Raw genomic sequence first — 71,294 nt, 5'->3', positions numbered from 1 at the left:
AGGTCATAGCACCTTCTGAATATGTTTGAGTTAACTTTTAAAAAAAATGTTTTATTTCAAAAAAAAATTTTTTTTAACATTTATTTATTATTAAGAGGCAGAGACAGAGCATGAGCAGGGGAGGGGCCGAGAGAGAGGGAGACACAGAATCGGAAGCAGGCTCCAGGCTCTGAGCTGTCAGCACAGAGCCGGACGTGGGGCTTGAACTCACAAACCGCGAGATCATGACCTGAGCCAAAGTCAGATGCTTAACCGACTGAGCCACCCAGGCTCCCCTGTTTTATTTTTTAAAAGGCCAGATATATACATAATACTGGATTTAAAAGATATAAATCTGGTATACACCGCAAAGTCAGTCTTCCTCCAACCCTGCCTGCAGGCTGCCCCCGCCCGGCCCCTTCCCTCAGGCCACCACCCCTGTCCAGGTTCAGGTGAACTTGAGGGGTCTACATGGCTCCCATTCGGTTCTTGGGCTTCTTACACTTTTGCATTTGGATTGATATTCATCACACTTTACAACCCTTGACCCTCCCCTCTGCCAAAAACTATGCCTGCTACCTGAAGAGAAGGCCCAGGGGAGAATCCCGGAGGCCTGCACGAGGTCTTTAGTGGGATGAATAGAAGCAGGTCCTGTCTCAAGGGGGGCAGATCCTGGCATGGCTAAGAGAGTGGGTTTGGAGTCAGCAGACCTGGGCACAAATCCTGGTTCTGTCTCTTTCGAGTTGAATAACTTAGGCAAGTGAAGGAATCTCCCCCAGCCCAGCGTCCTCCTTTGTAAGCTGGAGATAATCATTACTGCACCGAGGCCACGAGGATTACATGAGCTAATGCAGGTAGGGCCTGGTCCCGTACTTGGCACAAAACTAAGCTTGTCATCATCCTATAGTGAGTTCCAGGCACCTCCTGAGTCCTCATTTGCATGCAAATGTATTCATGTCAAAGGACACTCTCACTAGGGCGCAGAAGTCACAAGGGTCACCTGCCACCTGTGTGTGTATATGTGTTGCGGGTGGAAATTGAAGGCCGGTGTGACTGGTGTTGCTTTGGTGGGTCCCAGGTTCTAGTTTTGCTGCCCACCCTCTGTCTGGATTTGAGCGTGTCATCAAGCCTCTCCGGGCCTCGGTCTCCTCATCTACTAGATGACAGAATTGGTCTTGATCATCTTCAGGTGCCTCCTGCCCTCACACGCGGGGATTCTGTGCTCAGGAGGGGACTCCGGGTATGTGTTCTCACGGCTCTGGCCTTTGGGCTTGACACTGAGCTGGAAGAAGCCTGGGTGGCCCCGCCCACTGGTGTGAGGAATGGAGGGCTCTGACTGCGTCCTCAGTGTTCTCTCGTCTCCTGTGTTTTCTGTAACCCTTCTCTCCCCTGATAGAGTCTGGGCAGGTGAGGTGTAGGGCCCCTGCTTAGTCTGGGGAGGTCAGGGGTAGGGATCAGCCAAACTCAGACTCAGAAGGGACATGCCCAGCTGACATCTGTGGGCGCATGGGACCAGAGTCACCGTGGCACGTCGCCACCGTACCTGTCACCTGGAGCCGGGCTCCAGGCCGCCGTTGTCAAGAACGGGGAGGGTTGCTATGAAAATAAACCCTGTGCAGCTGGCCGGGCTGTGCTCGCAGGCGACGTGCAGACCTGAACTCTTGTTTGACAGAGTTTGCGTTCATCAGCGCAGTGAAGGGGAAACTTCCTGGCAGGCATGACCGGCTCCCTAATGCCTCCAGGGAGGGGAGCACCGTGGGGGACTACCTCTTTCAGCTGGCGTGACAGGGAGCCGCTGGAGAAAGAGCTTCACTGTGACTGCTCCTGCAGGTTAAAATTCGCTGGGGGATCTGGGAGCGCGCTCTGTAGGGAGCAGCGGATTGAACTGTTCTTCCATGATTTCCGTGTACAAGTGAGAGTCCAGAGAGCAAGGCGACGCTTAAGTGATGTGCCCTGCCTGCGGTGGTCATTCTGCGTCCGGGCCCTGTTTCCTCAGGTAGACCGCAAGCTGCAGAGGGCAGGGAGCAAAAGCGATGTTTACGGGTAGCAACCTCCCTGCCCCTCTCCTCCAGACCCCCACTGCCTCGCCCCTAGTCTTAGGGCCGCCGGTAAAAGATGTGGGTGATGTTTGTTGTCAGGGACAGCAGGGAGGAGGAGGAGCTGGCCTCCGTGCAGAAGGCCGAGCTTTTCCACAGGAAAGGAAGCAGCAGCCTCCCCTCTGCCCCTCTGCAGCCCCACGCTCCCCACGTGACCTGACAGTGCCGACCAGATGTCATCCCAGACAGCCGTAGCCCAGTGCCCGCGGGCCTCTCACCGGAGGCCTTCCGCCCCCTCTCCCTGGACCGTACCGTGCATCACATGGCTGCTGCAATCTGAGGGACCCTGCGTGAGAGACAGAAAGCTCTGGATGTCTGGATGTCTTCCGAGCTTTTACTTAACTCTTACTGTTTCGAGACTGTCGTCTCTCTGTCAGTTTTCTTCTGGAAGAACAAAGCCCACCTGGAAAGGCCCCTTGAAGTGGGCTGTGCCAAGCCAAGGTCAAGGGCACTCTTGGGAGACTGGCTGCTTTGCCCGTCAGGGCCCTTTTCTCCTCAGGGCCAAGGAGCCCAGCTGGCCCCATCCATGTGCAGGAGGGAGTTAGGGAAGGGCATGGACCTTCAGGAAATGACCTCTGCCTCCTCCTGTCCGTGTGGTAGACTTATGTTAATATGGCCCTCTTCTGCCTTTTCCAGGGGTAGGATCTTTTTACAACATTGCGGTAGTCTGAATAATGGCCCCTCGAAGATGGCGATGTCCAGATCTCTGGAACCTGGGAATACGTAACCTTACGTGGTCAAGCAGGCTTTCCAGATATGATTTAGTAAGGGATTTTGAAATGGGAAGTTTTTCCTGGATTACCTGGCAGGCCCAAAGTAATCACACAGGTCCTTATACGGGGAAGGCAGCAGGTCAGAGAGGAGACAAGTGCCATCTCCTGGCTTTGAAGACGGAAGAACAGGTCAGAGCCAAGGAATGCAGATGACCTCTGGAAGGTGGCAAAGGCGAGGAAACAGATTCTCCCCTAGAACTTCCAGGAGGAAAGCAGCCGTGTCGATTTTAGTCTTCCGACTTCCAGAACCGTAAAAGAGTAAACGTATTTTGTGTAGAGCCACCAAACTTGCCGTAATTTGCTGCAGCAGTAACTGGGAGCGAATATACACATGAACAAACGCCATGGCTCCTCCTATGATTGTTTTCAGCCACATTGGATTGATGAAGAGAATTCATAATGACAATAGGCCACCTCGAGTTCAGTAATGCACTTACAGTCTGTTAAGCACACAGCAGCTACAAACATTTGAGAAGCAGTATAACCCACACCCGGCTCATACCAGGTGATGGATTCATTCATTCATTCATTCATTCATTCATTCATTCTGCACATGAGCTCTCTCCCAGACCGTCCAGGTTCAACTTTCAGCCTCAAGGTCCTCACCTGTAAATGGGAACAATTATAATACCTACCTTATATTATTATGAGGAATAAATGACTCAACGTCATTTGGGAAACGTCCTAGGCACATTGTAAGTGCTATGAAAGTAATTACTACGATTTTTATTAAGACATAGGATAGCTGTGAGAGACATGCTATTTATTCCGTCTATAGATAATGTGCAAATAATGTTTAGTCCTGCTCTACTGCACTGTACTTTTGCTTTGTTTTAAAAAAAAAATTTAGGGGCGCCTGGGTGGCGCAGTCGGTTAAGCGTCCGACTTCAGCCAGGTCACGATCTCGCGGTCCGTGAGTTCGAGCCCCGCATCAGGCTCTGGGCTGATGGCTCGGAGCCTGGAGCCTGTTTCCGATTCTGTGTCTCCCTCTCTCTCTGCCCCTCCCCCGTTCATGCTCTGTCTCTCTCTGTCCCAAAAATAAATAAAAAACGTTGAAAAAAAAATTTAAAAAAAAAATTTAATGTTTACTTCTGAGACAGAAAGAGCATGAGTGGGGGAGGGGCAGAGAGAGAGGGAGACACAGAATCGGAAGCAGGCTCTGAGCCGTCAGCACAGAGTCTGGCGCGGGGCTCGAGCTCACAAACCGTGAGACCATGCCCTGAGCCGAAGTCGGTCGCTCAACCGACTGAGCTACCCAGCACCCCTGTACTTTTGCTTTTTAATATGTCCCAAGAATGCTTAGCCTTGCAGAGAAGAAAATACAAATGCTCACCTCAAATCAGCACAAACACAATGGATTCTTTTCTTATGGGTTCTCAGCCTGATCACGACGCCCAGTTTCTTAGACATTCATTACTACCATCAGCCAAACTTGGAAGACAAACCCCGCTCCCAGTCCAGCTGTCTAATTAGGACCCTCCAAACCAGATAGGGGTCTCCCAGGCCCTGGGAAACAGAAACTATGGGTGTCAGCACCATAGCCATTTACCTCTTTGTTCAAGTGTGAGGCAGCAATATGCCCAAGCCTAGCGAGTGGGGAGCGTGAATGTGGCTGGGTTAAACCTGTTACGGTAATCCCATTTATCTTCGCCAATTAGCTGGGGTCTGAAACCAGCACTAGCCCCTTAGATGTGAGTAAAAGTCTGATGGTGGATTTCTGGGAACGTTTTTCTTTTCTGAAAAAAGAAAAAAAAAAGTGTTTAATTATGGTTCCGGCAGGAAGACAGACACCACTCTAGGTATTTCCAGCAGGAAGGAGCTCTACACATGGAATTAAGTGGTTACACAACTGCTGAAAAGGCTGGAGGAGCGAACATAAAACGAGCCGCAGGGATGATCACAGGTCGCTGCAGACCACAGCGGGAGATGTTCACGCGCATTCCTAGAGGCCCCTCTACATTCTCGCGTTCCCCTCTTCTCTTCCTTCCTTCTCTTCCAAGTCTTACACAGGCACCTCCAAGGACCGCATTCGATCCCCGATCCTTGCCAGTGAAGGATTCTGGGTTCTGTAATTTTCAGGCTCTCAGCCTCCATGGCAAAAGGGATGCACTGGCAGTCGGTAGTGGCGAAGACACTCTGGGACAGAGAAACTTTGTCTTCCTCCTTCTGCGTTTTTTTTTTGTTTTTTTTTTTTTTAATCAGAACAAGAAGCATGGGACTCATAGTGCTTGGGACCAAACTGCGCTGGAGAGTTCACTCTTACTGTACATCCCTGTGTATCGCTTGTCTTTTTCACACGTGTTTCTAAAGCTAAATAAGGGCATTTCCCAGCAGTGGAGAGTTTAGCGGGCAAGTTCCTATTTATCCCTCAAGACCCAGCTCCTTTAAGAAGACTTTCTTGATCCTTCTCCCAGATCTTTGTTCTTTTCTTTATCTCTGTGTCGACACCTCATACCTGGTATATACTTGGTTCCCAGGAAACGTTTGCTAAATAAACAGCCCCTAAAATCCACCAAGCTTCCTGTCCCTTCTGCCTGGCCTTGACAAGTTTTCTTAGAGTGCCACTTCCTCATTGTTATTCCTTTGCTCAAACCCCATCCTATTTCCAAACCCCATCAATCTGGAATTTGGCCCGAGTTTCCAGGGTGTCCCCAGGCTGGCCTCGCCCTGCCTCACTAAACGTGCTCCCAGTGCTAGAAATCCTACCCACCCATTGAGACTCAGCCTTCGGGAGGCTGCATGTGTTGATTCCAAGCCTTTGACTGTTAGTGAGGTTGACCATCTTTTCATCTGTTTATCGGGCATTTGTTTTTTTCTCTTGCAAATTATCCATGCATGTTCTTTATCCACTTTTTCCATATAGTTTTTTTTTTTTTTAATCAAATTTTACAAACCCTTCTCGGAATGTAACAATTGGCACCTTTGACTGTCAAATATGGTGTCAGTATTTTCCCCGATCCTTTGCTCCCCCTTCCCGTGCATATGTGTTGATTTTTCTTTATTACTGAGGAATTTAACTCTTCGTGTAATCATATTTATTGACCATTTCCTTGATGAGAGCTGGGCTTCCTCTCGTATGAGGCTTGGAAAGTCTTTCCTAATTTCAGAATAATAGCAATGCTCATCCGTAGTGTCCTCTAATACTTTAATAGTTTCTTTTTAACTATGAGCATGAATTTTCTATGAAAATTTACATTATTTTTAAAAAAAATTTTTTTTTCAACGTTTATTTATTTTTGGGACAGAGAGAGACAGAGCATGAACGGGGGAGGGGCAGAGAGAGAGGGAGACACAGAATCGGAAACAGGCTCCAGGCTCTGAGCCATCAGCCCAGAACCTGACGCGGGGCTCGAACTCACGGACCGCGAGATCGTGACCTGGCTGAAGTCGGACGCTTAACCGACTGCGCCACCCAGGCGCCCCTGAAAATTTAAATTAAAAATGCTCCTGGGCTATCTCCTCCCCTGTATCCCCACCACCACTGCCCTAGATCCTTATGCACTCTTGCCTGAACTATGAAAAGAGCCCCTGGCTGTTTGCTCTGCAATTTCCATTCAGGCCCTTTTGGGGGGGGGGCTCCTGCAAGTCTGTGATGCTTGAAGAGCCAGTGGGGGTCCACTGTGGCTCCAGCATTGTTTCTGCTCGCTTCCTATTGGCCAGCTCTGCCACTCCTTGCTTTCGGCCTCCCCCTCCTTCCGACCTCTCCTCCCCCTCCAGCCTCCCCTTTGGGCCTCCGCTCCTTGACAAGCTCCATCCACCCTTTGGCCTGATGACCCAGTGTGGAAGCTGCTGGCTCTGACCTGCACGTCCCCATATAGACCACCCATGGTGTCTGCTCTCCGGTTGTTGAGACCTTTGTCCCCTGGGCTTGCACTACCTGCAGCGTTCTCTTCCTGAGGAGGCCCGATCACCAGACTCCCCACCACTGTTCCCATCACCACCACGTGCTTTCATAAAACACAGCTCGCTCCCTGGCTCTCCAATTCTCCCCACGTCTAAGAATGAAGTCCAAACTTCATTTGTTTCACATCGCATGCCAGGCTCGGCTCAAGTATATTCATATATACTGGGCTCAATATATAAGTATATTCATCTTATATTCGAGCTGTGTTTGTAGTTGTCACTCTTGCTTTGTAAGCTCCCCGAGGGCACGAACTGTACGTTAGCTAGGACCCCACATTTAGACAACCACAAGAATAGAAATGTAATTCAAACTCACTTAAGGACCTACTAGGGAAAAGTTTTGCACCGAGGGCTGAGAATGTACCAGGGTTGGCCCAAGCTGGGTCCCCGTGCCACCCTCGGATTAATCCATTAGGACATGATGTCAGAGTGGCTTCCGTGGGAACCACGGAGATGCAGGTGGGGCGGGGAAGGAACAGAGAAAGATTTCAGTAGGGAAGGGGCGTGGGGTGTGGCTTCCTGGCCATGAACCATAGGTGCCCACTACTCCTGCACTCACGTTGGGTTCTGGTAAGGGATGTCTCCTCCCTCTGTCTCATTCATGATTCATTCCAACTCTTTTCTTTGTCGTTTAGCCTTCCGAATTTCAGACCCTCCTCTTCTCCTCTGCACAGGGGGTCTGTTGTTTTGCTTGCCCAGGCGATTGTTTGCCTGCCTTGTTCTACTGCGTGCTGGTGAGAGTGGTCTCCTCTACTTTTCCTTTGAGGAATTAGTCCCTTCCACCCGAGTTCCAAATCACAGGCCACGCGCTCCCCCCCACCCCCCACAGTTGGGCCCACGGCCCAAAGTAAGCCAATCCAGCTCTTTCCCTGAAAATTCGAGTCCAGGGGAGAGTTAAAGCTGCCACTTCGTGGGCCACCCTCTAGAGACCTCCAGGGTTCCCAGTCTGCCCCCAGAGCGCCCAGTCTTGTCCTTCCTGAGTGCAGCCATTCCTTCTTATTCATGAACTTCCTTCAGGATCTGGTTCTGGATCCCCGCACAACCAGATGTGACCAATTCCTGCCTTTTAGCATTTTGCTCAGACCTTTCTTTTAGTATTTGTCGCCTTCTGACTTGCCTGTAGTTATTTGGCAGTTCATCTCCATTGAGTCAACCTCTATTCACACACTGATTATATGTGCCAAATAAATTCTCTCTTTGCTCAAGTTGGAATTGTATTTTATAGTTCGAAACCCAAACCACCTGAGCTGATAAGCCACCCTAGCCCCACAGAGCGGGGAGGAGGTCTGGCACTGTCCCAGGCGCGCCCGTACACGGCTCATCCTGGCAATGTCGGATCACAGAGAGCTTGGGCTCACACTTGGGCTGTGCACCGTTCACCGCTGTCCCTGCTTGTTTGTCTTGCCCCTTAGCTGCGCTGTGAGCAGTGTGGTGCAGGCACCATAGCATCTACTCAGCGTACCTGGGGGAGAGCTGGGCCCGTGCCATGCAATCCATTAGTATGGATGGAACACTTTCCGTCAGCCTGACTCTATTTCGAGGCTGGCTACCGCGACCTTTCCACCCAGAGAATCCTCTCCTCTTGTTGGGTAGCAAAGAGGGACAAACATCTGACTGGGATCATTCCTGCCCAGAAGCCTTCGCCGAATCCCTGTTGGCAAGCCCACAGCTGGCCAGTGGAGAGCCCCTCACGCTGTGTGAGCTTCCTGGGGCTGCCACAACAGAGCACCACAAACTGGGGGTGGGGGGGGTTTAAACAACAGAAATTTATTCTCTTACAGTTCTAGAGACTGAAGTCTAAGATCAAGGTGTGGACAGGGGGGTTCCTTCTGGGGGCTGCAAGGGAGAATCTGTTCCATGCCTTTTCACCTAGCTTCTGATGGTCGGTTGGCAACCTTCGGTGTTCCTTGGCCTGCAGACACAATCGTTCCAATCTCCACCTTCCTCTTCGTATGGTGTTCTTCTGTGCACAGGTCTCGCTCTGCCCATATTTCCCCCCGTTATAAGCAGTCGTTTTGGATCAGAGCCCACCCTAGTGACCTCGTTAACTTGATCATCTGCAAAGACCCTATTTCCAAATGATCCCCCATTCACAAGTACTGGGGGTTGTCAATATCTTTTGGGGGAATGCCAGTGTACTGCACTTATCCTCTTCTCCCACTGCTGCTCAGTATGCTGTTGTGTCCTCCGAATGCATAGCTGTGAGCATACCCTGTATTTAAGCTCCTAGGGAGGCTTATGCTCTTCCCTTGGCTGACATCCTCTCTCCCTCCTCCCCATGCTGAGGGCTAAAACCCAACTGGGCCCAAGGTTCAAACCCAATGCCACTTCCCCTTTCCTCAGAAAAACTTTCCTGATTCCCCACCCAGATGCGACCACTTCCTGCTCCAAACTCCTTTGTTGTTTGGATCCCCCTTCTAGTATTTGTCAGTCTGTCTAGTATATTGTTATTTGCCTATTTATTCGTCCATTCAACATTTATTCAATATGAGTCAACATTTGTTATGCTCTGTGTACCAGGCGCTCTGCTAACCCCTGGACATCCAAAGATCAAACAGAACCCCTACCCTGGAGAAGTTCCTACACAGAGCAACAGTCAGGACAGTAGCTACACTGAAATGAGATATGGACAATGATGGAACTCTGTTGCTGTTGTTTTCAGTGTTCATGTATTTGTTTTGAGACAGAGAGCGAGAGCAAGTGGGGGAGAGGCGGAGAGAGAGAGAGAATCACAAGAAGGCTCCATGCTGTTAGCATAGAGCCTGACACAGGGCTCGATCTCCCAAACTGTGAGATCGTGATCTGAGCTGAAACCAAGAGTCGGACGCTTAACCGGCTGATCCATCCAGGTGCCCCAAGGGAACTCTGTTTTTGAGTCCGTTAATTAATTGCATCTTGGGGGTGCAGTGAACCTTTCACTTCCTGGGTGATGTCGGAGACTCTTTGGTAATGACACGGGTATGGAGTCCAGCAGCCGTGGTTTGGAACCCAGTAAACATGAATGATTCATGATGCTTAATCTTGAAGCCTGGGCACCTTTGGAAGTGGGGGCAGGGAGGGAAGAGCATCGAAGCAGCTGGAATAGCACGTGCAAAGGCATCAAGGCAGGCAGGAGTGCAGCATCTTCAGTGGGAGGTGGGGTGGGATACACAAGGAGAAGATGAAAAGAAAGCAAGGGAAGGTAGAGAGCCTGGTCTTGGTGCGAAGGTGGAGTGTTTCTAACTCTGTACCCTTTACCCTCATGCAAGCTCATAGTCGTAATCCCTCAATCAGTGTTTATTAAACGAATTCAGTGGTTGGATTCAATCCCTCCAGGGACATACTCATTCTTACTGGGAAAATACAAGCCAGCCAAAAAAATCTTCAACCAGTTTAAGTCAGAGAGATGCCGTGCAGAGCATCTCAAGGCTGTGGGAGGCCCTACAACCTTCCAGAAGTGGCACAGCTTCAGCTGGGAGTCTGGGCCCCTTGGTGGCCTAGACCCTCCTCCTGCCCTCCGGTTCCCGTCTCTCCTCTCCTGCTCTCAGAGGGGCCATGCGGCTATGCCTAGGATTAGGGCTATGTTAGGGGCCAACTGTGTGACTGTGGCCTCTCCTGGAGTTTGGACCAGCGCTGGCTGGGTCAGCTGAGGACAAGCAGCAGCCTGTGGCATCTCCTCACACTGTCCCAGGGAGAAGTAGTCCTGGGAACTGCCTCTGATATTCTGGGAATCCACCTCCCGGCTTTCTAGTTCTTCTCTCTTTTCCTTTTTCTCAGGCTTCTTAGCAATCCCATTGGACCAAGACAGGCGAGTCAAAAGTCCCCAGGACCTGTGGCGAGCAGGAGATATCCTCTGAGTCATGTGCTGTCTCACACCTGGCCCACCCAATGGTCTCACTTCCAACAGGACAGACTCACCTTGCCAAGGTCATAGGACATGCCAAAGGTCAGAGAACACATTCTCTGTCAGGCAGGAAGGCACTGAGATCATGCCACTGGGGTCCTGCCTTTCCTGGCCCAGTGACAGTTGCTAGAGAGGGTTATTTCAAAACTGAGAGACGGTTCTCCAATTCCCTCTTGATTTCTTGATTTTTGACTCAGCAAGGCATACAACACTTTTGTGCAACATAATAATAATAATCGTAACCAACACTTTTGTAGACACTTGCATGTTGGCATTTTTCTAAGTGCTCTATGCCATTAAAGAGCAGCTCTGTCCCTGACTGGGCTAAGCTGGGTGGCTTGTTCTGTCACCAATTATGGCTTCCTTTAGCAATACTAGATCTTCCAACTCTGATTCAAGAAGGAGGCAGAAAAAAAGTGCTGGTCTTAGAACTGGATTCGCGGCTCCCCTGGGCCAAGTAATTAGCTCTGTGACCTGGGGCAAACCACTGAGCTTCTCCGCGCTCTAGTTCCATCCACAGTGACATGGACTTCACGATCATTCCTTCAGGCTCACCTCATGGTGCAGGTGGGAAGCCCAAATGGGATAAGGGGTGGGAAAACCCTGTGGACGCTTAGAACTGTACAGATGGAGCTTTGTCATTAATGGCAAGAGCTCTCACTGACCTCCCTGGCCGAGGAGGGGACTGTGCCTCTCACAGGAGAGTGGACCAGGGCGATAAGGAAGCCAGGGCAATCCCAGTCTTGCCTCGCCCCACACGGGCAGGCTTTTGTGTGTTGGATGGAGAAAGCTGGGTTTTGAATTCAGGTCTGAATTCCCGTCGCACTTCTGCCCCTTAGTCGTGACAACTCCAGAGTGACAACTGTTGAGTCCCTTAATGTCCCAGCAAGTCAGTTAGTCACCTGTAGTGTGGGCCTGAGCATACCCCGTGAGGCAGTGGGCGATGCATAATAGGGGCTTGAGAAATGTTAGTTTTCTCCTCCTTCCTCCCTCAAGTGGTAGGTTGGGTCCGCGGTGGTTCTGCGGAGATTCACGATGTGAGCTGCATCTTAGAGACACCTGGGGGACTTCTAGTAAATCCTGCCCAGGACCCGTCCCAGATCAATGAACATAGAACCTCTGGGCGGTGGGGCCCAAGCTGTGGCTGTTTTCAAAATTCCCCAAGTGATTCCTGGGGGCGGTCAGCTGGAGAGAGGCGTAGGGCCCCAGGGTAGAATGCAACTGCCCCGTCGCTGGGGCTGGCACCCAGGCTGGCCCCGACTCGACTGCACCCCCTCTCCCATATCCTCACTGTGCTTCACTTTAATGCAGCCTGTGTGAGAGCTGAGCAGGGCAAGCGTGCTCACACAGTTTTTCCCACCCAGCCTGGTCGTCCCCGAGGAATGGTTCCTCGGCACTGGAGTTCCTGTCTGGGTCACCTCTGCCTTCCTTTCCTTCCCTGCCCATCTTGGTAACAGTGCAGGGGCTCTGCCCTCACCACCGGCACCCACACCCTCTTTTCTGTCATTCACGGCACATTTACCCAGGCATAGACACCATGACAGGCATTGGGAGTTTCAGACCCAGGTGAGATACCAGGATGGGCTCCAGGAAGGCACTCACATGGAACAAAGCCAGTGAGGGCCGCCTGTGGAGGGGCGGGGCAGCCAGCAAGGGCCCTGCGGCCCAGCAGAACTGGCTCCAGTTCTGGATCCATGGTGTAGCCTTGTCCCCTTAATTTAAACTCGTCTACTCCATCTACAAGTAGGGCTTATCATACTCCTAGGTTTGTAGTGAAAGCCAAAGTCAGTGAGGGAAGGAAAGAGTATGCATATGGCAGGTGTTCAGGCGTGACAAAGGAGGCCAGTGCGGAGTGACCGAAGCAGGAGCAAAGCTCTGTGGGCTTCCCCCTTCCTCTCATTCTCAGTTGACCTCTCAATGATCTCATTGATCTCATTTCATTGCCACCCCATCTTTCCCTCCTCCCTCCTTTTTCTCCCCTTGGATTCTCTCCTCCCTTTCCTTTAACTCGGGGGGTAATGGCCATTGCCTCCATTCAGCTGGCACTTGATCATGCAATTGATAAACACTTATTGAGGAGCTGTTATGTCCCTGCTTTCAACTTTAAAAGCAGGTGACTAGAATTGATTATCCTCAGCTAAGTTTCCTGGGTGCACGTGTGCACCTGTGTGGGTGTGCGGGTGTGCGGGTGTGCGTGTGTGCACGGGGGGTTCTCCTTTCCCAGCGCTGCTGCTGGAAGGAAATCACAGTTTCCTGTCCTGGGGGCAGAACAGCTGCTGGGCAGACTGAGTTGGAGACTCAGTTGGCTGCTGAGCCCCTTAGGGGTGGTGTCGGCCTGAGAGTTTCCTAGAGGGAAGGAATCAGACAGGCTGGGGACCGGCTCCCATCTGAGAGCTATCAGCCCCTTCTTCCTGACCAGAAGGGAGCCGGACCTCGGGCCTGAAGGCTGGGCCTGCTTCCAGTGACCTGTACGGAGTATAGACTTTTCTCGAGGCGCTCCCAAATGGATTTCATTCTATGTCACTCCCACAGCTACTGTCCCCTCACCGGCCACCTGACTGCTCCCTCACTGGCCTCACTGACACCACCCACACCCTAGATGTCTAACTCAAAACCTACGTGCTCCGGGTGTGCCTCTTCCCTCTCCCCCCCACCCGAGGCCCACATTTCCATGGAAGAGAAAAGTGGCACCACTGCCCACAAAGAAACCACTAGGGGAGCCTTACCTGCGGCCCTCCAGCTTCCCATGACTATCCAGACTGGGCAGAAGCTGATACCTGTACAGGGATTCAAACCCAAAGGCTGGGCTGACAATCGCATTGTACTAACTTCGCAGAGTGACAGAGGGTAACCAGAGCGATGGAGGTGAGCATTTCATAGTGTATGAAAGTACCGAATCGCCGTGTGGTACCCCCGAAACTTACCTAATATTGTATGCCAATTACAATTCAATTTCAACATTGTTATTCATAAGAAGTCCCCCGCAGCTAGCTGCTCACTCCTGAACTGCTGGCTGGTCAGAGTTTTGCTTAACATCTAAACTACTAATTCTTCCATAAAATATTACCACTACCTTACTTACTCCTCTGTTAAATCGGAGAGCCGCAAAAACAAGTACTGTAACCCTGAGAAATGATAATGTGCCAGGCCTCAGGATTCAGGTTATCAGTGGGAGGCTCCCAGACAAATCCATCTCCAACTGATAAAGCAGACCAGTCTCCAGAAACTTCTAAGGCCTGTTGTGCTGCATGGACAGGCACAAAGAGAAAGGAGTGGGGCTCTTTTAATCTCTCCACAAGTGGGGTCTGAAGTTCTTTGCTCATAAAAAGCTACATTTTCAGTAAGAACATGATGGAGTTGTTCTGTTAATAGCTAAAGTAGGAGCTTTTTCTGTTTTCTAATGTATGTTTATTTTTGAGAGAGAGAGAGAAAGAACGTGTGAGTCGGGGAGGGACAGAGAGAGGGAGAGAGAGAGAATCTGAAGCAGGCTCTGAGCTGCCAGCATAAAGCCAAACGTGGGGCTTGAACCCACGAACCAAGAGACCATGACCTGAGCGGAAGGCAGACGCTCAAATGACTGAGCCAGCCAGGCGCCCCACAGCTCTTTCTTTTTAAATCACGTTTTGAAAATAATCATCTTGGGGTAAAAGTAAGGATCTGTGAGGAAGTCTTTGAGTCCAATTTTTAGGACTTCTCTGGGCAATGGTGCCATGCATAGTCATGGCACGCGTGGTCCAAGTGCATCATAGTAAACATGCAGATGTCCCCCTTGTGCTGACAGGACTCCTAAAGCCCTCTGTTGGGGGAGCCAATTCCTTTTTGCTCTCCTCAAACTCTCAGAGGTCCAGGGCCCGTCTCGGTTCCATACCTGGCTCCATATCCCCAGCTTGAAACGTGCTGATGACTTTGGCCCAGTAATCTTTTCCTTCCTTCCTTTCGTCTCTCTGGAATGACCCATCACCTGCGTGATTCTCTGTTTAGCCTAAGCTTCCCCCACATAGACAGGGAAGCTCCCAGAGGGTAGGCGCTAGTCGGCTTGCTCACCTCTGTACCCCTAATGCTTCGCTCGGAGCCTGGCACACATCGGAGCCCCACAGCTGGCTGCCGGATGAATGAGTTGAATGGCCACAGCTCTGGGTCCCAGTTCCAGGTTTCTGTGGCTGTTCTGCTGCCCCAGCCACCCCGGTTCCAGTCGCTTTAGACTTGGCTCCCCATCAGGGAGAAGGCGGGATTCCGCAAGGAAGCTAGCAGATGGGTAAGCAGCAGTCTGTTATCCATCTCAGAGGGCCATTATGAAGATACCGTGTGGTTGTATCTGGCGTATCAGTACCTACAGGACGTTAGAAGACTGTATTTGTTTATTTCTGCCCATCTCTCTGACCTTAAGTCGCCACAACGGCCTTACCCACTGTGAGGACAGGACCCTCCAAGACTTCCTGGGACACCAGAAAAGCGTGCAGAACCCGTGCAGTCAAAGGCCCACTGGGCTCTGTTGCCACTGTTCTTTTCTTTCTTTAAAAAAATTTTTTTGGGGGGTTTGCCTGGGTGGCTCAGTCGGTTAAGCGTCTGACTTCAACTCAGGTCATGATCTCACGGTCTGTGAGTTCGAGCCCCGCGTCGGGCTCTGTGCTGACAGCTCAGAGCCTGGAGCCTGCTTCGGATTCCATGTCTTCCTCTCTCTCTGCCCCTCCCCCGTTCATGCTCTGTCTCTCTCTGTCTCAAAAATAAATAAACGTTAAAAAAAATTAAAAGAAAAAAATTTTTTTAACGTTTATTTATTTTTGAGAGACAGAGACAGAGAACAAGCGGGGGGGGGGGGGGGGCGGGCAGAGAGAAAAGGAGACACGGCATCTGAAGCAGGCACCAGGCTCTTAGCTGTCAGCACAGAGCCCGACGCGGGGCTCGAACCCACAGACCGTGAGATCATGACCTGAGCCGAAGTCAGTTGCTTAACTGACTGAGCCACCCAGGTGCCCCATCACTGCTCTTTTCGATAGTAGGATCTAGGCCAGTGCAGTGGCATGGACAAAATAGGAGTTTATTTGCCTGCAGGTCAGTGAGAACTTTTAGGGGAGACTCTACCATTCTCCTGGCATAGACCTCTGGCTCCGAATTGCTTTAGTTCTTGGGATCTGCCGGCTGACCAGAAGAGAGAAAGGGAGACAGGCGAGCACTCACCTAATCCAGAGGACAGAAATCACTTCTGTTTGTACCCCATCGCCAAGAACTCAGACGCATGACCACATCTAGCTGCAAGGGAGGCCAAGAAACATAGTCCTTAGCGGGGCAACCATGTTCCCGCTTAAAACTCCATTATTATGAAAGAAAGGAAAAGCGGATGTTGCAGAACAATAGCAGGTTCTGCCACCGTGGTCTTATGAAAGCTGGTGAGATGATCAGAAAGTCCATAATCAAGGCGCTGCCCTGCCGAAAACATTTCAGTGGTTCCCCCATTGCCCTCGGGATAAAGCCCACATTCTTTAACAAGGCTTATAGTCCCCCCTTGCATGTAGCTCTTCAGCGTGCCATCATTCTGGAACATTCTTGCCCATCCTAACCTGTCCCAGCTGCATGGAACCACTTTTAGTGCCCCAAGTGTATCTTTATGTCACCTGAGCTGGACACGAACATGCCTTCCTTTCTGCCTGTTCTTCGCCCCCAGGGTTTTCTCTTGAGCCTCCCAGCATAGATGTCCAGCCCCACCTATGTGCCTCCTTAGGCCCCCATCCCAAGTGGTCTTCTGAGCCCCAGACTCTTGGGTACATCTGTCTTCTGGATTGCCTCTACTTGGAGGCCCCACAGGTACCTTAAACTAAAGTCCCAAATGGGATCATCATTTCCCTTCTGTCCAATCCTGTTCTCCTTCTGGATCCCCGAGACTAACCCCACCATCCATCTACCCAGAAGCCCAGGACAGAATCCTGGGAGTCATTTTCTCTCCTTCCTCTCCTTGATCCCACATCCTCTCAACCACCCTGGCTCACCTGCACTTCCTAGTCTCTACCCTCATGGCTGTGACCTTGGTTCCAGCCCCTACCGCCTGGCACCTGGATTTCTGCAGCAGACTCCGAGCTCTGACTCCTGTCTTGTCCTCCCATCCATTCTTCACACTACAGCCAGAAGGTGGTTCTAAAATACCAGCTCAGTCAAGTTTCCATCTTTGTAAAGCCCTTTAGTGGTTCCTCATTGACCTGGTTCCTGCTCGCCTTCCTGCTGCCTCCCTTACTGGCTTGCTCGCCGAATTCCTTGCAGATCTTTAAAGCGATGCCAAGCTCCCTCTAATAACCTTCTTGCGTCATTCTGTGCTTCACCCCAAGGTACTTCCCACGTTTGCCTGGCTGAGCCCTTGCGCTTGGCTCCGTCGCGATCTCCTTCGGGAAGCCTTCCCTGAGCACCGAGGGGCGGCAGATCCCCCTCACGTGCAGTCCCATGTGCTCTCTGCGACTGTGGGGAGCACACGGATGTCACAGTTTCCTTGTCTGCCGCTCAGGGAGCCAGGCGGTCCGTTCTGCGGGGGTCACCTTGCCCAGCTCCCCCTGAGCCTTCACCTGTTTCTCAGGACTCACGGCTGCTGCGCCTTGTTCTGGCCTTCTCCACGCAGTGATGAGGGCGGCCACGTAGAGGACACGGTGTGCCCCGTGCTCTCCTCCCTGTCCCTTTATGATGGAGTCATCCAGCTGACACCAATGCTGCCGGGACGGTGACTGTCCCTTGCAGGTGCGGAAACACGCGTCCACACATCTGGGACACATTGGGTCTGTCTGACCCCACAGTGTAGCTCTTTGTGCGGGCGCTCCTTTAGCTTCACCCTTCCCCAGAAATCAGGGCCTCTCACAGAGTCTGGGACCATCTCGTTCCTTGCCTCAGGGCTCTTGGAACTCCGCAGGCCATCGCTGTGGCCTTTTGCCAGGACAGAGTCGTGTCTAGCCTGTGCTGTGCCAGGGCAAGGATGGTCAGGCTGACCAGCCCTGGTAGTGGCCTGGCCCGGGGCTCCTGGCTCTGGTTCTGTCATCATCCCACAGCTCAGCACGGCTATCACGTGGTGTCCGATACCACCCCGGGGACACAGAGCAGTTTCCCTGGAGATGCCAGCCTTGCCGTTTTCCTGTGAAGCCCACACATTTACCCAGAACAGCAGGAATTTCTAAAGTGAAGGCTGGTCCTCCTTTTTTTTCCCAGGGAAGAGACACTTCATGCTTAGCTCCAGTCCTTCTTATTAACAGGAGGTTTGAACCCTCGGTAGTCCACTGGCTCTGTGACCCCGGGCAGGCACCTCAACCTCTCTGAGCCTCAGTTTGCCCAGATGTAAAGTGCAGTGAATACTTGTGAGGGTTAAAAGAGGCCACTTGTGGAAAGCACCAGAACAGTCCTGACCGTTAGTAGGTGTTCAATCGACGATAGCCCCTGCCATTATGATTGTTGACTTCGTTCCCTCTGCCCACCTCTTGAGATTTCTAAGCTCCTGGCACAGGCATCGGCTCTCTCCTTGGCATCTCTCTCCTTTCCCTTTTTAAGGGCATTTCTGCTGCTCCAGCTGCGCAGTCAGCCCCAGTTCAGACCCTCTCGGAGTCCTGAGGTCCTGCCAGCAGTCCCAGCCCCAACCAACCCGAGTCCTCCGCCCACATTCCTGCTAACTGTAGTCAGGGATCTGCCGAGGTCTGGCGGGGTGTGTCCGTGCCTGGGAGGGAGGGAGGGGGTGGAGGAGGTGGGGGGGGGGGGAGCGAGCGACAGCTGCTCTTTTGTCAGCCAGTCACGGCGGGTGAGGCCAGGGCACAGCCTGTCCAGGCCAAGAACAGGAAACAGGTGGACTTTGCTGAGGCCCAGATGGGGGTGGGACGTGAGGCGGCCCACGTCTGGGCTTGAGGAGGTGCATGGCGAAATGAAAAGGACTCCGCTGCGTTCCCAGGCCGGGGCGTCCGGAGGCCCTCAGCTGGGTTTCAGGTTGCTTTGGGACAAGGCAATCGACTGACTCATGCAGCTGTGCATTGAAAATTGTTTAGTCACCCTCCGCCTCTCTGTTAGGGTGCAGGTTAAGTTGCTGTAACAAAAAGCCCCCAACAGACGATTGTGTAAATGAGGCAGGACTTTACCTCAAAGAGCAGCCGCCCCCCCCCACCCCCCCACCTTGCTGGCATGGCTCGGCCTCAAGCAGTCATTCCTGAAGGCGGGTTTTCAGGCTTGTGGTTCTACCATCCCCAGAGACTGATATTCTAAACCTGGGCTCCAAACAGGGCTGGCCAGAATTCGGGGGCTGTCTGAACTTGCATGAGAAAACATCACTTCTTGATTTCCACCGTGGTGTACCTGAAAATTAGCATTTCTTTCCATCATGACATCAGGCCACAAACACAGGAGTGTTGGTGGTACCTGCGACCTCGTCTCTGACAGAAACCACAGATATTTTTGTATCACACTTAGTTGTTGTAGATGTTGGGAAATCCCACTTATACTATTGCCATTACTTTGAAAGCAGGGTAGTTAGTAATATGTACTATTAGGCCGAATCTTTAATATTTCAACAGTATTTCAATATAGCTGTTTTCCTTTGTAATCTTATGATTTTTTTCTATGAATTTAAGAACATTCTTCTGAGAAGCATCCATTGACTTCTCCAGACAGCCAGAGGGGTCTGAGGCACAAAAAAACAAAAAACAAAAAACAAGCAAAAAAAAAAAAAAAAACCCAAGCGGCCCTGCCTCGTGCTTTGCTCTTGCTGTTGCTGGGAGCTAGGCCACCGCTTGTCAACATTCCAGAAAGGGAGAAGGGTACAGGTGCAGGACAAACAAATTCCTTCTGTGCAAGCAATATGGAACTTGCACGCTTCACTGCTGTCATCCTCTGTTGCCAGAACTCAGTCACATGGCTATACCTAGCTGCAAGGGAGGCTGGGAAATAGGGTTTTTCCCTGGGCAGGAATGTGCACAGCAGGACTCTGTAGTTATGGAGGAAGGAAAGAATGGATTGGGGACCAGCTAAAGGTCTTCCACAATCTCCAACAATTCTCCTGCCCCATCAGGACCCGGATCTTCTGAAGCCATCACCTTCTCACCATTCCTGCTGTCTGCCTCATGGCCACACCCCATACCCGGCCTTCTTCAGTTCCTTCCTACACCCCAACTCCCTGTCTTCCCTCACGTGGCATAAGGGTCCAGAACTCCATCCTTCTTGTCTGCCAGTCTGGGTGTTCCCCTCCTAGGCTAATGCTCCCACTGTGCCCCCATCGTCACCCTCTGCCCACTGGAGCCCTTCGCTCCCAAATTCTCTGTTCCTCTCCTGCATCATCACTTCCTTACTATGTGGTTCCCACCGCCATGGAAACACACCCTTACTTCCCCATCCTCAGGAAACTTCGCCTGACCTCACTTCTCCCACCAGCTCTTGTCCGTTTCTTCATCCCCCTTCATAGCAAAACTCCTTGGGAGTGGTCTGTACCTGCTCTCCACACGGTGTCTCTCTGCTTCTCTCTCAGACCACCCCAGGCCACCTTCCTTCCCCACCACTCCGTAGTAACTTCTACCGACAAAGTCACCGAAGATCCTCGTGTTGTTAATTCAGTGATCATTCCTCTCATTACCAGACTCAGCAGCCGCACTGAGTCCAGATAATCACTCCCTCCTCCTGGAAACACTGTCTTTCCTTGGCTTCCAGGATACCGCGCTCTCCGGGTGTCCCCGTGACCTGGGGGTTTGCGCCTTCTCCCTGACCCAGCACTGGCAAGCCCCAGACGTCAGACCGTGGCCCCCTTCTCTGTCCACAGTCCCTTGATGGTCTCGCTCATTCTCACGACCTTGAACGCCAACCATATGTGGACAACTCCCAATTTTATGTCTCCACCTGGTCTCCCCCGATGCAAATCTCATGGATCCAGCTGCCTACTTGACTTCAAAAACCATCTCAAGCTTCACGTGTCCAAATCTCATATCCTAATCTTATCCCCAAAAGCTCTGCCTCCCCTAGACTTCCCCACGTTTCCAGTTCCTTAGGCCAGAGATCTCAGAGTCAGACTTATTCCTCTCTTTCCATCACATCCTACCTCCTGTTGTCATTGTCTTCAAAATCACCTGGCGACAGGCCACCACTTCTCATCTTCCACAGCCACCAAACCCGTCCTCATTGCAGCCATCTCCCACCTGAATTCTTGGAATAGTCTCTAACTGGTCTCCCCGGTTCAAGGCTTGCCTCCTAGAGTTTCTTCTCAACTTGGCAGATGGAGGGATCCTTCCAGAATAAAAGTCAGTCTCCCACCTCTCTTTGAGTATGGTCCAAATTCTTCATGATGGCCCACAGCACCTATCTCATCTGGTCCCCGTCACCTTACTGATCCCTCTCTTGCTTTTTTCCCCTCACTCACAATAGGCCTTTTTGTTATTCCTCTCACTCATTAGGCACGCTCCTGCCTCAGGGCCTTTGCATTGGTGGTTCCTTCTGCTGGGAAGGCCTTTCCCCAGGTGGCCACGTGACTCCCTCTCTCACCGTCTTCAGAGCTTTCTCATGTGTCACTTTCTGCGTGAGGACCTCCCACACACCCTCCTTCCCCCAGCAAACCTGATCTCCTTTCCTGCCTTATGTTTTTCCATAGCACTTATCAGCATCTGCCAGGCTATGATATTATTTATTTTGTTACAGTGTATTTCTCCTCAGTAGTAAGCAGTCTTCTTGGAGGCAGGGATATTTATTTAGAACAGTACCTAAGAAACAGTTATTGAATGTATAAATTGACTATCTTCTTCTAGAGCCCCGTTAGGCCCTATAGGCAGGTTTCTTTCTTTTCTTTTCTTTCTCCCCCCCCCACCCCCGACGCTGCTCCCTAGAAACTCTATCCAAAACATTAAGGTAGGGCTGGGAACCCATGAGCATGAAACAGATTAGTTGGTGGAGACCAAGGGCACAAAACAGAGAAGGCAGAGTGTGTGCATTTATTCAACATGCCTTTGAGTGCCTTCTATGGACCACCCCTCCCCCCATGCAAACACTGACATTATAGTGGAGACAGCTGGGCAACTCCTGTTTACAGTGTCATGTTTTCACAGGGTGAGCCCTGCAATGGAGGGGATGAGACTGATGACAGTCCCGGCCCATCCGGGACAGCAGGGAATGCCGGTGTGGTACAGTGACCAAGGGCACCGTCTTAGGCAAATGACTTCTTCTCTCTGAGTCTCCCTGTCAACATCTGGATACGGAGATACTTATGGGGACAATTCTTACCAACTTCACTTGACTACTGTGGGGTTTGCATGAGACTAGAGAGGAGTTTACTGTGAATCTGACAAAGCTTGAACGTCAAGGCCCTTACTTGCCCAGGCTCCTTCCAAAGCCCTAGCTATTTGTTCACAAGGTCATTTTGGGGGATAATTTTTCACTCCCTTTTAAAAAGAAGGCCTCCTAAGTTGTTTAAGTGTCAGGGCCCACAAAACCTGAGTCTGCCTCTGCATGAGACCATATGTGGAGTGCTCAGCATAGATCCTAGCATAGAGTGATCACTTAATAATGTAAAAATAGGCACACCTGTGGGAGTGCAAGCTGGTGCAGCCACTCTGGAAAACAGTATGGAGGTGCCTCAAAACACTAAAAATAGAACTACCCTACAACCCAGCAATTGCACTACTAGGCATTTATCCAAGGGATACAGGTGTGCTGTTTCGAAGGGACACATGCACCCCGATGCTTATAGCAGCACTATCGGCAATAACCAACGTACGGAAAGAGCCCAAATGTCCACTGATGGATGAATAGGCAAAGAAGATGTGGCATTTATATACAATGGAGTATTACTCGGCAATCAAGAAGAATGAAATCTTGCCATTTGCAACTACGTGGATGGAACTAGACGGTATTATGCTAAGTGAAATTAGTGAGAGAGACAAAAATCATACGACCTCACTCATATGAGGACTTTAAGAGACAAAACAGATGAACATAAGGGAAGGGAAGGGAAACAAAAATAGTATAAAAACAGGGAGGGGGACAAAACAGACGAGACTCATAAATATGGAGAACAAACTGAGGGTTACTGCAGGGGTTGTGGGAGGGGGGATGGGCTAACTGGGTAAGGGGCCCTAAGGAATCTACTCCTGAAATCATTGGTGCACTACATGCTAGCTAATTTGGATGTAAATTTTAAAAAATAAAAAATAAAATTAAAAAAAATAGGGGCACCTGGGTGGCTCAGTCAGTTAAGCATCTGACTCTTCATGTCGGCTCAGGTCACGAGCTCATCATTCCTGGGATCGGCCCCGCATTGGGCTCCTCGCTGACAGTGCAGAGGCTGCTTGGGATTCTCTCTCTCCCTCTGTCTCTCTGCCCCTCCCCCACGCTCTTTGTCTCTGTCTGTCTCTCTCTTTCAAAATAAATAAGTAAAATGCATTTATAAATAAGCATGGGAAAGGGGCGTCACAGAGGAGGTGTCACTTGAACCGCGTCTTTACGGACAAGTAAAGGTTTACCAGGTTCCACATAGGGTACCAGGAACACAAGCATCTCCCAGGTTTTGCAGGGATGTCTCCATGGGCCTCATTAGAGACCGCAACGGATGCCTCTGCTCGGATAATAAGAGCTACCATTTGTTGAGCCCTTTGCATGGGCCACTGTGGTGCACTAAGAAATCTGGTCTTTGTCCTCTGTTCCTGGTACAGAGTCGGACGTCCAGAGGGAGAGGGGTGCTGGAGGCATCTTTTGCTGTAATAGTTGGCCTTCGACCCCGGTTCCTGACACGGAGCTCCTAAATCCCTTGTAGAGTGATGGGAGTTACAGGAGTATTTTTACACAGAGTTCCTGGATCCCTTGAGATTTCCGGGGTGACAGGAATATCTTTTGCTCTGATGGGACAGCTCTTGGTGGGCTCCTGGATCAGGGCTGGTCACCAGAAAGACCAAGCCTGGTTAAAGCTTGGAGCTTCCAGTCCCACCCTTCGTCCTCTGGGGAGTGGACAGGGGCTAGAGATTTAATTAATAATGAGCATGCCTACGTGATGAAGCCTCCATAAAAATCCCTACAGCGTGGGGTTTGGAGAGCTTCTGGGCTGGCGAACACATGGGGTGCTGGGAGGGCGGTGAGCGCTGAGCAGGCATGGAAACTCCACGTTCCTTCTCCCATAGCTCGCCCCTAGGCACCTCTTTATCTGGTTGCTCATCATCGCATAATAAACTGGTAAATGTAAATAAATAGGTGTTTCCCTGAGTTGTTTTTTTTTTTTTGAGCCATTATAACAAACCCAAAGATGGGGTTGGGGGAGCCCCATTTCTAGGCAGTTGGTCAGAGTACAGGTAACAGCCTGGGACTTATCAGTGGCATCTGAAGTGGGGGGAGGGGTGCAGTGTTGTGGGACACGAGCCTCAACCCTAACTCGGGGCAGTTAGTGTCAGAATAGAAGTACAGGACACCCCGTGGATGTCCGAACGGTTGGAAAATCCCCACCCGTTGGGTGTCAGAAGTATCCTGTGAGTGTAGAAGAAACACAGTTTTGTTTTGTTTTGTTCCCTGTTTTCCTTTCGGCCACTCTCAGTGCTTTCCCTGAATCAATGTGTTGATCTTCACCACAAAGCGTGAGGCAGATAGGTGCTCAGAGGTGCAGAGAGATTTAAGTACCTGCGGAAGTTCAAGCTACCCAAGGGCACAGCTGGGACTCAACCCCAGCTTTCTGCCTTCAGAGCACCGGCCCTCAGTCTTTACTGGATCTGCCTCCTGTGGGTGGCTCGTGGAAGTTTCATCTGCCAGCGGTGGCTCCTGGTTTCCCTCTGTGCCTCTGGGATGGATTGTGCCCCTGTGACCCCGCTTCCCTAGGGCCCTAGTTCATTCTCATACGCCGCCCTGAAGGCGGATGCGGGTCCCCTATCCGGTCCCAGGCAGCCCTGCCCCTGACTTCAGGGAAGGAGGCTCAGACGCTGGCCACCTCCCCCAGCCTGAGCGCCTGCCACAGCCCAGCTCACAGAGGGCGGAGGCAAGGCAGTTACCCGGAAAATGCAGGCAAAACTCCCACAGAACCACAGGGCCTTCTTCTTCTTCTTTTTTTTTAAAGAAAAGCTCTGATGTGACAGTGTGGTGGCAGGACTCTTACCCAGTCTCATTTCCCAGCTCCCATCACAGCTCAGCCCCTGAGAACCCGCTGCTGAGCAGCTCAGAGCATCCCTTTGCTCTATGTGAAAATGAGAGTGAGACCCCCGGGAGCCAGCCTAACACAGTGTGTGCAAGATGAAAGCAGCCAGCATCCCTCAAGTCTGCGGTTTCTCTCCCTTCCCCTCTTAAATCTACAAAACACCCAGATTCTGGTGCCGCCGGAAAAAAATCGAGGTAATTGCCCAATCCCTGGACCTTTCCAGAGTGATTATCGTTTGAGTAAGTCAGGCAATTGCCTTGCCTTGCGTTGGTATACTCTTGCTTTAGGCATTTGACAGATATTGTCCATTATGCTACATTTTGGGACAAACACGGCTTCCCTCATTTCTTACACCCTCACCTCACAGGGACCCAGCCGACCGGAGCGGAGAACAAAAAGAAATTGGGCAGAAATAACCAGTACTCCTTGCGTGTGGACAGCAACCTACAACATCGGATGTGCCACTAACCCCTTAAACCATTTTGTAGAGGAGAGCCCGTAGGGGTTGAAAGAGAGTCATGACTTCTCAAGGTCACTAGTCTGATCAGTGGCAGAGCTAAGACTGAAACTCAGAGCTTCTGGTTCCAATCCACCTCCTGTGGTAGGGTTCCCGTGGTAGAGGAGTGCACATGAAAACATAGCTCTGACACTGTCGGTCCCTGGGGGGGTGGTGGGGGGCGGGGAGGTGGCAGTTGACAATTGCTAGCTTTAATGTGGTACTTTACTGTGGATTGGGGTTATTGCCTAGTAAGTACACTTTTAGACCAGAGCTGTGGGGTACATACGATCCCTTCTTTTCTTTCCTTTCTTCTTCTTTTTTTAATGTTTATTTATTTTTGAGACAGAGAGAGAGCATGAAAGGGGGAGGGTCAGAGAGGGGGAGACACAGAATCCGAAGCAGGCTCCAGGCTCTGAGCTGTCAGCACAGAGCCCGATGCGGGGCTCGAACTCATGGACCGTGAGATCATGACCTGAGCTGAAGTCGGACGCTTAACCGACGGAGCCACCCAGGCGCCCCTGATCCCTTATTTTCTTATGGAAGACTGTAGACCTGGAGGGTGAGGCCCGGCCCCACAAAGGACCCCAGCAGCAGGGATCCAAAATTCAGCATCTCCAGTATGCATCTGGCCAATAGCTATGTTATACTTGGCCCCCAAAGTATCCTTTAAAGTGTGGATATTTTTGCTAACATTTAAAAATTAGGAGAACTCACATAAAACTTGGTGTTTGCTGCGGTATCTCTTAAAAATGTGAAGATGGGCGGGACGAGGAGCTGAGCAGTCTTGCTCCCCCTAGAAGGAGGGTGTATTCTCCTGGAACCCAAGTTCACAGCCATTCCATACTGTTTCGTGATGCCACCCGTCTGGCCCCTGTGGGCACTGGGGCTTTTGACTTTTGCTACAGGACAGAAACTCTTAACATTCTAAAGGTTATGGATAGAATTCAGGGGATCCACGAACGTGAGTGGGCAAAAACGATATCTTTTTTTTCATGAGGCTCTACCTAAAACTGAACTTTCCTTCCATTATGACTGTAGGCAGTGATCATGATAGTCATGGGATCTGTGACTTTGTCACCAGAAGAAATCACAGACATTTGCATATCACATTAGAGCTTTGGGGATGTCTCCAAATGTCATTTGTGTTTATTGCTACTCTAACATCAGGGCCTGTCACTAGATCTCGTTCTTTAATGCATTTGATAAAGAAGCACATTTGTTGTGATAGTAGAAGTTTGATTTTCAAAATATAGTGTGATAACTGATTTTCAATGTAATTGGTTTCTTTTGTAATCCCATGTGTTTTATGCATTTTGAGTATTTTTTAATTGAAGTATAATTAACAGTGCTATATTAGTTTCAGGTGTACGATATAATAACTCAATTCTGTGCAGTACTCAGTACTCATCATAAGTGTACTCTCAATCGCCTTTATCCATTTTACCCACCCCCCAACCCACCTCCCCTCTGGCAACCACCAGTCTGTTCTCTGTATTTAAGAGTCTGTGTTCTTGTTCAGCTTTTTTTGTTGTTTATTTTGTTTCTTAAATTTCACATGAATGAAATCATGGCATTTGTCTGTCTCTTTTTCACTTAGCGTTATACCTTCTTAGGTACATCCTTGTGGTTGTGAATGGCAAGATCTCATTCTTTTTTGTGGTTGAGTAATATTCCATTATATCTGTATCTGTATAGCTATATCTAATCTATATATCTCACGTCTTTCTCCATTCATCTATCAATGGACACTGAGGTTGCTTCTGTATCTTGGCTATTGTAAATAATGCTGCAATAAAATAGGGGTGTATACCTTTCCAAATTCGAGTTGTCATTTTCTTTGGATCATATGGTAATTCTATTTTTAATGTTTTGAGGAACCTCCACCCTGTTTTCCAAATTGGTTGCACCAATTTGCATTCCCACCAGTTGTGCTCCCAACAACAGCTGGGGAGGGTGACATTGTCACCAACACTTGTCATTTCTTATCTTTTTGATTCTAGCCATTCTGACAGGCGTGAGATGATACTCATTGTGGTTCTGATTTGCATTTCCTTAATGATGAGTGATGTTTCCTTAATGATGAGTGACGCATCTTTTCATGCGTCTGTTGGCCATTTGTATGTCTTCGTTGGAAAAATGTCTATTCAGGCCTTCTGGCCATTTTTAATAAGATTTTGTTGTTGTTGTTGTTTGGTGTTGAGTTGTATCATTTCTTTATATGTTTCATATTTTAACCCCTTATGGGGTATATCATTTGCAAATCTCTTCCCCCATTCAGTAGGTTGCCTTGTCATTTTGTTGATGGTTTCCTTTGCCGTGCAAAAGCTTTCTATTTTGGTGTGGTCCCAATAGTATATTTTTGCTTTTGTTTCCCTTGCCTGAGGAGACCTATCTAGAAAAAGTTGCTATAGCCAATGTCAAAGAAATCGCTGCCTGTGTTTTCTTCCAGGATTTTTACGGTTGCAGATCTCACATGTAGATCTTTAATCCATTTTGAATATATTTTTGTGTATGGCATAAGAAAGTGGTCCAGTTTCATTCTTTTGCATGTAGCTGCCCAGTTTTCCCAACACCATTTGTTGAAGAGATTATCTTTTCCCTATTGTATATTCTCGCCTCCTTTGTCCTACATTAATTGACCATAAAAGCACGGGTTTATTTCTCGGCTTTCTATTCTGTTCCATTGATCTATATGTCTGTTTTTGGGCCAGTACCATACTATTTTGAATACTACAGTTTTGTAGTATATCTTAAAATCTGGGATTGTGATATTGCCAGCTTTGTTCTTCTTTCTCAAGATCCTTTTGGCCACTCGAGGTCTTCTGTGCTTAGATTTATTCTAGTTCTGTGAAAGATGTTGTTGGTATTTTGATATATTTTATGCATTTATCCTGCGAAAACGTCCATAGGCTTCACCAGCCCGCCAAAGAAGTGGAAAGTGCAAAACTGGGCTCACGTCTTCAACATATGGCTGTCGGATCCCTTGGGCTGGGGAGAGCAGTTCTGGAACCTTTTAGAGGAGTGGGGCAGGAGGTTCTACACACTCCCATCCAGTCCCTCCCCAGTGGCTTCATACTAGGCTCCCAGCCCAGGGCGTGGGGCCTTCTGAGGTCTCCTAGAACCTGGGGAGCACTCGGCCTCTGAGCAGGCGGCTATGCTGGGCTTCTGCGTTCAGGGGCCTGAGCCCCAGGTCTCCAGGGTCCTCTCTAAAGCAATCCGAATTCGCACCTGCAGGGAGAAAAGCTTAGCTCCCCCGCACCAAGCGCGATGCCGGTTTGACCCGGGCGGGAGCCAGGACCTGGTCTCAGTGCCCGGGCGGCTCCCAACTCTCACGGACTGAGCGCCCCGGGTGCTGACTCATGCTCGGACTCTCCCGTCCAGCCGGGTGCACGCCCACGACGTGCCCTCCTTCTCGCTTCTCCACTGCTTCCTCCCAGGCGCTTCCAGGCGCCCACACGCGCGCTCCCGTCCCGCCGCCGCCCCTCCTAGCAACCGCCCTCCGCTCCCCCTGCCAGATCCGGAAACGGGCGGTCTGGTCCGCTGCTGCCTCCGGAACCCTGCAAGCCGCTAGGCCTCCGCCTCCGCCTCCGGCTCCCCTGCCCTCTGCTGAAACCACCCTGCTGAAGGTCGACCGAGCCCGCCTGCCCCGCGAGGACAGGTGGCCCTGGGCCTCCCACTCCCGCTCCCGCCCTGCGGCGCCGCCGATGCTCCGGCAGCCGCCTCTTCCCGGATGGACCTGCTCGCTCCCCTGGTTTCCATGACACTGCACTTTCCCACGCCGCCTCCGAGTTTCTGACAGCTCGTTTCCTCGCTGGCATCGCCCCCCCCCCCCCACTCAGCCTCTCCCCGTGGGCCTGCCCGAGGCGCTGCCCTGGGCTCTCTCTCCCTCCTGCCGCTTGCGTGCCCACGGGCTCCCCCTCCGCCCCTGCCTCGTGCCACCCCCCCACTGCTGCCTCTCCAGCGGCTGCCCGTCCCTCCGTAGCCCCCAGTCCCACGTGGCTAGGGCTTACGGAACTCTTACCCTACCCCCACCCCATGTCCTAAATCACTGGACGTCAGACTGGTGCCCCTGGAGGTGTTCAGGCGTGGTCTGGCCCGCCAGCCACATGACCTGGTGGGATGTCCTGGAGGTGACTTCACATGCCCCCTGCGCCTGAGCCCCGCGGCAGGCCTGCGCGAGGTAAGGCTGTGAGGGTGCAAGGCTTACAGGATGGGATTCTGTAAAACGGCTGCACGAGTTCAAATCCTGCCTCTGCTACTTGCCTCGGGCAGGGTCCTGTATTTGTTCATCCATTTATGTAGCAGATGTTAATCGAGCCACTTCTGTGTGCCAGACTCTGTTGAAAACACAAATGGAAAAACCAAGCGGCTCCCCACACTCTTGAGTCATGGCCTTAATCAAATAAGGTCCAAACAAACGCCAAACTGTGACTCTGACGAGCATTGTGACGCAGAGGCACAGGCTGCTGTGAGACCCCCACCTCCAGAAGGTCTCCTCTGGGCTGTCAGACACAGTTTCCTTGAGGACATGCTCTTGAAGCTCAGGTGTGAAGAATGAGTGTGGGGTTATGAGGTGACAGGCTGAATAATGGCCCCCAAAGATGTCTACATCCTCATCCTCAGAACGTAGGAATGTGTTACCTTACAGGGCAAGAAACCTGTGATTCTATTAAGGAGTGGAGCTGTGAGTCTCCTGGATTGTCTGGGTGGCACAATGTCATCACAGGAGGCCTTATAAGAAGGAGGCAGGAGGGTCAGAGTCAGAGATGTGAAGATGGAAGCAGAGGTCAAGTGACGGCGTTGCTGGAAGGGGGCTGTGAGCCAAGGAAGCCTCTAGAAGCTGGAAGAGGCAAGGAAATGGATTCTCCCCCTCGAGCCTCCAAAAGGAGCAAAGCCCTGCTGGCCCACTTTGGAGACTTCTGATCCTCAGAAGTATGAGACAGTTTGTGTTGTTTTAAGCCACTGTTTGTGATCATTTGTTACAGAATCAATAAGAGACTAACATACTGGTTGAAGAATGGAAAAGCGTGTGCCGAGGCCGGGGATGCGAGATGGGTACCTGTGATTTAAAGAAAGGAAGTGTGGTTGCAGCGTATGTGTGGGTGTATGTGTGGGTGTGTACGTGTGAGTGTGTGTGAGGGGGTGGCAGCCATGGGGCTACACAGCTGGGCAGGCGCCAGACCGTGACCGCCAAGCAGCTCTTTCAAGCAGCCATTGATTGGTTGATGTTATCAACCCCTTTAAGCCTCAGGCTCCTCATTATAAAAAGATGACTTTATAGGGTCATGGGGAAAATGAAATGAGGGGCGCCTGGGTGGCTCAGTCGGTTAAGTATCTGACTTCGGCTCAGCTCATGATCTCGCGGTTTGTGAGTTCGAGCCCCGCGTCAGGCTCTGCGCTGACAGCTTAGAGCCTGGACCCTGCTTCAGATTCTGTGTCTTCCCCTCCGTCTGCCCCTCCCATGCTCATGCTCTGTCTCTCAATAATAAATAAACGTTAAAAAGAATTTTTAAAAAAAAATGAAATGAGACAGCGTAAGTCATGATAGCTGTTGGTAAGTGCTCATTTAATGTTAAGTCCTATTCTGATCTCATGGCGTTCCTGCTGGGAATTTGGTGGAGCCCCTCTGGGGCTGTGGAGAATGGAAATGGAAAGGCAGACGGGGCGGGGGGCAGTTCGGCCCTCAGTCAGAGCAGTCGAGCTTGTGTTTGTTTGCTCATTGGATTTGGCTTATGCTTACACTCCTGTTTAAATAAAAGGTTCCTCAGCTAAAACAGTTTGAAAACCACTGCTCTAGTCTGTCTCTGCTTCTTCCCGTAAAGGAACCCTGCTGTGGAGGTGCCACCAAGATTCGTCCTGCATCAGAACCAGTCCCCGACCACTAATGCCTCAGCCCTTCGTGGTCCAGCGGCCTGGGCTTTGGGGTCAAACTGGGCATTTTGTAACATAGAGTCCATTTTCTTTCCTGGCACTTCCTGTGATCTGCGTTATGTTTTCTTGCATCTTTCCTTTATGTCTGTCTTCCTCACGGGACGCTAAGGTCCACGGGGGCAGGAATCTCTCGTTTTGTTAACCACAATATCTCCAGGGCCCGACGCTGTGTCCCGACATGATAATAACGGGGAACGCTTGGAAAATGCCCCCTCTGTCCCGGGCACTGTTCCATATCCTCTACACACATTCATGGACTTAATGCTCAACCCTACCTCACATAGTCAGCATTCAAGGTTTGTGTTGAATTCACGGCTTCCCATCACTTGCGCGCCTGGTGAGTTTCTTAGCCTCTTTGAACCACGGTGGCCGCGTGCGTAAAGTGGGGAACAGCAGCATGGACGGTGGTGGTGGTGGTGAGGAGGAAATGGTGTCACGATGTCTGCCCGTCTGCAGGCTTTGGGTCTGGCGGCAGCAGGCACCCAGGAAAGGGTAGCCGTGGCACTGACCTCCCTGTGCTGGGTACCGAGTGCCCTGGTTCTGGCCGCACCGTCTGGACAGGGCCTCAGCTTCAGTCTCATGCCCCGAGCCGCAGTGGATTCCTTCCCTCCATCAGCCTAGTCACTTCCTGCGAAGTTTCTCCTGCTCACTCCTCCTCCTCTTTCTCCCCTGGGCCCAGAGCAGCACATCTGCCTTTCTGGGCTCCCACTCCTCGCCCCCCCACCCCCGCCCATTCTGATGAACCCTGCAGGCAGCTGCTTCCTTCTGTACTCCACTTCCGTTCCCACCTTCCCTCTGGGGGGGGGCTCCCCAAAGGCTCCTACAACCCATACCATCAAGTGTGACCCTGCTGGGATCCCGAGGACCAGCGTAAGTCCACACCCTGCCTAGTGGCTCCCAGGCCACCACTATCACCTCTGGCAGGAACCTCTACCTGTGGCCTGGCCCTGTCTGTCAGCCTTTGCTGAGCCCTCTCCTGTACCCGTCCAGTGTCCTGTGTACCTCCATTGCTACTCATCTGGCGTGGTCTATACGTGTCTGTCTTTCACGTGCCTGATGTAAGTGTGGTGGAAGTGGGAGATCCCCGAGGACCAGGATTCACTTTTTTTTTTTTTCAGTGCGAAAAAAGGTGATCTTTATTAAAGCACGGGGGCAGGGCCCATGGGGCAGAAAGAGCTGCCGTCACTTTTGCTCTTAAGTAATTCTGGAATGTGTCCCCTTGTCCCCTTTTCCACCACCACCCTAGTTGAGGCCACCCCAGTCTCTCACCTGGATGATCACAAAATATCATGGTCTGTCTCCTCTGGCCTTGTCTCCTCCCATTGGGCGTTAAGGTAATCCTCGGAAGGCACCAGTGAGTTTATGGCCCTCCCTTTCAGGGTCTCCATTGGCCTCAGAGCCCTGGTGACCGGTTTCCCTCCCTCCCCATCTAATTGGATCCAGACACACTGAGCTGACTTGTAGCGGCTTGAATGGACTGAACTCTCCAGATGATTGAAATGTTCTTCCTTTTGCTCAAGACTCTCCCTTTCTTCTCCTGTCCGGCCCTCCTCTACCCGTGGGCTAATTCCTGCTCATACCCAGATCTCAGCTGAGATCCTCCACCTGGGAAAGGGCTCCTGTAGCCTTGGCCACATGACCTCCTCCGACCCTACACACTCCCTGCTTTATTGTGGGGAACACAACGGGGAGTGTTGCCTATTTGTTGTATCCAGCTTGCCTGTCAGTTCTTTAAGGGCAGGGCCCCTGTCTCCACTACCCCAGAGCCAAGCACAATGCTTGGTACATAGTTGGTGCTTAATAAATAAATAGAACTGAACTACTCCAGAAGCTTGGTCAGGCCTCCCAATCCCTAGCCGTCTCCAAATTTCACCCACTCTTCTTGATAACAAAAGCCATGGCTGACATTTATTGAGTGCTTATCTTGGGCCTGGCACTTTGTTAAGCACCTTGTGCATATTGTTTACTCCTCAACAGCCTTGCGAGGTAGGAACTATTTTATAGACACTAAGTCTTCGACAGGTGACATAACTAACCTAAGGGCACACAGCGTGACAGGGTAGAGCTGGAGGGCAACCCTGCTAGTTGACTTCCTTCTCAACCTCAAGATGACCCTGTCCTCCACGCTCACTCGTTCCCCACCTTCTTCACCAAGTCTTCTCCTGCCTCTGGCCCCCAGGGTCTCTGTCTCACTAGATCCTTCTGGCCACTTCGTCTGTGCTATTGCTCCCTGATTGCACACTGCCCTGAACAGCTCTGTGGTACAGAGGTTTTGCAACAGTTAATCTCTCTCGCTAGTGACAAAGTCCCCAGGGACAAGGGCTGAGATCTGTTTGTCTAGAACCCCTGGGATATCCAGCACAGTGCCAGACACATGGCTGACACCCAGTTCACCAGTAAAACAAAGGCCAGGTCTCCAGGCTCCTGTCCATCTGAGGAGGTGGCTTGGTTGGTTCTGGTCTCTCTTCTATTCCTAGATCCATTTAAATAATGAGGAAAAGTGTCAGGGCTCAAGGGCATTCGCTGATGGAAAACTCCAGCATTTTTCTAATCCCAGTGCTTCTGAACGTAATGGGTTTCTGGGAGCCAGAGAATTTGGGGGAAGGGAATGCCAAGATTCATTGATGCTAAGTTTGTGAGCAGCATCTTGACTTCATTTTTCTGGTCAGGGAGTCCCATTTTTAACCATAGCATGTTCCTGGAAACCATGTCATAAATCAGATGATCAAAAAGAAGATATTTAAAAGAGGATATTTAATCAGCAAAAATTTCATGCCCCGAGCACTTACTATATGCCAGGCAAGCAATGATCTAGGTGACGGGAGTCAAGTTAAATATGACATGACTGTGCTCTCAGCGGTCTCACTGGCTAGAGTCATGAAGCAACACATCGCGGCAAAAGGCACCTGAGTTTTGCATGTTCTTCCTCCCATCTGCCTCTGCGAGCTCATACCAAGTGTTTCTAGAAGTTTCCCATGGGTGTTTCCCATGGGGCTCATGTCTAAGTCCAGGCATTGCCGCTAACACGTGATTTCCATGATCGCTTCCCCCTCTTCCCGGTGTAATATGTACCACACCCCTGCTGGGCACCTAGGGCTGATGATGAAGCAGGTCTAGGACCTGTTCTTCAGTGAAACAACTCTGCAATGCCTGACATGGCTGGACCACGTCAGGAACCCCTCCCCACCGCCCTCCCCACATGACCCAGACTTGATTCCATAGGTTCTGAGCTCTCAGGCTGAGCTAGGTTATTATATTCAGATGCGGCCCTTCTTTAATGACGAGGGCTCACTCACTAAGGCAAAGACATCTGCTTGACCACTTGTCCCGATAGGACGAGCCCTCATTCAGAAGGTTCCTCGCTCCTTCTAGAGCATCAGCCCCTGGCAGCTGCCCCACCACTTCCCTACAGAAGCCCACACCTGTCCCGGTTTTGCCACAGACACAGCTCTCTACTCCCCCCTGTTCCTCTTACACATGAACTACTTATTTATGCTCAGAGTGAGAAAAAAGACAAGAAGGAAATATTCTAAGAGGTTGTGATTCTGGGAGACGTTATTTGCTTTTTTATACTCTGCTATCTTTTCTGAAATTAAGAAAATAAGCATATGTCACATTCACAATCCCCACCCCCCAATAAAAGCTTTTAGCTGTGGTAGATGTTGTTACGATACAAAATTAACAACACAAGCTGTAGAAGCAAAGAGGAAAGAAAGATACATTGTAAGGTGTCAAGGAGAAGTAGAAAATCTTCCAAAAGGAATAATGTTACAATTGGAGGTTCCTAAACAAATGAATCATAAATACAGCCAAAAAATATACCATAAAACCAATGCCATAGTGACTATAAATCTCCACAATTATTCGAAAGAGTAAAATTATTTTCCAGGCCCTACAAAATACACACATCACACTGATTATATAAAGGTCTGCAATGAACTTTTAAGTGTGTGTATCACATATTAAACAACACCCACAACTTCACAACCTTTATAACATAGCAAGGCAAGGTAGGTTAGCTATAATAAACAGTACACATTTAATTGACGATAGTTATGTTCACTTTCCACTTTAGAAGTGGGGCAATGCTTGGTCTCATGACTTCCCTTTCTCTGAAACAAACAGGGATGTTCAAGATCACTCCTTGGAGATCAGCGCTGAGCATAAGGGGTGTGATTTAAGTGTCTATTTGCTCTCGATAATGATGCTCTACTGAAAGTCTTGTATTTATTTTATTTTATTTTATTTTATTTTATTTTATTTTATTTCATTTTATTTATTATTTCATTTCATTCCTGCTTATTTATTTTTGAAAGTAATTTTGATTTTTTAATGTTTATCTTTTTAAGAAGTTTTTTTATAATTTTTTTTAACATTTACTTATTTTTTCAGAGAGAGAGAGAGGGGGGGGGGGGAGGGGCAGAGAGAGAGGGAGACACAGGATCTGAAGCAGGCTCCAGGCTCTGAGCTGTCAGCACAGAACCCAGTGTGGGGCTCAAACCTGTGAACTGTGAGATCACAGACTGAGCCAAAGTCAGACGCTCAACTGACTGAGCCACCCAGGCGCCCCTAACGTTGATTTATTTTTGAGAGAGAGAGATAGAGTGTGAGCAGGGGAGGGGCAGAGAGAGAAGGAGACAGAGAATTGGAAGCAGCAGGCTAAAGGCTCTGAGCTGTCTGCACAGACCCTACCGTGGGGCTTGAATCCACGGACCACAAGATCATGACCTGAGCCAAAGCTGGACACTTGACCAACTGAGCCACCCAGGCACCCGGGAGTCATTTTAAATATCTGGAAGGGCTGATCTGGCAACTTCTCCTTCCTTCACGTCTGCGTACTGAAAGCCACAAGGCAGGGATCAGCATCGGGTTAACGCGGGCCGTAGGAAGGCTGCCACGGGCTCTAAAGTCCAGCCTTCCCATCCTTTCCTTCCTGCGGACCACCCAGCAGCAGTAACTGCAAGTGAGTGCAGTCAGTGTACAGAACCCGCTGCTGGGTGGCTGTCTTCATCTGGGACAGTGACAAGAAAGGGATGGCTGGGGGAAATCAGGCGTAGGAAAAGACCTTGGCCATGAGCCGCTCTCACGCCTAAGAGCCGCCACCAGTGACATAGGAAGGGCACGCTCTGTGCCTGGAATTACGACAGAGATGGTTAATCGTACGTCATTGCTGCAGCTGCGAGAGGTAGTATCATCCCCGTGTTATAGGTGAGAAAGCAAAGAATCAGAATCCGCGAGCTTAAGAGACTTACCGGATATTGGTTTGCTGCAGCTGCCGTAACAACGCATCACAAACCGGGCCCCTTAACGGCAATTTCTTGCCTCCTGGTTCTGGTGGGTGGAAGTCTGAGAACAAGGTGCCTGCAGGGCTGGTTCTGGGGGCTGTGAGGGAGGACCTGTTCCACGCATCTTTCTCCTAGCTTTCGACGTTTGCCCGCAATCCGTGGCGTTCCGTGGCTTGTGGTTACGTCATCTCAATCTCTGCCTTCATCTTTTTAAAAAAAAAATTTTTTTTTAATTTTTTTTTTGTAACGTTTATTTATTTTTGAGACAGAGAGAGACAGAGCATGAATGGGGGAGGGTCAGAGAGAGAGGGAGACACAGAATCCGAAACAGGCTCCAGGCTCTGAGCAGTCAGCACAGAGCCCGACACGGGGCTTGAACTCACGGACCGCGAGATCGTGACCTGAGCCGAAGTCGGATGCCCAACCGACTGAGCCACCCAGGCGCCCCTCTGCCTTCATCTTCGACGGCATTCTCCCCAGGTGCGCACCTGAGTCCAAATTTCCCCTTTCAAAAGGACAGCGGTCGTATTCAACTGGGGCCCACTCTCATGACCTCATTTTGACCATTACCTCTGTAAAGACCCTATTTCCAAACAAGACTCCGTTCTCTGTATCGGGATTAGGACCTGCCTTGGGGGGAGAGAAGCGGACACAGTTCAGTCCAGTCGCCTCTGAAGATCTGCCCTCCAAAGAGTTACAGAGCCCATATTCAAAACCGTAGACAGTCTGACGCCAGCTCTTAGCCAAACCCTATGCTGCCTCCTTCCCGGCTCTTCCTGGCTACCAGCCTCTCTCCTGTAGGACACATCTATCACGTGGGACCCGTGACTCTAGAGGACAAAGCCCACCTACCACTTTCGAGGACTTCCTAAGTAGAATCTCTTATTTTCTATGCTTTCTCCTGGAGGGACACGCCGATGGCTCAAGTCTTTTTTTCCACGTAGGGACGGACGGACATCTGCTCTACTGAAGGAGTGTTCCCCTCCCGCAATTTTTTTTTTCTTTTAATTAAAAAAGCACCGTCCGTATAGCCCCAATTTAGACTTTGTCTTGGTTGGTTCTCTCGCCAGAAGGTGGCCAGCTCTGGACTGCGTCACACCCGACCGGGGTACTGTTGGGATCCACCTCACTCCTTTCTGGGGTCTCAGGGACCCCTCCGGCTGGGTGAGGTCGTCAGTGAATAAGGCAGACGCGCACTGAGGGTCTTGTGGTGGCACGGCCGGCCGTGTGCCCAGACCCCCCTTCAGAAAGCACTTGCCGCCCCAGCTGTGGGGAGCCCCTCCCTGCAGAGAGCATCACGAGGCCGAGGCCAGGCCCCCAGCCGGTGACGGGCTGAGGCTGGGGTATAAAGGCCCAGAGCTTCAGCCTACTACGCGGCAATTCTTAGGGGCTATGTTAGTTCCAGAGTCCCGTGCTGTCTGCCGAGGTTGTCCTTGGGCCTAAATCAGAGCTCAACGTCTCCAAGTCACTCCAGCTTCCTGCCCCTCCCTCCCTTGGGTGTTGCCCTGAAGAGCACGCCCTCACGAGCCCCCACACTCAATTCCATCCCAGAGTCTGCTTCCCAAGAGCCTGCCCTGGGACTGGCCTCTCCAGGGACTCAAGTCAAAGTTTGGCCCTGAAGCTGCAAAGAAGCAGCCCTAAGTGTCCACAGGTTACTTCTATTTGGGGGATGGGCCCCAAACTTGAGCTTTCCCAACATCTGGCCAGGATGCTCAGAGGCCTGTCCAGACTCCCTTCTGTTTGCACCACTCGAAATGAGCTGACCAACATCTTTCTCCCTCCCTCTCCTCCACAAAGATTTATTGAGAAACTACTATGTGCCAAGTGCTGTTCTAGACACTAGAAATATAGCAGTTAAAAAAAAAAAGAGAAAAGTTTTTAAACTCATGAAGCTTACATTCTAGCAGGGGGAGCAGATAATTACCTAATAAATCAGTAAAATAATGTCACTGGGTGATGGTACTATAGGGAGGAAAAAGCAGGCAGTGGAGAGGGTTTGGGCAGGACAAAGGGGATAAGGTGAATAAGGTAAGATTCACCGAAAAGGTGATATTTTAGCAAAACCTGAAGGAGGTGAGGGACTGAGTCATGAAGCTATTTGAGGGTCAGCCTTTCAGACAGCAGAAAAAGCATGTGCAAAGGCCCTGAAGCAGGAGCTTGCTGTCCGTGTTGAAGCACAAGCAAGGAGGCTGGTGAACTGCAGCAGAGAGGGAGAACAGTAAGGAGTGAAATCAGAGGTCATGTGTGGGGGGATAATGGGACTGCAGGTGTGGAGGGCCTTCTAGGCCACTGTGGGGACTTTGGCATTGACTCTAAGACATGAGCCACTGGAAGGCTCTGAGCAGAGGAGAGACATGATCAGAGGGAACACCTTAAAGGCTCACTCTGCTGTGTGGAGAACGGCCAGGGAGGGTGAAGGCAGGAGACCCATTAGGTGGGGGACCTCAGTAAATTCCGGTGGGAGGCAGAGGTGGCTCAGCCGAAGGGCTGCGGTAGACGGGGCCAGATTTTGGAAACGTTTGGAAGGTAGAGCTAATGGGATCTGCTGTGGAGCCTTCCAGGGAAGCCAGATGTGTGGCTGGCAGGATCCCTCATGTGAGCACAGCCAGCAGCGTCTCTCAATGTGACAAGCACTCTGTCGCGGCCTTGGAGCCAGACACACCTACGTGTGGACCCCGACTCCATCCACACTAACAGATTGTCTGGAGTAGGTTACATCAGCTAAGTCTCCGTTTCTTCACCCCTAAACCGGAGAATCCTTATATCACGGGGTCATTGTGAAGATTAAATTAGATGATGTAGACCAAAAAGGGCAGGCACAAGGGTAAGATGATTATTTTAAATCATGCAGTTTTCCATGAGCCCCGGAAAGAGAGCAGGGGCCCGCGGAGGGGAAAGGGGAATTGGAGGGCCAAGGGAATGTGCAGAAGGGGCTGGGGCAAAGCCGGGGGGCAGCAAAGACAGCCCGGGGGAGCGGGAGCGCTAGGGTGGGGAGAGGGCAGGAATCCAGGGCACATGCTCGCCTTCTCCAGTGAGGCTGGGGGATTCCACAGCTTGGGCGGGTTGGGGCGGGGGCGGAGGAAGGTGGAGCAGTGGAAAATGGGAACATCCCCAAATTCTGGAGAGGATGAGGTCATCCCAGCTGAAGCCAATCAAAACTCTCCCCTGGGCAGGCAGAAAAAGGGTTTTACTAGGCCAAAAACTGCAGAGATGGCTAGCAGCTGCCAAGAAAGGAGGCGAGGCAAGTTCTGGGCCCGAGGCCATGAGCCCCAGGGGCCCCACCCTGGCTAGGAAAAGAGACTGGAGGAGTGGTGGGGGGCAGCCCAGAAGCCAGGGGAAGGGGGGGCCTGTCTGAACCGTCTGGTGGTGATGGGGTATGCTCCTGGAAAAACCGATAGGTCCTGGTCACAGGCAGCTGACAGAGCTCTGTGAACCAGGGCTCTGCGATTCTGTCTTTTCCTTACGAAAGGACAAAAAGCAGGATTCACATTCCTTCCATCAGAGATGTCCTACTGATTTATGCATGTGTGTGTTTTTGGTTTTGTTTTCTTTTGTTTTTGCAGCCAACCAGGGCATAGGCAGAGGTTAAACTGGGGATCCTGCACGAACCTCCCAGTTAGGGCAAGCCGTGGTGCTGAACAGGATGTGGGTTCAAATTCTGGTGTGGCTGTTGACCTCGGGCACGATGTTTGACCTCCGAGTCTTGTGAAAAGGAGATCACGGGTTATTCGTAGGTGTCCCCTGGTGGCACTTCTCTCCCCTCCCCCACCCCCGAGGTCAGGAGAATGAAAAGAGACCTTTCGTGTGTCACGGAGGCCATGGGGGCTGGTTTCTAGGGGCCAGAGTGGAGAGGTGGGGTCTGGAACCTCGGGGAGCGGGCACATACCCCAGGGCCTCTGGAGCAGCACCCCAGTTGCAGGATGGGGTGCCCTCCTTACGCCATGTCTCCCAGTTCGGATGCCTTCCCCCTCCACACCGTCGTCTGTTCCCACGTCAGCAGGGCCCCAAAGAAATGGGACAGAGCACTTGGGCGAGGGACATCCTTTCCCCAGTCGTCCCTTAAGGTAGAAGTCCCCCCAAGCCCAAAGCCTTCCAGAGGCACTAACGTCAGCCAGAAGCAGGGCCGTGGAGCTTTTCTGGAAATCTCCTTCTCGAAGCGTCACCTCCGGGAAGGACACTGCTGGGATGGGGGCCAAGTCCCACAGCTGCTCGGCACCCTCCTGGCCTAGAGTGGCTTCCTGTGTGCCCGCTCGCACAGTCACAGTCCTGGGGTCCCGGGGGCAGGGGTGCTGGCTGGCCATTCCCCTCCCTGTCACCACCCTCTGCAAGAAGCCAAAGCAGCCCATCGCCAGCAGATTCCCATAGTCTCTTTCCCTCGGGCAGGAATGGAAACAGAAGTCTCTCCCTCCTCCTCCCCCATCCCTTGCCTGCCTTCCTCCCCTTGACTGTTCTTTCTCTGGTCAGGTCGCAGGCTTGGAAAGCCATTTGGGTTTTATGTCCAAGTAACTAGGTAGAAGACAGAAGCTCTGACTCCTGGTCCCCAGTCAGTTTTTCAGGCCAGCACGTCATAGAATTTGAACACAGGCTCCAGGATCTCCCCAACCAGGCCAGTGCCCTTTTCGCGAGCGGTTTCTGTGTGCCGGGCACCGCACTCAGTGCTTGAGGGGCATTATTTACTCCTGACGACAAGTTCAGGAAAGAGCCACTAGGAGCTCTAGTTTACAGATGTGAAAATGGACATAAGCAAGTTGCTTAAGGTCCCGCGCACCACAGCCTGCGTCGGGAGCCAGGTCTTATGACTTCAAAGTTGAGCTCTTTGCCACCATATCACACTTCCCAAAGCATGTTCCGTGAATCATTCATTCCTCAAGGTCGGCCAGGAACGACAGAGACCTGGGGTCAAGCATGCTAGGATGATGCTAGCCTCTCCACTTCTTGGAGAGTCTCAGAACACGTTAACAGATTAAAGGCTCTGAGAAGTCCTGCAGGAAGTAAATCCGTTTAACTCTCTGTAACCCAATGTGTCCCAAACTTATCTGCACTTGGATCCCACCTCCCCACCCCACCTTGTTTTGTTTGTTTGTTTGTTTTTAAAGGGACACTGTTTCCATCCCAGAGAAGGCTCTGGGAAGCGCCACCCAAGGTCACATTACCTGTCGTGTTTAGATATTGCCTGGCAATATGGCACAAGTTCCGTGCCTGGACCTCAATAAATATTGGTTGGATAAAATGAATGTGCTTCTCCCATTTTCAGCCATCCTCACCCATTCCCCACTCTTCTTTTCCCTGAGAAATTCCTCAGCTGAGGGATATACCCAGGCCTGCAGATAACCCACTCTTGATGTCCTCCTGGGTGGCTCTTCCGGGCTGGACTGGTCACGTGGGAAGAAAATTCCATTCAGGCAGCTCCTGAGGCCTCCCCTAGTCCAGCCCCTCGGAGGTCTCTGTTCTAAGGATGAAGGGAAACGTTGGAGACAATCCCGTCCTGTTTTGGCCCCAGGAATATGGGTGTGGAAGAGGGGGTAGAAAGTCTGCAGCCCTCCCAGCCGTTAAGGCAGAACTCAGACCTTGAGGTGTCCCTCCTCCCCTGCTAGTGCTCACACCTCCATTTCCACCCTCCTCCACTCCCTTCCTCTGCGTGTACCTCTTCCTCCCTACCCTCCCGGCCTCGGCCTCAACTCCCTACTGGAATGGAATCAGAAGTCCTCACCGGGGACCACGAACACACGCCCAGTTCGGGAGATTCAGGGATAATTGCTACGGGACGGGGCTCAGCCCTCCTGTGCCTTCAAATGCAGCCAGGGTCGGGAACCGCGGTCTCCCACCAGGAGCCATGGCCCTCTCCCCCACCCTTTGGCAGCACCCCCTCGGCAAGCCTCCTACCCTGGCACGGCAGCCACTGTGCCCCTTCCTCCCTTCTCCTGACCCCGGAGCGCCGCTGGAGAAATGCCGCCTCCACCGCTACCAACTGGGACTCCCAGATCAGCGCCACTCGCCGGCACGAGTAGCGGGCCTGAGTCTTGCCGTCTTCAACCTCCTCCTATTCTGGGCCTTCCTCACTCCCTCTATGTTCCCTCCTGACCCCAGGCATAACGCTCAGCTCCCTGTCTGCTACCGGAAAACAAAATTGAGGCCGCCAGGAGCACACGATCTCCATCAGATTCTTGCCCCCTACCGATCCTGCTATCACCGTCCCTACCGCTTTCCTGTTCATTTTAGAAGCGGGCCGAAATCCAGGTCAGATCCCCCTAGCCTCTAAAGTCAGGTTGCCAGGGTTCAAATCCCATTTATATCACTTGCAGGCTGTGTGATCTTGGGTAGGTCTCTTAATCTCCTCAGTGCCTCAGTTTCCTCATCAGGGAAATGGGATCATCCTTGCCTTTACCTCATAGAGTTGACGGAAGGACTAAATGAGATAAGCCCCACAGAGAGCTCGGCCCGTTGGCAAGTGCTAACACAGGCTAGTTCTTGTCAGCTGCTCCCTGCCTCCTCCAGACCTTGTTCCGTCATTGCGAGCCTCTCCTGCTTCTAGCTCTCGCCTCTTGCTGCACAGAGATGCCCAGGTCCCTCTGTCCTAAAAAGCTCCTCTTGATCCTGTGTTCCAGATTTCTCTCGTTCCTTCTCACCCAAGCCTCTTGGAAGCTTTATCGGCTCTCTCATTGCCTTCTCTCCCTTTTGTTCCTCGGTCCACCAAGGACCTGGCCAAAACCACCTGGTCCCTAACTTCTGCCGACTGCGCTGGACTCTCTTGCTCATTTTCTCTTTACAAACAGGCTCGGCTTCGATGCCTCCTCAGCCCTCGCTTGCTTCTCCTTGTGTGTCCGTCCTCTGCCCGTCCCCTCCGGGGCTCATCATCCTCTGCCGGCCCCAGGAAGGCTATCGTTCCCCTGCGTTTGTCCTTAGTTGATGGGTCTCCTCTGCCCCCTCACGCTCCGCTCAAGTGATCTTAGCAGCTCTCATGGGCCCGACTTCCTCTTGATGATCGATACCTGTCAAGGACTGAGTCGTGTGCCCCCCAAATTCCTAGGTCAAAGCCCAACCCCCAGTGTGACTGTGTATGGAGATGGGACCTCTAAGGAGGTAATTAAGGGTAAGTGAGGTTATAAGTGCAGGGCCCGAATCTGATAGGACTGATGTCCTTATACGGAGAGGGAGAGTCACCAGAGATCTCTCTCTCTTTCTGGGCTCGCACAGAGTAAAGGTCATGGGAGGACACAGCAAGAGGGTGCCATCTGCAAGTCGGGAAGAGAAGCCTCACCACAAAGCAGCTCTGCTGGTCCCTTGGTCTAGGACTCCAGCATCTAGAGCCGTGAGAAAACAAATTTAAGCCACCCAGCCTGTGGCATCTTGTTACAGCAGCCTAAGCTAACAGGACATCTAAGCGGATCAGTTAGCTTTGCCTGCATAACAAGCAATTCCAAAATTTAGTGGCTGAAAACAACAGCCATGTATTTAACTTCCCTTTCCGCGGGTCAGCGGTTTGGTCTGGGCTCAGCAAGGTGGCTCTTCTGCCCTTGGCCAGGTCCACTCATGTGTCTGTGGCCAGCTGCTGGCTTGGCTGGGTGCTGGCTGGTCAGGTGGCCCCAGGAGGGACGGCCCGTCCCCACGCCATGTTCTCTCTCATCCTCCCGCATGTGGGTCCGGGCTTGTGTTTACGGCAGTGCAGCATCAGGCTTCTAAGAAAGCAGAGTTGAGGTTTGCAGGAAAAGCCTCAAGCTAGAGGCAGAGATCCGGGTCTTTCCATTCACACCTGGTCCCCTGCTAGTGGACTTCTCAATATCAATTGTCATTGGGCAATGAACTAGGAATATAAACTAATAATTAAATAAGCAAATTCTGGGAGAAGCACCTAGCACTTTAAAATGTGGTTGATGGGGCGCCTGGGTGGCTCAGTCGGTTAACTGTCCGACTTCGGCTCAGGTCACGATCTCGCGGTCCGTGAGTTCGAGCCCCGTGTCGGGCTCTGTGCTGACAGCTCAGAGCCTGGAGCCTGTTTTGGATTCGGTGTCTCCCTCTCTCTGACCCTCCCCCGTTCATGCTCTGTCTCTCTCTATCTCAAAAATAAATAAACGTTAAAAAAAATTTTTTTTAAATAATAATAAAATAAAATGTGGTTGACAGGACTTGACAGACATGGGATGAGGAAGGATAGGGAAAATAGACCTTCTCCTGGGCAGATGGCTTGGTGGACTGGATGGAGAGTGGAAAAAACTTGCTGAGCACTTATTATATGCCGGATACTGTGCTAAGCACCTGGCACCCAGAGGACATCGAGGTGCTTGAGAAAAGGTCTCTGGAGCCAGACTTGCTGAATTTGAAGCTCAATTCTGTCATTAAGCCAGAGAAAGTTACTTAACCTTTCTGTGCCTCGGGCCCCTCCTCTGTAAAGGAGGCATGATCACGATACTTCCCCGGGCGCCTAGCTAACTCTGTAGGTAGAGCAGGCGACTCTTGACTTCAGCCCCACGCAGGCCTGGAGCCTACTTCTATTGTTTTTTAAATCATCATCACCATCAGTAATACTGATAAATAATGGCACTTACCTCACGAGGCTGTTGCACGGATTAAATGAAATAATACACATTGGTCCCATAGAAATGCCCAGCACGTGTGGTATCCTATAAACATCTGCTCTTGGCCTTATTGTCTCATTGAACCCTCGCAACCGACTTAAGAGACAGGCACTTCTGTCTCCACTTTACAGGTGAGGACACGGAGGCCTGGAAAGGTTAAATAATGGCCCTACCACGCATGGCTAGGATGTGGCTTTGGACCCAGGCAGCCATAACTCTAGAACCTGTTCTAGAACTTATGCTGTTAACCACCACTTCCTCCATACCCCGCCCACCCGCGCCCCCCACCCATTTACCATTCATCAACAGCAAGAGAACGTGTTTGAGGCTGAAGATCATGAGTTTGGTCTAGATGTCGATGTGGAATTGCTGCTGAGACATCCAGGTAGAGACTTCTGGCCAGCAGCTGGGTTTGTACGTGGAGTACAGAAATCAAGACACGGTGGACTGATGGGGACATGTAGACAGATTGAGTCACGGCTGGTAAGGTCACACAGGGAGATGGTGTAGCACTACAGCAGGGGACGGCCCGGGACACATTTAAAGAGTAGATGGAGGAAAAGGAGTCTGAGGATAGACAGCCACGGAAGGGAGAGGGAGGTTTTGGAGGGAGGGAGACCATACGTCTGGGTTCACCTTGGGAGAGTCTTAGTTTATGACGGTTAGCCTGGCGTAATAATTCATTAGTGCCCTTTGTCTCTTTAAATAGCGGCCCAGTTTGGAAGACAAATGATATATTCACCCTCCTTCGGGGGTCAAGGAGGAGAAAGCATCCGGGAGGAGGAAACACAGGTGTAAAATACCACGGAAAGAACAAGGAAGCGGTGTTTGCAATGTGGTCCGCTGGAGTTGAGTTTGGCAAACTGCTGACTTTGAGCGAGGTTTCTGAGGAAAGAAGTGGTAAGTACGTGCATGCTGACATCTGAAAAGGAGCTCAGTAGAGATAACAGATATGCACATGTCACTATCTTTGAGACGGGGGTTACAGAAGTGAACAGACAGGACTGTCCTGATGGAATTGTGTGTGTGTCGGGGGGAGGGGGGGTTGGAAGAATCAAGTAGAGTGACCTGGTAGAATCACTAGGAGCTATTTGAGGTACATGGGGTGGGGTGGGAAGCCCTCTCAGAAGCCCTAACACTTGACCTGAGAGCTCTGTGAAAAGGGTGAGTCTGCCTGGGAAGCTTAAGAGATGGAACCTTCCAGAGAGGGAGGTAAGAGTTCATGCAAAGGCCCTGAGGTGGGAGTTTGAAAAACACAAAGGAGGCTAGTAAGGGTGGCCGTGGAAACCAGAGGGGAGAAGACGGATTCGAGTGCTAGCACGAGTGAATCGACGGCCCTGGTGACTGGATATGAGGTGGGGGGCGGGGGGAAGCAGGGGATGGTCTAAGGGTGACTTCCCATGTCAACTTGGGAAACGTGGGTACACCCCTCCCCACCCTCGACGGAGCTGGCAGAAGGAACTGGTTTTGAAGGAATGGGATGAATCATGTAGTGAGTTAAATAGTGGTTTATCCACTTGGACATGTCCTCTGTCCAACCCTATCCTGTGAACCTGTGAATGTAACCTGATTTAGAAGAGCAGTCTCTGCAGATGTAATTAAGGATCTTGAGATAAGATCATCCTAGGGTTAGAATGGGCCTTATATCCAATGACAGGTGTTCGTGTAAGAGAAGGGCAGAGGGAAATCTGAGACGCAGAGGGGACAGGAGAAGGCCATGTGAAGATGGAGGCAGAGATTGGATTCTTGGCAGCCATGGCTAAGCAATGCCTGGGGTTACCAGAAGCTGGAAGGGGCAAGGAAGGATCCTCCCCTAGAGCCTTCAGAGGGAGCGTGGCCTTGCTGACACCTTGACTTCAGACCTCTGGCCTCCGCAGCTGTGAAAAACTAAAATTCCTGTTGTTGTAAGCCACCAAGAATGGGCTAATTTGTTATGGCAGCCACGGGATACCAATACGGACTCCTCCGCGTTGGGTTGGGGTGGGGGGCACATAGAGGTGTTGACTGGGCAAGTGCATGAGCTGCCCTCAGGAGAGAGAGTCCAGGGCTGGAGATAAAGCTTTGGAAGCCCATTGAGCAGGTGGCAGTTTAAACCAGTGTCATCTCTGAGGGGACCCTGGAACATGGCTCCAGAAGCTCTTTCTCAGAAGCACAGAACCAAAAGCATTCCAGATTTTTAAAACCAGATTTCACTCACTGATATAACCAAACACCCACACTATATATATATCAATGAAATGTAATGTTCGTACCAAAGAATATGTTTATATGCATTTTAATATCTCCCAATAGATTAAAGAATATTTTTATCCGATTATTTTAAGTCAGGAATGCTTGCACTTCCTTGGACTTCTTCTGGGTCTGATGTGAGGCGAGCCCGTGTTACATCTGACACTACTGAGAATATATAGGGAGAAGGGCGTATACATTAGAAGGAAGTGCCAGAAATAGTATTTGTTAGTTTCTGAAATTGCATAGCATAAATTTCTCCCAGGGCCCCTGGGTGGGCAGAGGAAGTGCTTCAGTTTCCTCTTTATCACTTCTCTCAAAATGGGCCACTCGCCGATATTGCAAAAGTGACATTCCTCTCTTAGCACCTGGTATGCCTCTAACATTTGCAGGGCCTGGGCCAAGAGTACAAATAGAGGCCCGTGTAACGCATATCTAACAATCTCTCAATTATTAAACCCGTAAACAGTTAATTAGAATGCAGTGTTTCTCTCTACCTTGACGAATAACTTCCTAATGCCCTGGAAGTCCCAGATCAAGTTCAGAACCAGCAGGCTTTTTGGAGTTCGCACTGGAATGTGGAACATGGGCAGGGCTCCCTCCCGGCCCCTTCTCCTCCCACTCCCTGCCCAACAGCACACCCGGAGGGGCCTCCCAGGATGCAGGCTGACACCAGTGCCCAGAGCCAAGCTTCAGCCACTCGCTTCTACAAACAGAGCCTCAGGCCACCCTCAGGCCTGAGCACCCCCGTGGCTCCAGAGGACTGGCCCAGAAAAGAGGCCCTGCATAGGCCCTAGAGTTGATTTGGGACATTTGGGGCAGGAAATTCTGGGATCTAGGAATTTCTGGGATCTGGAATGGCCTAGGGATAGGTTTGGTCCTGTGGCTCTGTGGACTCCTTGACCAGCGAGAAGGGGCACAGAGCACAGGACCAGGACAGGGGCTCCTCTTGCCTAGGTAGATCTAACGTGGGGGTGCTGGTCAGCCTGCACTCTAACAAGAGAGTCAGAGAAGTAGACCAACACCTGGCCAAGCTCATGTGCAGACTTTCTTGTGTACTTTTCAGTTTTGAGAAAATGCCAGGTTAAAAAATGAAGTACCATAGATATTTTGAGCCCTGATTAATAAACACTATTATCATGCCAATATTTCATTGAGTTCTAGAAATCAAAGGTCAAATCCCTAAAAAGTTTTGAATATAGTAATATAAGACAACGAAGCAATAACTTGGGTGGCAGTGCTTTCTGGAAGTTTTTTCCACTTCTTCCCTTCTTCGTGCCTTCCTCCCTCCCTCCTTCCAATCCATCTCCTTCTTTCCAAAGCAGGAAGAGCCTAAATGAAGGCCATAGGCTTGGATGCAGTGGGAAAGTGCAGCTGAAGTACAAAGCAAGAGGGCCATGGCAGAATTCTAAGAGATGTCAATATCCAATAATCAAGCCAAAGAAGAGCTTCTACCAAGGAAAGTTCTGGAGTGGCATGGGAGGGAGAGGAGAGACTGGGAATCCATAGACTGGGGAGCAAAGAGTTCCACAGGAGGGAGTTGTCCAGAAGAGCAAATGCCTCAAGGAGGTACCATCTTCCTCAGGCCGACTGAAGCAAATCGGGCCCATGCCTCTTCCAGCCCAGTCCCTCTACTTCTCTGGAGAGCACCAGCTCTTCCTCATACTCCATGTGGAGCTGCTTCAGTCCTGCCCCATCTTTTCTCACCCTGCATTTCCCCGCTTTATCACAGCTGTCCTCACCGTTGGCTTCCCAACGTCCATCTCCATCCCTGGTCTCTTTCTTGAACCTCTCGCAGAACAATGGGTCCCAAGCATGTGCTTTGGTTAAGGGAGATGCTCACCAGATAATGGTCCAATGACCTTGTCCAAAACAGAAATGTTCACCAGTGTTCCTGATTCCCAAAGCGAGGACAATCTACTTCATCTCTGGAGAGAAAAGTGTACATAAGCCCTTTATCCTGTGCTCTTCCTGTCCCCTCAACATTGGAATGTTCTTGTCCTTTCCCCTGCTCCCCAGAAATGCTCTTTCCTTGGTCTGAAATGTTCTCTCCCCCATCCTGCCCTCCCAATTCAAATGTCACCTCTTGGTGACTCCTCAGGCAGGAAGGCTTTTCCGGATAGTGTGTGTGTGTGTGTGTGTGTGTGTGTGTGTGTGTTCACCTCTTATATTTTTCATTTTATATTTTCATGGTCTCCTTTTTTTTTTTTAATTTTTTTAACGCTTTATTTATTTTTGAGACAGAGAGAGACAGAGCATGAACGGGGGAGGGGCAGAGAGAGGGGGAGACACAGAATGGAAGCAGGCTCCAGGCTCTGAGCCATCAGCCCAGAGCCCGACGCGGGGCTCGAACTCACGGACCGCGAGATCATGACCTGAGCTGAAGTCGGACGCTCAACCGACTGAGCCACCCAGGTGCCCCTCATGGTCTCCTTTCTTCCACCAAAATTGTAAGGCTGGTAGGGAAAGTTTGCTTTACCCAGTGTACCCAGTGTTATAAACCGAATTTAAGTGCCCCAAATTTGTAGAACATAGTAATACTCTCTCATAGAAGTTTATTTAAAAGTTCAATGGGTGATGGGCACCCATATTAAGGAGGGCACTTGTTGAGATGAACACTGGATGTTACATATAAGTGATAAATCACTAAATTCTCCTTCTGAAACCAATACTGCACTATATGTTAACTAACATGAATTTAAATAAAAATAAAATTAAAAAGTTCAAGTTTGATGAAGCAATCAGGAAAGATTTTGTTTAAGAATCCTTCAGTCTTTGTTAATCTGTTTTTCAGGGATCAGCCCCTCTGGGTTGATCCAGGTTTTAAAAGGGCAACCTACTATCTCCCATTCTGGGTGGGATCCGAGCCTAATATCTGTATTATGTATCATCACTTAATTATCGGAGAAAAGCTCTTAGATGTTCTGCAAGTATCTGGAATTTAAAATGCTTTAAACTCAGCCCCTTCCCCAATATCCGTGAGCTTGATTCCTCATCTCTAAATTTTGTTCAAATGTTCCCTTCTCCGGAAAGTCTTCCTTACTCATTCTATTGAAATCTGCAGCTGCCTTTTCCCTAGTCATTACATACAACCTCTTTCCTGCTTCATTTTCCTCCATAGCACATATCACTCCCTGATATACTACATAGTTTATTAATAGTCTATTAATTACCTATCTCCCCTCAATAAAAGATAAGTTCCATGAGGGTGGAGTTTGTTCATTGCTGCATCCCAGTGCCTAGAGCAGTACCTGGCACACAGTAGGTCTTTTTTTATTTGAGTGAGAGAAAGAGAGAGAAAGAGAGAGCATGAGCAGGGGAGAGGGGCAAGGGAGAAAGAGAGAGAATCTTAAGCAGTCTCCACATTCAGTCCACAGCCTGACGTGGGGTTCAATCCCATGACCCTGGGATCATGACCTGAGCTAAAACCGAGAGTCAGATGCCCAACCGACTGAGCCACCCTGGTGCCCCTGAACTATTTGATATTTTAAAAATCAATAGAGTTGTCCTAGAGAGTGGTGGCTTCCTATCACCCATTTCTACCTCAACGTCCATACTTCCATACTTCCACATGGCCCATTACCTGTCCAGGAGATGCTCACTCTAACTCTTCAACTTGGCTGTCAGAGAAAGGATGGGTCCTGATTAGTTTAAGCCATTATCTATCTGCATGTATATTACCACCCCCTTCAGGAGGGCACAAGACAGAAGTTGACCCGCCCAAGTGTTTTCTCTTTCCTCATAGATGTGGACAAGATAATGCCAACTGTCTCTGGCAGCCATCTTGTGACCACAAAACCAGCCAGGGGCAAAGCTGTCATTGAGCATGCAGAGCTGAGAGAGAAAGAGTTTGGGTCTTCCATGCACCCTATGTCTGTACTGCTGGTCCATTCATTCCCTTATTCTACAAATACTGATTGAGCACCTGGTATCCATCAAGTACCATTTTACATGCTGGGGATACAGCTGTAAATCTAAACAGACAAAAATCTACTTCATGGAGCTTCCCTTCCTGGGGCAGGAGGTGGTGGGGAGAGTAGTGACATCATAAAAATGACTACAATACACAGGTAAATAACATATAAGTGCTATGTAAAAAAAAAAAAAAAAGCCATTTGCTAGAATGGATTTTCAAACACTGAAGTCCTATATGTGTTGTGTGTTCTTTTCAAAGATAAATCAAAACATCCCTTTTGGAAATTGACAATCGTTTAGTTTCCAATGTGTAAGAATACATCATTGTGCACTGGAGTTGGGATTCTGATCTTATTTTTTATCTAATCCAATGGTTGAAGACAGGTGGAAATTGTGAAGGACTTGGGAGCACTCCTGCTGATTGGGATTTAAAAAGGCATTTGTCTTTGGACGAGGGTAATGACCACATGAATAAATATCGGAACTGCCTGTCAGTGTTGCAAAAATATCAGACACAAACAAGGCAAATGACAACAGAACAATAAAGCACGCATACACATATGTGGTGGTAATTCTTTGAAATGTGGATTACCAATGCACTGGCAATGAAAATGAACCAATGCTATCATGCATCACATATTTTGGAGATGCTCCTAAATTCTGGCATAAATTTATCCAACATCAAGCATCATTTTGAAATGTACATGGAATACCATATAAAAATGATCAGAGCAACTTAACATTACAACCAGAATACAGCGTATCAGGAGATAAAAGTGTAAACTCTGCTGAAGCCAAATGCATATGATTATATTTAATTGCAAAGCCTGGAACTGCTAAGTTTATTGACAAATTGTCAGTCCTGACACCAAAAAAAAAAAAAAAAAAAAAAGCGGAGAATGTTGATCAAAGTAAACATAATGACTGACGAGATATCTCTGTCCAGCAAAATAAATGACAGAAATGGCAGCCGATATAGAGCAGCCATTTTTATCGGTACAACAAAGTGAAATGAGTCACTGAAAACTGGCAAACCCAAGTGATATTCTGAATCCTGGTGGTTTTTTTTTTTTTTTAGGATTGTCAGTATGACAGCCTATGAGTCAAGTGAAGAAGCCCATGAAAATATTTTATGCTGCCAACTTTGGCCAGCTTGTACGGACAACTGACTGATAACTTGCGGCATGGACTGGAAGCAAGAATTTAGGGTAGGCATGGATGGGCTGAAGCTCTGGCTGGCAACATGAGAAATCTGTCTCCATAGTCAAGCTGTTACCGCAAAGCTGTGTCTCCTCAGTGCCCTTATATACAAAGAAACCGTTGCCCTCCAGAAAGCGTGTGCAGATTTAAGACAAGTACTTAATGAAGCTGATAAACTTGTCAATCATGTCACAAGCAGGCAGTTCAATAAAGACCTGACCTGTTTTCTTGGCTGAGTGAAGAGACGGGTGGTGACTACAAAGAACCACTGTTTCAAATGAAAGCTCATTGTCTTTTGATTAGAAAAGTTTTTACTCTACCGAGTTATAAGGGGAACTTTATTTTTTCAGAGAAAACTTTCCTTTGGTGAGATAGTATAGCAGGGTGGGCGTGGCTTACAAGTTAGTCTGTGTGCTCATCTCAACTCCTGTACATGCTGTTACCAGGCAAGTGTATGAGGAGTCGGCCATCGACACCCGGGAGATGCATTGGCAGAAACCTGGCCCCGTCTGGCAGAGACTTCGATCCTGGGACTTGAGGTTTTTGCTGTTGCCTGAAAGACCTGGTTTTTAACTCATCTGAAAATGGGAAGAGACATTAGACGACTTAATAAAAAGGCTAAGGAGTCAAACTGGAAGTGGTTTAGTAGAGCAATAAAAGTTTCCTTGTCTACTAAACCACTTCCAGTTTGACTCCTTAGCCAAATAATTTTGGACCTTAGTATGAAGAGCGGATCCTAGAGATAGTGTCAGATGGTTTCTTGAAACTACTTTTCTGGTTCTTTCGTTCGGGGTTTTTGTTTTTGAATACAGTCATTTATATCATTTTCTTCCACTCGCATCATTTTGAGTGGGAATTATCTTTCAGCATCTGATCCAGTCAGGGGAGACAGTTAAACAGAGTAGGAGTCAACGTTTACTGGCACTTTCTTTGTGCAAGGGACCGTTGGAAGTGCACATACTCATTTAATCCTCTCAGTGACACCGACAGGTAATATCATCCCATAAATAAGTGACTGTTATTATCTTTGTTTTATAGATATTGAAACTTAGGCACAAAAGGTTAAGCCCTTTGCCCAAGGTCCCACAGGTAGAAAAGCCAGGATTAAAGGCCAGACAATTCTGCCTGCCAAGGGCAAACTTTGAACCATTGCGCTATATTTTTAAAATATATAAATATGCATGTATGTATATACTTAACATAAGTGGTACTTTATTGCTCCTGCAACAAATGACCACAAGCCTACTGGTTAAAACAGCATGCGGTTATTATCTTAGCATCATGGAGGTCAGAAGTCCAAAATGGATGTCCCCAGGGCTGCGTTCCTTCCGGAGGCTCTAGGGAGAATGTTTCCTTGCTTTTTTCATTTTCTAGAGGTTACCTGCATCCCTCGACTCTCGGCTCCCTTCCCCCATCTTCAAAGGCAGAAGTGTCACACTTTCAGTTCTCTCTCTGACTCTGACAATGATTCTCCTGTCTCCCTCTTTTGCTTGTAAGGACACTTGAGATTACATCTGGATAATCCAGGATCATCTCTTGATTGTAAGGTCGTTGACTAGCAACGCTAATTCCATGTGCAACCTGAATTACTCCTTGCCACATAGCATAACATGTTCACGGGTTCCGGGAGTTGGGACATGGATATCTTAGCGAGGTCGCCATCCTGCCAACCGTAACTTGTAACTTTCTTAGTTCACACTCTGAAACTTAAAACCCAAAACGGTGTCCAGTGGCTAATCTCCCTCTATGTCTGCTCCCTGGCCACATAGCTCCCTTCCTCAGAAGCATCTGATGTTATCCTGTGTCCTAGATGTATTTTATGCATGTAAAGGCAAATATGTGTACTTGTTATTTTTTTAATTGTTTGATCTTCCCTACAAACACCGTCCTACATATTGCTTGTTTTCATTTAAAAGCTATGTCCTGGGGATCGGTCAGGTTGATATATAAAGATCTGGGTGTCCTTCTTTTCTGTGTCTACATCATCTTCCACTCCGTGAGTGTATATTATGTTGTATTTACCTTCTTCACTTAGCCCACAGGACGGCGGGGGGGGGGGTCTCCAATCTTTCAGTTGTTTTCAGTGTTTTGCGATACAAACAATGCTGTAGTGAACAGCTTTGTACCCTCATCTGGAAAGTGTAGAGTGTGTCTATAGGATTAACCTCTAGAAGGAGAATGACAGGGTCATGGAGTCTGTGCATGTGTCATTTAGCCAGCTAATGCGAAACTGCCTTCTTTCACCCTTTCCAATTAGGAATTAAAAAAATAAATAAAGGGGCGCCTGGGTGGCTCAGTCGGTTAAGCGTCCGACTTCGGCTCAGGTCACAATCTCATGGCTCATGAGTTCAAGCCCCAATCAGGCTCTGTGCTGACAGCTCAGAGCCTGGAGTCTGCTTCAGATTCTTTGTCTCCCTCTCTCTCTCTGCCCCTCCCCTGCTCACACTCTGTCTCTCCCCCCAAATAAAATAAACATTAAAAAAGTTTTAAAAAATAAATTAAAAAAATAAAGAACTTACGTTTACCTAACAAATGTAATAAATAGCTCTTGGTGTCTAGGAATGTGTTCTAAAAAATGTCAGTAGATATGTTATTTGCTTTTCATTATTGTCTTTTAATCCTCTTAACATTTCAAGTTTAACAACCTGTTTTGCTTTTATTGTAATTTTTAAATTTTCTTCTTTATGGTGAGTGATATTGGCTTTCTGTTTATAAAGTACTATAAACTCCCATTTAAATATATTTCTTTGGGGAAAAAAAACAATATATTTCTTTGGGACACCTGGGTGGCTCAGTTGGTTGAGCATCTGCCTCTTGATTTCAGCTCAGGTCATGATCTCGGGGCTGTGGAGTTGAGCCCACATCAGGCTCCATGTGGAGCCTGCTTAAGATTCTTTCTCTCTTCCTCTGACCCTCTCCCCTGCTCTCTCTCGCTCTCTCTCAAATTAAAAAAAAAATTAAGGATGGTATTTATAAAAATAAATAAGTGAATGTATATATTTCTTTATGTTAAAAGGGTGAGATGATTTAAAGACAAATAATATGTCAATAATAATACAGAAGTTACCCTGACATGGCCAAAAATTATGAGGGAGGTGTCCTAATGGCTGATTCCTCGCATCAAATCACTACTACCTGATTAGTTTTTGTTGAGGTTTTTTTTTTTTTTTTTTTTTTTTTTTTCCATAACAGAGAATCATTGTCAACAGCAAGATCCTTAATAGACAAACGGGGGTGGGGACTGGCAAAGCAGAAATTCTGCAGAAGCTGCCTTTGTGATATTCTCAAATGCTTTTAAATCCTATCTCGTGGATGGAAGCCAGAAACTCGGGCACCCAACAGAGAAAAAGTCAAATTCAAATAGATAAACTGAAATAATTAAAACCAGACAGTCCTAGAGCGTTAGGCTTCCTGCTACTAGTCAGGCGACAGCTTTTAGGGAAGTCTAGCCTTGATTCGTGTGCTATAAACATGCTCACCTTTTTCATCCTTTGCTATGAACACTCAGCCTAGCTCACTCACTTTGTGGATCGCGGGGGGCAAACTTTAATCAGGGCTCTCCCCTGGGGCGTATCCTTGTTGTGACGGAGCATATCGCATTCCTTAGTTGAAAAATGAGGGCATGCAAACTCTTTTTAATGTTTGCTATGCCAACATTCCCCAAGGGAGGGGACTACAGAAAAGAGTTTTGGGAGACTTCAATGAATATTACTTGGAAAAGGAATTCTATGATTAGATGTTTGGAAAACTTTGAGTTAAAAGCTTTCTTTACTGCAGGCCAGCTCACAGCATTTAGTATGCTCTCTGGCCAGAACCATGAACTCAGTTTATCTCAAAGGACCAGCGTTTCACGGACCATCGGGTGTTCAGTGGTGCTAGCCTAGACAAAACATAATTAGGAAAGTGAAACTTTACCTGAATTAGACAACGTACTCTCAAAGCTAAATTTGGGATAACTGGGGTTATCTGCTTTCTTGGATTATTCACATGCTGATCATTTCCAATGACCGAAGCACTTGCTTTGTGCCGGCTACTGTGCTAACATCTCAATGAATCTTGAGACGACCCTGAAAAGGTCTTCCTTAATCTCTACTTTAACAAAAATAAATTAAGGATCAGAAAGACTAAGTTCATCCGTTTAACAAATTTTTCAGTTTATTTATTCTGAAAGAGAGAGAGCATACGAGCAGGGTGAGGGCAGAGAGAGAGAGGGAGAGAGAGAATCCCAAGCAGGCTGCCCGCTCTCAGAGCAGAACTCGACACGGGGCTCAATCTTATGATCCTCGAGATCCTGACCTGAGCCGAAATCAAGAGTTGGATGCTGAACCAAGTCACCCAGGCGCCCCCATTTAATAAATTTTTATTATGAAGCTCCTGCTAAGCACTGGGCCTGACTCACTGGCTCCACAGCCCTAATGCCCTGCAGATTGGGCCCTGTAACCAAGAGTGAGCACTCTTGGCAAGCAGAAAAACAAACCTAACAGAGCTCCCGGCGTATGTTTGGGAGATACTGTGACATAGTGGCTTGGAGCAGGGGCTCTAGAGTCTAAATCTGTTAGAATTTCAGCTTTTCCGTCTGAAAAATGGGTCTAGAAAGAATACCCCACCTCAGGAGGAGGTTGTGGGGATCGAGTGAAATCATACCGGGAATATGTCTTGCGTGGCGCAGTTACATGGAAATGGTCAACAACTGTCAGCTTGACCTGTGGGTCAAGATGCGAGGAACTCAAGTGTTCAGGCTTTCCGTGATCTAAAATCGCCAAGAGAGGGAGGAAGGGAGCAGAAAAGGAAGGAAGGAAAGCAGACTATCAAAAATGTTGATTCTTCTGGTCACACTGATTTGGGGTTGGTGGTGGCGTTCTAGAGTTGGCGTCCATGTCAAGCAAAACTACCCACGTAGAGATCCCAGCTTGTCTGGAACAGAGAACACTGGAGGTCAGAGTAGCTCTCCTGAGGGGAGAAACATTTTTGGACAAGAACACAGAGCGTTCAGAATGCACACAGAATCATCAAACTCAAGAAATCTGACACTAGGATTGAAAAATCACAAGTAATGGGAACTGAGCTGATGTCTTAAAGACTCTGGGAAGTCTGGTTGAGTGAGCAACTCCTAATTAAAGAACAGACCTGGACACAATGGGGACTTTGTGGGGGGTGGATCAGGCCAACATTCCCTGAAGTCCCTGATCGATCTGAATTCCACTAAGCACTCTGTGCCTCTAGAGGTCACACAATAGGAAGATCCCAGAACTGCCTATGAAGAATTCTTACAAAAAAGTAAAAATAAAAACTTGAACATGACTCCAATCAAGTCTCTAGACTTGATGTGATAGAAAACCCAGGGGAAACAGAACATGTTAAATGACACCATAAAGATGCAATCAGCCAACCCAGAGCCAGGAAAACTATAGAACAAATGAACAAATAACTTTTGTTCAAATAAATGGATTTTTTTTTTTAATTTGGGAATTGTTAGAGATTCATTCGGGAATTGTTAGAGATTTGATGGGATTTAAGAAATGCAAAGTGTGGTACTTGTTTGGGTTCTATTCAAAGAAACCAACTGAAAAATGGCATTTTTTGGAGACAACTGGGGAAAATTGAGCCAATTGGACAATAATTGAGTCTGAGTGTATTGTTATTATATCTCACCAGCAGGATATTAGATGATGTTAAAAAGTTCTTGGTAATTTTAGGTATGATAACAGTCTCATGTTGTATTTTTATTAAAGTACTTATTAGTTAGCGATAAATCCTGAAGTCTTTACAAGCGAAATGACACGTCGTCTGGAATTCACTTTAAAATATTCCAGCAAAAGCAAACAGACCATTAAAATTGTTTGGTTGGGGAAGACTGAATGAAACAGCAGGACAGTGCTTGAGGCTGCGTGTTGAATACATGGGGCTTCATTACCCTCCGTTCTACATGTGTGTATGTTTTTAAAATGCCATTAGAAGTTAAATGAATACAATTAATTTCTGAAATCTTGAGAGCTGACACGGAGGAGTTTTCCAGGCTCCTATCAAAGGGAAAACTGGTATGTGGTGAGATTCCAAGAGGTGGCAGCCCCAGGGAGCCCTGCCGGGCAGCAGCTTCTCAACAGCACAAGACGTCTACTCCCCGCACGGCCATTGTAAAGCTGTCTATTTGACATGCTGCACTGGCTTCTATAATGTCTAACTATCTACAGAGCTAATTAAATTATTAGACTCAGAGCTGTGAGATGGCCCAGTTTACATGCAGAGAGTACCTCTTCCAACGCTGTAGCCGCTAAGCGAATTCCCCTTGAAGTCATAATTAGTCATCCGGAGTGCTTCCCAATCAAGTTGTGTCTCTGATAAAGAATTCCCAGTTTGCTCCTAACACTTCCCTGGTGGTGAGATTGTTTATTTAATTTCAGCACAAACAGATGGAGGCGGGGGCAGACCGGGAGAAAAAGGTTTCTCAGTCTGGCCTGGAAGGGCCAGTTTTTGAGTTAGGGCGTCCAGTGAGAGGGGCCTCTACTGAACTAACAGGGACTGAGTTTATGCCTCTTCAAAGGCTCAGACACGGCCTGTGGCCTGTGATGTCTTTGTGATGAGGGAACTGTGCCCCCCCCCCTTCTCTGCCAGCATCCATCAAGGTCAGAGAAGGGGCCTAACCCCCTTGAAGAGAAGCGACAGGGATGAACAGTGTGGGAGATGGAAAAGCCACTGTGCTGAGAACCAAAGACGTGGGCTCAGGGTTAGTCTCCACACTCATCTTGGGCCCTAGGGTCCTCGTCTACAAGATGGTGGATGAACAAAGAGATTTCAAAGATTCCTTTCCGGTTACGAAATGGGTTTAAGTGGGTCGGGTTCTTTTGAGAAATGGTCCAAAAACTCAGAGTGACACGTTTGCAGTTTCCATCCTCAGCAGAGCTATAAGCATCATAGCTTAGTGGCCAAGAAAGGACTCTGGGGGCGCCTGGGTGGCGCAGTCGGTTAAGCGTCCGACTTCAGCCAGGTCACGATCTCACGGTCCGTGAGTTCGAGCCCCGTGTCAGGCTCTGGGCTGATGGCTCGGAGCCTGGAGCCTGTTTCCGATGCTGTGTCTCCCTCTCTCTCTGCCCCTCCCCCGTTCATGCTCTGTCTCTCTCTGTCCCAAAAATAAATAAAAAAAAAACATTGAAAAAAAATTTTTTTAAAAAAAGAAAGGACTCTGAAGCCAGAGCGCTTGGGTTGTGGTGCAGCTACTGCCCAGCCCCCCCCCCCCCGCCGCAACAGGGTGGCCTATTGCTTAACCTCTTGAACCTCGTTTCCCCTCTGTCAAGTGAGGATAACAGCAGGAATTTTCTCGCAGGTTTTATGAGGACCAAGGAAATGAATACACACACAGAGCTGTTGCTATGACGTTTATCAAGAAAAGTAACACTTTATACACCTTTACAGCCCGAGGAGTGAAGCATGATGCTGTTGACATTTTGTGATTGAAATTAGGCCCTCTCCACTGATTTTAGAGTCTGGAAGACGGGCATTCCTATTAAAACCTTGGCCCTAGGTGCGTCTGGTTGGCTCAGAGACCCACGCTTAATTTCGGCTCAGGTCATGATCTCACATTTGTGACATAGAGCCCGTCTTGAGTGTGAAGCTTGCTTGGGATTCTTTCTCTGCTCTTCCCCTCACTCATTCCCTCTCTTCCTCTCAAAATAAAAACAAACCTTGGCCTTGACACTGATACTATTGATATGAAGTAGTGTTTATTGAACACATTATTTTCTAAACTTGCTTTAAAAAAATTTCTTTTAATGTTTATTTACTTTTGAAAGAGAGAGAGAGAGAGAGAGAGAGAGAGAGAGAGCATGAGTGTGGGAAGGGTAGAGAGAGAGGGAGGAAGACACAAAATCTGAAGCAGGCTCCGGGCTCCGAGCTGTCAGCACAGAGCTCGACACAGGGCTCGACACAGGGCTCGAACTCACGAGCTGCGAGATCATGACCTGAGCCGAAGTCGGACGCTTAACCGACTGAGCCACCCAGGCGCCCCTTTAAACTTGCTTTTTAAGTCAGAAGGTTGGAAGGACAGAAGGTTGGAAAGGACCTCTAGGGTTTTCCAGCTTCAGCCTCAATCAGAAGTTCAAGGCCATGTACAAAATCACTGCCCAGTGACACGTCGTGTTCTGCTTGAATTCCTCCAGGGACATGGGGCTTACAGCCCTCTGACAGACCTGCTCTTTGAACCTTGCCCCAGGAAAAAACATGAAAAGAAGTGAGGATCTTTAAGCTGGAAAACAGGTTAGTGGAAACATAGCTGACTTTAAATATTTGAAGGATCGTTCTCAGTGTTAAAAGAAAAACGAACATTAAGCATGGCCATTAATGTATTGTCATTATCGTGATCATGTATCCACCTCGCGCCCTATGTTAGACACCACACAAAATGCCTTGTGTGACTTCCAATTTAATCCTTCAACATCGCCCTAAGACAGTATTAGTATTCTGATGTTATAGTTGAGGAAACTGAGGTAGAGGACAGTTAGGTAAAACTCTGCCCTAGGAGATACAGTCAGTCAGGGGCAAAAACAGGATTGGTCTGACTTTGGAAGGCAGAATGAGAACTGTTTTTGCAGAAATTCCTGGGACCCTAAGGCACCCACTGTCTGGGAAGCAGGTTTGGGAGCAACATGACGAGAACTTTAACATGAGACTGAACTCATTTCAGGTAAGGAAGGGTTGCAGGGCTTTTGTAAAACACACACACACACACACACACACACACACACACACACACACTCTGATCAGCCTGACATGGGTTTCTGGAGAGACAGTGGGTAGACAGGAAGGGTGGGGACCTGGGGAGGCCAGACGGACGAAATGGGCTGGTAGAGAGGGTTGCCCATGGCCGGTGACAGGGCTGGAGAGAACACCCAGGAGGCATGACTGGCGTGCCTGCAAATGTGTGGTCCCCTGCGCAGCTCTGCCTCCCCACTGTTCCCTCCACAGTGGACCCTATTCTGGACCAGTCTCCGTGAGCAAACGCCACTCTTCCTACTTCACAGGGAAGGTAGAGGTCATTGGGCATAGCTGACCTCAACCGTCAGCCTCTCTCCATGACCTTCACTTCCTCCTCCCCTGCTTCAAGAACGGGGCTCCAAGAACATCTCGGGATCTTGACTTACACACTCTCCACTCTCTTTCTTGAACCTTTATCTGCCCTGTCCTGGCTTCTTTCCATCTGCCTGCCACCTTGTCAAAAACACAGGGGAAAATAACTCTTGTGATCCTGCACCCAGCTCGCAGCAAGTGTCCCGGCCCCCTTTTCAAACCAAGCTTCTAAAACACAGTTGGCGCTCACTCTCTCCAGTCCTTTGAGGATCTGCCGTCAGCCCAGCCCATCCAGCTTCCAAACACACCCACGTGGGAACTGAGGACATCTCTGGCCTCTCAGTTTCTACTGTCCAGCAAACACTCGTGGCCTCAGCCTTACCTGACCGGATCTGTTACTCACTCCCTCTTTATGAAATTCCCGTTTCTCCTGGTTGCTATAAAACACTTTCTTCGTTTCCCCCTTACCTTTCTGGCTCTTTCTGGATCCTCTTTCTCTGGGGCCTCTGACTTGTTTACCAGGAGCCATCTGAGCCCCTATGCCCAGTCTAGACCCCCTGCAGGACCATTCACCCCCAGATGGCTTCTCCACACTGCCCACCCTCCCAATCTAGACATCCAGCTGTCACCCAACAAACACCTCAGCCCCTACATAGAGCTGCCTACTAAGGGGGGGCTCTGGACCCTCCATGTAGAAAATAAAAAACTACCCCCCCCCCCCGCCCTACAAATCTGCCAACAGCTTTAAGGGATTCCTGAGAGATGCTGAACTATACTCACCACCCTACACAATATGAAGTCTTAAGGCTTCCTATGGTCCTAGGCTAGAGCAAACTCCAGTGGGATCCTCTGACCCAACTCCTTCTGCCTTCCTCTAACCTCAGACCTTCTGGCTCTGCCTTTGCCTCGGCCCTCCAAGGCTGAACCGTGGGTATGTGATCTTTCCTCCACTAATTTGCTTCCTTTTGGTCCCTTCTCTCAACCCCCTGTTCTCCCACTTCCCCAACACCTGCAATGCCACACATGACATCTCTATCGCAGCCCTCTCCCCTCCCCTTGCACACGCTATTTATAGAGGCCAAATACATTATTATGTCAGCTACCTTTGCAGCTCACTGACGTGTCGGGAGAATAGAAATGGCTCACACAGACACCATGACAGGTGCTGTGTCAAAGTCACGGACGAAGACCACACATGGGTGCTTCTCAGTCCTCAGCACGGGCTCCCAGACTATGGAGAGGCCGCATCAGCTGGGCCTCAAGGCACAGACTGCCTGAAAAGGAAAAAAGTAGCCTTCCCCACGGAGGGCTCCCAGGGGACCCAGAGCACCCAGGATCTCATAGAAACAAGAGGTGTCCTGGCCTCAGGACGATGCTGAGGGTGGGTGAGAGGAGGGGCAAGAAGAGGAACATTCTGGCTGGGAAGCTTGCAGACGCCCTGCTGTGGGTCTGCATCCCAACGGGGCAACTGAATCAGGCTTCTCTGGGCTCCCTCTGGGCCCTTTGGCCTTTTTCCTTCCCCAGAACCAGTGTTTGTTCTTTGTCAGGAGCAGTTGTCCTAGGCTGGTGCTTCTCCTTTTTCTTCTTCTGAGGCCAGCATTTCGGTGTGCTCCACCCCTGCCCTTTTCTTTGGCTCCCCCCTCCCCCAACTGGGCTGACCCTGGGGGTGGGGGGGGGCATACCTTCCTCCTTCCCTCCTCCTTCTCCCTTTCTACCCTCCTCCCCCCCATCCTCCTCCTTCCTACCTACTTCCTCCCTCTCCCTGCCTCCTCCCTCCCTCCTCCCTCCTCCCTCCCTCCTCCCTCCCTCCTCCCTCCTCCCTCCTCCCTCCTCCCTCCTCCCTCCTCCCTCCCTCCTCCCTCCTCCCTCCTCCCTCCCTCCTCCCTCCCTCCTCCCTCCTCCCTCCCTCCTCCCTCCTCCCTCCTCCCTCCTCCCTCCCTCCTCCCTCCTCCCTCCTCCCTCCCTCCTCCCTCCCTCCTCCCTCCCCCCTCCCTCCCCCCTCCCTCCTCCCTCCCCCCTCCCTCCCTCCTCCCTCCTCCCTCCCCCCTCCCTCCCCCCTCCCTCCTCCCTCCCCCCTCCCTCCTCCCTCCCCCCTCCCTCCTCCCTCCTCCCTCCTCCCTCCCTCCTCCCTCCTCCCTCCTCCCTCCCTCCTCCCTCCTCCCTCCTCCCTCCCTCCTCCCTCTTCCCTCTCTCCTCTCCTCCATCCCACCTCCTTCTCTCTTCCGTCTGCTCCCTTCTCCCTGTACCGGGACTCAGAACTGTGCCCACCCCCGGGAGCTCAACATGCATTTCATGAGGGACATTGGGTGTTGCTCAGATATTCTCAGACACCCAAGAACAAGCGGTAGATAACAGGGTGGTTATAGACCCTCGATGTACACGGGGCTCTCCTGTGGTTGCTTTCTGATAACCAGACACCTCGCTCAGGATGGGGACCCGAGATATTCTTACACTGCTCTGGCAACTCTCATTACATCTGTGGACAATAATTTTTGTCTGGATACCCAATAACTTTTATTTCAGCTTGGCCCACTCTTGAATTCTTAACAAGACAGCTTAACCAAGAATGTCAGAAAGCAAGCATTTTCTGAATTAACAAGAACCACCACCACAATCTTTCAAGAAGAAGAAGAAGAAGAAGAAGAAGAAGAAGAAGGGGAGGAGGAGGAGAAAGAACACCAGAGGAAATATAAAAGAGATTTCAACCAGACGACTCTCACCTAAAAAGTTCTTGTAAAAATACGTAGATCGTGTATCTGTCCCACATTGCCTGGGTCTCTAAAGCCCAGATAACAAAAATCAGTTCAAATCCTTTTTTTTTTTTTTTCTCTAAAATAAGAATTTATGGAATGCTGTTGCCTTTTAGAGGCTGGGAAAGTGGGAAACACCGCGAAGCTGAGCTTTGGCGTGATAACCACCGCCACCGGCGGGTGTCACACACCAAGGCGAGGCGCTGTGCCAACCGCGGCAGACACGTTACTTAATTTCACCCCCTTGGAGCCCTGTGAAGCAGATATCATCGTCCCATTTCGCGGGCCCCAGAGAACGTATTTCATGACCCAGGAGTCAAACTCGATTCTTTCAAACTGCAAAGTCTTGACGCTTAGCCCCTGCACTCCCCCTGCCTCATGCTGTATTTCAGGTACCCGGCAGATCCATTATCATTCACTCCCATCGCCTTTAGCAAGAGTCCCAGAATCATTCCCAGCTCAGCTAAGGGCAGAAAAACACAGAACTCGTGGAGTGCTTGTCCCTTAACGCCTTGAAGGCAATACCAGTGCGATCTAGATCAGGACTTCTCAACCTCAGCATTACGCATGCTTTGCCTGGAATAATTCTTGGTGGTGGTGGGGGGGGGGGGCTGTCCTGTGTGTGGTACGATGCTTAGTAGCATCTCTGTCCTCTGCCCACTAGAATCCAGCAACATCCTTTCCCGCCACCCGTCGTGGCAACAAGAGTATCTCCGGATAGGGTCAAGTGTCCGCTGGGTGGAAGACACTGCCCTCAGTTGGAACCACCCATCTAGACGTCCAGACCGTCAGCGGGGACTCGACACCTCATCCCTGCCCCACCAACTTTGCTCTCTATGCTTTGTGTACTCCTACCTTGAAGCAACAGAACTGGCAATCCCACAGCAGGATGGGCAGGAAGAGAGTGGCTGTGAAGAACTCAGTAACAGGTGATCTCTAGAAGTCAGGTAGGTTGGCAGCTGGCATCGGGTTTCCGGATTTTTCCACATAGGCCAGTATTTTTTTTCTTTTTTTTTAAATTTTGTTTTTAACGTTTATTTATTTTTGAGGCAGCGAGAGACAGAGCATGAGCAGGGGAGGGCAGAGAGAGAGGGAGACACAGATTCGGAAGCAGGCTCCAGGCTCTGAGCCATCAGCCCAGAGCCCGACGTGGGGCTCGAACTCACGGACCGTGAGATCGTGACCTGAGCTAAAGTCGGACGCTTAACCGACTGAGCCACCCAGGCGCCCCAGGCCAGTATTTTCTTGACGAAAACGTCAATTTTACTTCCCCTCATGTCAAGTCTTTTACACAAAGACCATTCTTAGTATGTTTCTATTTTAAAGGTCATAGATGTGAAGACTAGGAAAACTAGGCAGAAAAATGCTCACGACAATGAAAAGAGCAGGTGACAAAAACTGTATGAACTCTGTCGTGGCATCCCACGTGACAAGAGAAATGATGGAATGAAGGATTATGGGTGGTGTCTTCCTCCTCTTTCTAAATTCCCTTCCTCCTCTTTCTAAAGGTAACTTCCAACGTACCTTCGTAATTTAGAAGGTAAAATTCCAGACGGTGTCCCCAGACGTAGGTCTCCCTACCCTCCCTCTCCAGGTCCTGTCTCCAGAGCAGTAACCTCACAATGAACAATTACTACCTGCTCCCTGAATTACCACCTAGATCCCCAGTGTGACCATAGACAATGTCATCTGTATAGGCTGTGCCGTATCTAAACTGCACTTAATACGTTTGTTTAATGAAGTTTATTAAAATTCAAAAATGATAACATTATTTTTCAAAAAAAAATGAAGATTGATTCTTCCATTGCCTGATCCCATTTGAGCATCTGAAACCAACCGTGGCTGAGACACCCCCTCCCCCCCACTCCCTCCCAGGGATTCCCTTACCTGGAGGCAGCCTGGAGGCAGAGGTGGACCCTCCTCCCTCCACTGTGGCCACTTTGGCACTTTAGGCCCCGCCCCTAACCTGAGCTGGACCCATCAGATTCTCTTTCTTAGAAATTCGGAATTTTGAACCAATAGACCTTGTCCTGTTCATGTAAGCGGCAGCTCTCCAAAAAGTCTATAATAAATTCCCGCTACTTGGATCCCCGATTTCTGTGCCTTCTGCAATCTGGTTGGTCCATTTTGCCTGGAATCCTCCCCCACCAAAAATAATAATTTTATTTGTTTGTTTGAGCTGGTTCTAATTCGAATTGACTCTTGCTTCTTCCAACTCGAAGAATCTTAACTCCTAGATGTCATAATTGACGTCTCTTTATTATCCACATAAATATCAGGCCATAAGTATTCTGACCCTCTTGCCAGTGGTGATGTCTTTTATGGTCACATCTGAAGAGCAGAAATACTGGCTTCCGTCAGACTGGTTGCATTCTCAGCTCTGCCCCTTTAAGCGTGAGTTTCCTTATAGGGTATGTGGGCACTTAACTGCTGTTGCAGGGGATGAAGGGCTTTGAATGAGGGGTGTGCTCGGGGCTATTTCTGCAAGGGGCTGTTTCCCCTTTACATTCTGTCTCAAGCAAGAAGATACTCGCTCTTCTTTAGTAACTCATGGTCTAAAAAAACAAAATCCCATTTTGCAAAAACAGTCTGTATTTCTCTCTGTGCACTTCCCACATTTTTTTTTTTTTCTCTCCCCAAATCCCAACACTTGATTTGAAGCATGTCTTCAAGGCCTTCCGTTTCCTATCCGGGAATTCCTGACCTTAGAGATGCCTGTTAGGTTTCTTCTGACATAGAATTTGGGTCCTCAGGAGAGTCCCTAACACTGAGTAGTGGTTAACGAGCTGGGAACCTCTTTAGAGATGTTTTACCAACATCCCATACATTTGATCCAGAAGTACTGATAATTACTGAGTGCTTACCGTGTGCTTTGCTTAAGTTGTCTTATTTAATCCTCATGCAACTCTGTGAGGTAGGTACGATCATTCCACCCATTTTACAGAAGAAACTGAGGCTCCGAGCGGTTAAATAATCTGCTCAGTGTCACATAACTGGTAACCGGTAGACCTTGTGTGCTTAGCTGCCATCTGTGCTAAATTTGCTGCCTTTACGTTCCATATGACTAACTTCCTGGCCTGCCCTCAGTGAATGATGAGCCAAGCACCAGGACACCCGTGTTCATCTTGGGCCCAGAGCAAAGTTCTCCGTATCTAGGGGCCTGAAGGGTCCTTCCGCACAGGGCCTGGGAGCAAACACCCTGCTTTTCCCGAGAAAGTCCCAGCGTGTTGTGCAGTCCTGTCATTTAGAGTTACTGCTCCTCCTTCTCCTATCTCATCCATCTACGTGCTGTCTACACCCTCGGCTTCTTGCACTTCTGCTTTTTTTTTTTTTTAATTCTTTTTTAACGTTTATTTATTTTTTGAGAGACAGAGAGAGACGGAGCAGGAGCAGGGGAGGGGCAGAGAGAGAGGGTGACACAGAATCCAGAGAGCGGGCTCCAGGCGCCGAGCTGTCAGCACAGAGTCCGATGCGGGGCTGGAACGCACAAGCCGTGAGGTCATGACCTGAGCCGAAGTCGGACGCTCAACCGACTGAGCCACCCAGGCGCCCCTGCTTGCGCTTCTGTTTAGTGAGCACTTGCTATGTACCGCATGAATGCACAGAACATATTTCACAATAAATATCACCTCTTGTTTTTGTCATTAGGGTTCACACCGCCCCCCCCCCCGGGCCCACACACACACACGGGCCCACATGGCCCTGTGTGATCTATCCTGAGCCACCTCCCTGACCACCTCCCACCCCCTCCCTCTCCTTCACAGGCTCCGGCCGCACTAGTTTCCTTGCTGCAAGCTCGCTCCTGCTTCAGAGACTTGGCATCTAGCATTCCTTCTGTCCGGATTGCTTACCCACTTCCCTCAGTTCCCGCCTCAAATATTTCTCAAAACCTGTGCTATGCCCTCTTCATAAATGATCTCATTTCGTCCTCAGCAATCCTATGAGGTGGGTACCATGTTGGGTTAAGCGCCTATGCAATTGCCAGTATTTGACCATTTGGCTTACCGGAAAGCAACTTCCTATTGTTCAACCTAATATTATGCCTGTTTTACAGAGGAAGGAATTGGGCCTTAAATAATTTGGCCAAGGTCACACTGTTATCAAGCGGCAGGGACAGGATTCAGTCTTAGACCTCTTTTATCCTAAGGTCCACACCCTTAATGTCTAACCATTTGCCTCCCAGACCTTCCCTGTTTCTTTCTTGGATTTTTGTCCTTCCATTTGGTCAAGGAGCATGACATACCCTCTACGAAGCTGGGGTACCAAGAAACTGAAACACTAATGTTCCCACTTGAAGAGCCTCGAGCCTTCCAGTCAACACAGAGGCTGCCTACCTGGATCTTTCCTGTCTCCGCTATCTGGCTCCAAGCCGCTCGTAAGTGAGCCCAGACAGCCAAGGATGAGCCCTACAGACCAGGTCTGCACTTCCTGAAAAGTGAGGGGGCATCACAAGCTATTAGGCCTTGGGGATCTTGCCTGAAAACAGAAAAATGGCTCAGAAACTGGGGAGGAGAAAAGAAACCTGGGAACTTAAAAACACTGTTTTAACACTGTTAAACCCTGTTATAACTCTCTCATCGGCTGAGCAGAAGCCTCCCTAGGTAGTAAGCACATAGCCAGGGGCTTGGGGAAGTGTCTGAGAACCAACATCAGAAGAGAGGGCAATGTTAATTAGCACAAGTGTATGGGGCACCTGGGTGGCTCAGGCGGTTATGTGTCTAACTCCGGATCTCGGTTCAGGTCATGATCTCAGGATCCATGGTCCTGATCTCAGGGCCCAGGTAAGGGCCTTGATCTCTAAGGGCCCTGATCTTGGCTCAGGTCATGATCTCAGCGCCCTGTGTTGGGCTCTGCGCTGACAGTTCGGAGCCTGCTTGGGATTCTCTCTCTCCCTCTGTCTCTCTCTGCCCTTCCCACACTTGCGTGTGTGTGTATGTGTGTTTATCATGAGAGTAAATAAATCTTCTGAGCAAAACCACACCGTGCACTCTCTCTCTCTCTCTCTCTCTCACACACACACACAAAGTAAATAAATAAACTTAAAAAATATATAAGCACAAGTGGAGGGCTTTGGGGGAACACCAACCATCGTCACTTCTCGCCCCCAGCACACATGCAGTTTGAAGACCAGATCTGGCCCAAGCTTGATTTTGAACGTTTATTTATTTTTGGGACAGAGAGAGACAGAGCATGAACGGGCGAGGGGCGGAGAGAGAGGGAGACACAGAATCGGAAACAGGCTCCAGGCTCTGAGCCATCAGCCCAGAGCCCGACATGGGGCTCGAACCCACAGACCGCGAGATCGTGACCTGGCTGAAGTTGGACGCTTAACCGACTGCGCCACCCAGGGGCCCCGGCCCAAGCTTGATTTTGTTAATGCCATTTTGAATATCATTGCCAGACAGTAGCGTATGTTACAAACTTTACCAGTTATGGCAAATCTGCTCAGGGGAAAAATGACTCCCATCCTCCGTTTAGCTCTCTGGGTTTCCAGTTTTACTTGGATTTGGGTCTATCTGCCAGTTCAATATCCTGCCAGGTCTTTGATACCTGGAGGATTTTTAGAGGATGTACCCTGGAGGGTCATTCCACATCCTTATCTCACTGTGTTACTGAAAAGGAAAGTCCATTAAGTGTTCTTAAGCAGGGGAATCACATACTATCGGTCCTTTTGCTTTGTTTTGTAAAAGATGACTGACAGCTGTGGGAAGAATGGATGAACTGGGGACAGAACCCGAACAAGGAAAACCATTTCAGAGGCCATCGCGTTCGCCCCGGTGAGAAATGCTGTTCGCTTGGCCTGGCCTGTGCCGGTGGCCGTGGAGGGAGACAGAAAAGAACCAATTCAATAGGTATTGTGGATGTATCTGTACCAGCTGGCAACCTGCCTCTGGGGGTGAGCTGAGCAGGTGCTCCAGGTGGTCTATCCTACGGCCTCGGCCATACAGCTAGTGGGCCAAATGACTCTAAAGTCCTTCCCAGCTCGGTGATTCTATTGATCTAGAACACCAACGACATGGCTATGGCTATGGGTAGAAATACGCACTGTTTGATAGTTGTGACCCATGCCCGTGCACGTGGTCATATTCGAGCCTCATAGCAATCCTGGGAGGTACATATTATTTTTTCCACTTTAAAAATTAGAAAATTCAGGCCCAGGGAGTTTAAATGATGGATCCAAACACTGACCAAATCCAATGGCTCTTGGGTTCAAATGCAAGTCTTTTGACTCCAGAACCCACCTGTTTCTTCTATCATGAGAGTAGATAAATCTTCTGAGCAGAAGTGCCAAGGAGACCATAAAGTTGAGACTAATAAAATCAATGCTATTATTTTAAAATAAATAGATATCTGTATTATTAAACTGATACAAGTGTAATTATAACAACACCCTGTATTCGAGTGCTTCCTCTGTGTAAGGACTATTGAAACACCAAGTGTATAATCATAATTGGTCCTCACAAGAACCCAGGGAGGGAGGTACTATTATTATTTCCATATCATATATAGAGAAACTGCAGTATAGTGGTTAAATATATTGCCCAAGTTCACACAGCTAGTTAGCTGTGGAACTGGAATTAAAACCCAGGCCACTTAGACACCTGAGTCCTTTGGGCTAAATGGCCTCCCAAGAAAGAATATATACACAGGTGATATTATATGCATAGGAAGCTTCTGAAACTCCCTGTAGGAAGGAAGACCAGAAGCTAGAATGAGAAGGAAGATTCCAGCTTTCACTCTCTGCCCTTTTGTATTTTTTACACTATAGTGACTGAGACTGCCAGCAGGCCACCAATATCCATTCTCCCCTTCTTCCTTTAATTATAGGAATCCTGACTGTTAGCTAGGCATGTGGGAACCCATCCTGAGTGTATACTCCCCAGCCTCCCCTATAGTAATAGGTATGGCCATGTGACTAAGTTCTAGCCAGCAGAAAGGATATATGTAAATTCTGGGCCATGTCCTTACAAGGAATGGAGAAAGGTTACCCCAGCCTTTTTCCCTCTGGATCGCTGGGATGTAGTTATGATGACAGGAGCTCAAGCAGCCACCTTGGACCTAGAGACAGAAGCAATATATTGAGGATAAGAGAGCTACCTTACTAAATTGGGGAAGTCTATTTCTG

At 49.5% G+C, this 71,294-nt stretch overlaps 2 long non-coding RNA genes across 3 annotated transcripts; both read left to right on the top strand.

The window, feature by feature from the left end:
- Window positions 1-28,619: 28,619 nt before the first annotated feature.
- LOC102900507 lies at window positions 28,620-54,710 on the top strand. Of its 2 annotated transcripts, XR_006592441.1 has the most exons (4): window positions 28,620-29,405; window positions 45,724-45,914; window positions 52,237-52,366; window positions 52,805-54,710. It is a non-coding gene; the product is annotated as an uncharacterized LOC102900507 (long non-coding RNA). The 2 variants fall into 2 exon arrangements; XR_006592440.1 differs by lacking the exon at window positions 52,805-54,710 and having other exon boundaries at window positions 28,622-29,405; window positions 52,237-52,599.
- Window positions 54,711-67,633: 12,923 nt separating this feature from the next.
- Window positions 67,634-70,553, top strand: LOC109496146. Its single transcript, XR_002152008.3, has 2 exons — window positions 67,634-68,543; window positions 69,859-70,553. It is a non-coding gene; the product is annotated as an uncharacterized LOC109496146 (long non-coding RNA).
- The last annotated feature ends 741 nt before the right edge of the window (window positions 70,554-71,294 follow it).

The sequence above is a fragment of the Felis catus genome, chromosome F2 (genome assembly GCF_018350175.1).
Source record: "Felis catus isolate Fca126 chromosome F2, F.catus_Fca126_mat1.0, whole genome shotgun sequence".
Taxonomy (NCBI): Eukaryota; Metazoa; Chordata; class Mammalia; order Carnivora; family Felidae; genus Felis; species Felis catus.
This window is presented reverse-complemented; position numbering and strand designations above follow the sequence as displayed.